General features: G+C 34.4%; 1 protein-coding gene across 1 annotated transcript; it reads right to left on the bottom strand.

Annotated features, from left to right (window-relative positions):
• Positions 1 to 30886: 30886 nt before the first annotated feature.
• On the bottom strand, positions 30887 to 33527 carry LOC131059932 (probable membrane-associated kinase regulator 2). Its single transcript, XM_057993003.2, has 2 exons — positions 32326 to 33527; positions 30887 to 31457 (listed from the first exon to the last, which is right to left on the bottom strand). The coding sequence occupies exons 1-2, from the start codon at positions 33356 to 33358 to the stop codon at positions 31420 to 31422; spliced, it is 1071 nt and encodes a 356-aa protein (XP_057848986.2). The 5' UTR covers positions 33359 to 33527; the 3' UTR covers positions 30887 to 31419.
• Positions 33528 to 72089: the final 38562 nt, after the last annotated feature.

The following is a 72089-nucleotide window of genomic DNA, read 5'->3' on the forward strand; positions in this document are numbered from 1 at the left end:
CTAGCAATAGAAGTTGTCAAAGGAATAGAATGATTGACTTGTGTAGGAGGTTGTGTATAACCCAAATTTTCAGCACAACTCTTCATAGGCATCACATTCGAATCCACAATGTGTGCAATACCACGCAAAATATCAATTCCATTCTTATCACTTTGAAGCATACGTTTTAGACCCTCAATTAAAGGAAGAGCTTGACTATCAGGGTATTCTTGAGACATCCATTGTCGAAAATCGTCAAATTGGTTATCCAATTTCGAAAGTTGTTCTACGGAAACCTCATGGAGAGCTTCTTCATCATTAGGAGGATTAGAGGAATTACCCATGTCCTCGATAAAAAGGCTATTCAAATTAGGTTCCATCTCCTCGGTAATTAAACCTCGGAAAGACTTAATTCTACGGCTTCGTCTAACGAGAATAGTGTAAGTAGGGCTTATTGTTGTAAAACTCATGCACTAGAAAGAGAGAGAAGATTTTGAATTTAGAGGTAGCAATTTTCAGTAAAATCAGCCAATCTTCTGGATTTAAGCTGTTAAATGCAATCACAACAGTCTCCCGAAATTTCGGAAAAAATGTCCGGGACCGTGGCGCCCGGAGTGCAACACGGTCCTTGCAACTTTTTTCGAAATTTGCAGGGATGAAAGGTATGATGATTTTAGAGCTAATCTGAAAAAAATTGAGTGATTTTACGATCTGTAGATAGGACAAATTAAAGTTGCAATCTCAAAATTGAACCCTACCAAGATTGTCGAAAAATGCAAAATTTGAATTTTGAAAAAGAGAGGGAAACTGAAATTTTGAATTTTATGATTTTAGAGGGAATGTCAAGAGCAATGCAAATTTTGAAATTTGAAAATTGACTCAATTTCACGCAAAATTCAATTTTGAAAGCGGAAATTAAAGTTGTTGTAATTAAGCACTTAATTTCAAAAGTCACAAATTGTAAGAATTTGAATAAAGCACTGAAATTTTTAATGAATGATAACACACTTTTCAGATTTAGGACAGTAAGAACACAATTTTGACACAAAATTTCAATTTCAATGATTTTAAATGTTTAGAAGCCTTAATCCAAGCAATCACAAGACCAACTTTGACTGTAATTTTGAAGGTGTTATAATTGATAAAATCAGCCAAAATTCTGAATCTTAGCAGAAAAACACAGTAAGATCTCGCTCCCGAAATTTCGGAAAAAATGTCGGGGACGATGGCGCTCGACGCCACGGTCCTCGCAACTTTTTTCCAAATTTTCAGGGATGAAAGATATTGTGATTTTATTGCGGAATCCAAAGTTACAGCTGATTTGGAGATGTTTTGATCAGTGAAATTGTCGGACAAAGGTTGAATCAAGAGGGTTTCAAAAATTAGGGTTTTGACACTTAACCACTTAATTTTCAAAATTAAAGCACAAATATGAATTGATAATTTGTAATAGAAGGGCAGATCTGAAACAGGCATTAACATTTAGACATTTCGCAAGTTCAATTACTAAAAAGAAAATTTAGGGTTTTTATGCAATCACCTCTAAAATTTTGCAAAAGATCAAACATGGAAATGTAATCAATTTTTTCAGATCTAAGCATGAAAAATCAGAAAGGATGTTCATGTCGGGTTCACCAAAATGTAAAGCGGAAAATCGCGATCGAACCCTAGTTGTTCTCCCCTCTTCCAACTCCAAGGAGAGAGAAGGGAGGTTTGCTAGGATTCGATGGTTTTCACTTAGGGGAGAGACTTTACATTCAAAAGAGGGGTTGAAACCCACAAGATCCAATCCCACGCAATGCAAGATTGGATGCTAAATGTGTTTCAAGGGTTAAGACAGCAAGGCTACCCTCTTTTGTAAAGAATGTTGATAGAAGAATTAAGCTAAGCATGCATAGGAAGTGATAAAGATTCGCTTATAAACTGAGATAGGAATACAGTATGAAGCTGCGGACCTGGAATTAGCAGTAAAATGTCGATACGGCGTTGTCCTGCAAATTTGAGTAAAAGTTGTCGGGACGATGGCACCTGGCGCCACGGTCCTCCGAAAAATCCGCAAAACGAAGGGGGATCTGTTCGTCTCTGCACAAGGATTCCAGATCTTCAATTTCAGCCGCGTACCTGCAACCTACACACAGAAAAGTGAAGACGATTGGGGGGTTAGGGATTAGGGGTTTGCCTTTAGGTCAAACCCCGGTTTTGGAATTAACCAAGAAATGAGCAAGAGCTGTAAATGTAAATGACTGTAAAACAAGTACTAATACCTTGTTCTAAGGACGTTTGTATCCTTATGTGCGAAGGTATAGATGTTGTATGTTGTATGTTGTAGCATGTAATATGTGATCTCCTCTTCAATGGTTGAATCCTTGTCTTGAATGCAACACTTAGCCTTGAATGGAGACTTGAAATGATCAATTGCTTGAAGGAATGCTTGAATGCTTGAATGCTTGAGTATAGATTCCACGCCTTGTACACATATTCTCTTCATGCCAAATGAGAGAGAAAAATGTAGTTTATATACTTGTCATTTAGGGCTGATAGACTGATTTTCCCGACCTTAGGCCGACCAGGAAAGTTAATTTCCAAATTGCAAACAAAAAGACCCGAGACCCCTTAGGAGACCAGGCCCAAAATAGGACCCAGGGACCAGGGCGCTAGGCGCCATGGTCCTGGGGACCAGGGCGCTGGGCGCTCTGGTCCCACCTCCCGGGACAGCAGGGTGCAAGGAGGTTCAGGCCAGGGTGCTTGAAAAATGCAGTTTTCAGTGTCATGAGCAAGTTTTGGGGTCTCCATTCAGGTTGCGTGTTGCGTCGCCATTGTGAAGACCGAAATGCAGTCGAAATTGCAAGTGTCGCAATTTTAGGACGCTACAGAGATCAAACCAACTTTTGGTGTCTTTAGGGAGGAAATGGCTTGGGAAGCAAATTCATGAGCCTTGGCACAATGTCTTCATCAACATTATCTCGCACAATGGTTCCTTTTAGTTTTCGTTGAGACTTGTTAAGTTTTAGGATAAATGGACATAGGCTTCTTGTCTTCCTTTCAAGGATGAGGAACAAGAGAAACCTCACTAGGTTGAGTCATAGAATATGCCAAATGTTTTCCTTTGTAAGATGTAGGAGGCAAGACTTGGGCATATATGGGAGGAATAGAAGGAGTAGGAAGAATCCCAAGTCCATTATGAGGAGGGGGAATGTACATAGGTATAGGATCTCTAGGTTTACTCAAGGATGTGATCATCTCATTTTTTCCACTTTTGATAAGATAAGAAGAGGATGTCACTTTGAGGCTTAAGAGGTTCAAGTTGTTGAGGCCAAAAGTAATCAAGAGTAAAATTACTGCACTTCATTGTGGTTGGTAAATATTATCATTAATTGTTATGATAGTGTCATTATGAGGGAATTTCAAACATTTATGGATTGTAGAAAGAATGGATTTCATGGAAGAGAGCCAACGATGTCCCAACTTCACACAAAACTGATCCTATGTAGGAATGATAGTAAAAGTCACATCTAAGCACTTAATACTAACCACAATAGGGGGAGTAATAGAACCAATAGTAGGGCAAGAGAAACCATCATACACCTTTATCACAACATCATATTTATCATATGTAACTTGATGAAATTATGAAATATAAAGATATTCTTTAGTAATCACATTCATCATACACACTAGATCAATGGACACTCCTCATGAGAGTTTGTCTTTGATCTTTGCAATGATATACAATGGGCCATCAGGTACAACAATAGTCTCAGTAGGATCAAAAGTAATGCATAGATCTTTAGGAGCTATAGGTCTATCCACAACATTCACAACATTGTTAGATTCCATACAAAGCTCGTCAAGAGAAAAGGCAAGAAACTCAACAACATTAGTGGAGTGAGAAGGCAAAAGATTGGTGAATATTTGGAGGATTTGATTATGAGGAGCTATGGACTTGTTTCCTTTGTCATTCACACCAACTACAGATATAATATTATTATCAATGAAGTCTTTAATTTTACTCCTCAATGTATATCATTTCTTTGTATTATGATCAGGTTGAAAGTGATATTGACAAAAGGCTTTTGGATCATGATGGGATGGCAATGATTTAGAAGTATCAATTAGCTTGATGGGGGGAAGTTTCAACACATTAGCATTTATCAACCTTGTCAATACTATCTAAAGACTCAGAAGAAGGAGTTAATTATTTTCTAAAGTATTTGGATAAAGGGGCCACACCTAATGTTGTGGCTGCCACTTGAGTGTTGATGTAACCTTTGTTAGGTTTAAACTTATTAAATAATTGTTGAGCACCCTCACTCTTATCAACTGAAGCCATTGAAGGAGATGATTCAAATTGACTCACTTGAAGTTCATAATTATGAATCACTACACACAATTGTGTAAAGGAAGTAAAATCAAAAAATAGAAGATTATTTCTAATGTCATTTTGTAAATTAGCGATAAAATATTTTTGAACATCATGATTAGGCACTTGATAATCAATTTGAGAATGCAAATGTTTATATCTACCAATAAAATCAGTCACTTTTTCTTTAATTCCTTGCTTACAATGAATCAAATTAGTCAAAGTAATTTTAGGACCAATATTATTGTGAAATTGTTGAATGAGTACATTAACCAATTGTTGAAATGAAGTAATATAATAAGGAGACAAAAAACAATACCATTGCAAAGCTTTATCCCTAAAGCTTCTAGTAAACAATTTAGCCATGTCTTTGGTCATGAGAAAAATCACTACACGGTTTCAAATGTCTTCACATGTGTCAAGGGGTCACCTTTTCCATTATACAACTCCAATTGAGGGACTTCCTTGTGTTTAGGGGGGACCATACGAACAATGTCATCGGATAATGGGCTTTCTACATCGAATGTGGACACATTAAACTTGGATTAAGTAATGGAAGCCAATTGTTGTTGCAGGGATGTAATAGTTTGTGCTAAATTATTGATGGTTGCTTTGGTGGATGGATTGAACTTGGACATGTTGGATTGTCATGGAAGAGTAAAATTGTTATATGTAGGTGGAGGTTGAGAATAAGGAGGTGGAACACTATGGTATGTTGGTATGGTATATGATAGGGATACAAATGGAATACTCATTGAAGGAGGTATGTTAAAAACATTGATTAATAGGATTGTTGGCTTGATGATGATGATATGATGTAATAGGTTATGTTGTCATTGATGGCAACTATGTTTTGATAGTCATCTAAGTCTTTTAGGCCAATCGGTGAAGCATAACCGGTACAGGAGACAGTTTAATAGTGAAATGATAAATAGGACTTCAGCTAGTAAACGAGGATCAATATTACATTCAGGAAACCAGTACGGGTGATCTATGAAGAGTTAGGTGATGTGGTTCTATTGGAATGTTGGAGACAGGTACTTGCAAATATATCCCACATTGCATTGGCAGATTCAACATTATGAGTGAGTTATGGTATACAGGGAAGTCAATCTTGAAAAACTGTTAACCGGTAGAATAGAATGACATAAATCGGTTAACTAGTTGTGTTTATGTTTTATTTTTGGGTTGTTATGTTGGTGGCCAACATAAGTAAAGCATGTTGAGCAAGATTGACTAGATTCATTGAACTTAGGAACTTGTTCTGAGGTTGTTAGTTGACTAAGTTGAGATGTTTATAAAAAGTGTGATGAGTTATGAGATAAATGATGAGATCATAAGCATAGATTGAGAAATTGATTGTGCAGTGAATTGTGAAGCATTGCATTGATGTATTGTTGAAGTATATTGTAGAAATGAAGCAGATCTTATCAGGCACAGAGGTTCTATATGCAGATCATCTAGCTTTTGTTTCCTAATAGTTGCAGCAGTCAAAATCCCTTAACCGGGTAGGTCCTAACATACCTGATTGTATAAATCCCTTAACCGGGTAGCTCAACAAATTGAGTTTAAATCCTTCAACAAGGTTACTCCTAACAGAGTTGTTACCCCTATATTTTTGCTTGTGCCTAAAGCCTCATAATTAGCTAAAAATAAGATATTGTTAATGTTTTAATGCTAAAGTTTTTATGGCCAAACTCCATGTCGGCTGAGAGATTTTAATTGTTTTATTTTTGCTTACCCATATACCCAAACAATTAAAATCTCAAGTCTTATGTCTCCTATGCAAAAATGATTTCCGGGTTATGCTCTACTAGGCCCATTTATTCTACAGTTAAAATTTCATAAGAAATAGAGCTCTCAGTAAAAAGTTATGCAGGTTTTTCTATGGAAGCCCAAAAGAACAATTGTCATTGAACTTGAACCTTGAACCTTTTCAAAGTTCAAAGTTCGGGTTCAAGTTCAAAGTTTGAATTCAACTGGAGCAGGCTTTGTAATTTTTGTTCATTGAACTTGAACTATTGAACCTTTTTGGTTCAAACATGCAAGTTCAAGCCCACAGGTTCAAGCACGCAAGTTCAAAAAGTTCAAAGTTCAAATTTCGGGTTCATTGTAATTTTTGGTTATTGAACTTGAACTATTGAACCTTCTTTGGTTCAGGTTCAAGGTTCACAAGAAAATGGAAAGGAAAAAAAAATCAATGAATTATATTGTGGGTACAGTTTTTGTTTTTGAACCATTTGCTTGAACCTCGCAGGTTCAAGGTTCAAGGTTCGCAGGTTCAGAGTGTGGATGTTTTTAAAAATGATCATCGAGCTGAAAGTAAAAGTGTTTGGATGACTTTTAAGATAGCCACACTAACACATACAAAGTCTAATTTTCATGTTACAAAGGAAGATTCAACTTTTTGAAAGATGGATTTAATTATTAATTCATATGTTGATAACAAAGGATAGCAGTTGATAACATTTTCAAAGAATTATTTCAGTAGCTCACGGTATTATAAAAATCTAAAGAGTTACAATCCTCCTCTATTATAAAGAGAGATTTGTCATAAAATAGAGCTCATTCTTTCAAATGGCAGCTCAAAGTCATGATCCATGTGCAAGTTTTGACATGTATATTGTTTATAGTTTTCAATGCAACCTGTAACCACGGATTTTCTGAGATAGAAAAACCAGTCTCGGTGTGGGGGGAATAACTATTAATTTAACTGTTGGATTGAGCTGAATTTGTGATATGTTTTAGTAAACCTAGTTGTCTAAATTCTCACCAGAGAGATTGAAAAAATGTTATTCCATTCAAAAGTTATTAATCTCTGAGTACGGGTCTATACAAATTTCTGAGAAAAATATTATTATGAGAAACTCGCGGTGGAGACTTTGTTTTGAAATGGAGATCCAGATAATAAATTTACCTTGGAGATATAAAAAAATATGTCCACCTGTCAACACATAATTAGATGTGTTTAATTTAAATTATCTTCAAACATTTTTCAAAAGGGAATGGAGGATAAAAAATTTGAAGCAAAAAAAAGAAGAATTGTCAGGAAGAAGATAAAAGATAAAGGAAAAGATTAATTAATAATCTTTTCAAGAATCAGTTATTGATAACTGAAAGTCTCAGAGGCTATATATATATGTAATTAAAGAAAAGAGCAAGGGTTCTTTTTTTTGGTTGGATCTTTCTACTATAAAAAGAAGGGGGCAACGTTGTTTTCTGGACTATACAATTTTGTTTTTCAGAAGGGTTGAGTCTGTGAGCTCACATTTTGGAATTGATAGAATGAAAAAGATTTTGTTGATCTGTGTATTTGTCAATATTTTCTTTTGATTACAATGAGCTATGTCGCTTTTGTAATTTTCTTTCATTGTCTTTTCTATTACATCAAACTATGTATATGCATTTGATTCTGAAACTTTGATTTCAAAGATAATTTGTATTTGGAAAGAAATTTGTTGTTAACCCTTTGTCTTGGTATTCTGATCCCCCTTGTCCTTTGAGGCATGAGAGAGACTCGATCAACATCCAAAGAATTTTGATCTATTGGAAAGGGTATTTTCGTGGGTGTGGATAATTAAACTGTGTTTTACTTACCTTCATTCACTTCATTATAAATCTGTTATTTGCATCTACTTTCATGGTTATGGGTAGATGTTAGTTTCCCTTTATTGCTTTCTGGTTAAAAGCATATTCAGAAAATATATATTTTTATCCAACGAAGGGAGTTGTACCTTCATATCAAAATTCAGAGAGCACTTGCACTCACCATTGCAAGTGACTCAACTGTTTGTTCTTGTTTTGTCTTTCAATTTGGGCATTTGGGAGTCATTTTTAAAAAGTATTTAAGGAGGACAAATTTGTTTACCAACAAGATTAAAGCTTCTAACATAGCTAAGGTGTAAATCCCCTCACCGGGTGACTCCTAACAGGGTCTGCTCTTAACTGGGCAAGTTTGTAAGACCTTAACTGGTCAAAGATTTCTATTCTGCAGATAGTGAATCTTGTGGGTACTAATTCCCACCGTGGTTTTTTCCATTTGGGTTTCCACGTGATAATCATTGTGTTATGGTGCGCATGTCTTATTTGGTGTTGGCTTATGTGGTTATCTTTCTTGCATGCCTATTGATTTTTAATTTAATTAAAGTGGCGATCAGATTTATATTGTTTTTACTTGCACTGATTCAACACCCCCCCCCGCCTTCTCAGTCCCTTATAAGTTTATCAAGGATTGCCCCCATGACTAACATGTATAGGATTAACATTTTGTGTGGAAGTAGACATGATAGAAGATATAAATGTAGGCACACTAGGAAGGGATGTAGGCATAAAAAAGGATTGATTGATTTGACTAGTGGGTTGAATGTAACCAAGGACTTTGGCACAAATTTTGATTGGCATGATATTAGTATCAACAATATGAGCAAGGCCACAAAACAAATAAACGCCAATATTATCACTTTGCGCCATTATTTTTCATCCTTCAAGAAAAGGGATTTCCTCACTTTCCGAGTATTGTTGACTCATCCATTGTTGAATATTTTCAAATTCATATCAATCTTCTCTAATTGGCCAATAGTAACCCTAGTTAGTGATTCATCCACATCATGAGAATTATGAGGAGGATGGGATAAAAGATGTCATTTGTTGGACTAGAGGAAGCACCAACATTCTAATGGAATAAGTGATATAATTGAGGCTCCATGCCCTTAGTGGTTAAACCTTGGGAAGCCTTAATTCTATAACTTCTTGTCATGGGAATATTGTATCTAGGACTAATGGTAACAAAACTCATGCACAAAGGAAGGAAATTTGAATGAAAATTGAAAACTATGATTAAGCAATGCAATTTATTGTAACAATGATTGATTAACCAATCAATTAAACAATTTGAATTGTGATTTTGAACAATAAATGCCTTTAGATCATAACATAACATGTCATAATAATCAAATCTGAAAAATACACTTGAAAAACTATGCAACCCACAAGTTAATTTTAGTATAATAAATTAGGGCTTTTATGAATTTAACCTCTAAATTTATGAAATTTAATTGAAAATAAAAAATATGAGTGCAAATTTGAATTTTAAAATGCATATAAAATCAAATTTGAGACAATAAATCATAATTAGGTATGCAAGATGGATGTCGGGTTCGCCAAAATGTAATGGTGGAAATATTGGGAATTAGGGTTTCACTATGTAAATCCACTAAATAGTCCAATTAACCAAATTACATTGAAAGAGGTTTGAACCCAATAGATCTAGGATCAATCCTAATGGAAAAGAAACTAATATTCTAATTAGATTCAACTGGTTAGGGTTAATTATCCTCTTAATTGAATTTGTAATGTAATTATGAAATTAGGGCAAAACCATTAATTATTGAAGTAAATTGACATAAACAGTAAACTATAGATATCCCATTGGGCCACAAGCTTGGATCTAGGAAAAAGGAGATGTCTAGAACCTATTCTCAAAAGTTCAACCTGATTTTTTGGGACCAGGTAGCACATATCGGCCCTGGTCCTCCGATTTTTTTATCGTCGAAAGCTCAACCTGTTCATTATCGTTGACTCTGTCGGAATTCTCGACTACATCTCTGCACCTAATTCCTACAGACAAAAAGAAAGGAAAATATGTTGGGGAAAGGGTTTTGCCTTAGGTCAAACCCTAGTTGTGGAACTAATTATGAAATTGAATTGACAAATGTAATAAAAGATTGTAGTAAAGTATTTTATTTTGAGGGAAAGATTAAATCTAAAATGTAATTCTTGAAACCACAATGTTTACCTTGATGAAGTTTTGTTTGTCTTCATACAAAGCTTTTAGGGTTTCATGTAGGATGTCTTCAAAAAACATTGATCATAAATGTCATCTTCAATGCTTGAACTTGACTTCACTTCTACTCCAAGGCGTAATGAATGATTGATTGCTTGCTCACTTGAATTTTCTATAGTGTAATTGAGATCTTGATTTCGATTAGATTCAAATGAGAGGGATAGACCTCCTTTTATACTTGTCTGCCCAAAAATTCAATTAAATTTCTGGAGTAGGTTGACACGAGATACAAATTATCGCTCATTAGTGATGACCATTATGAGGCTTTAATTTGGAGTCTAATTAAAAGGCTTAGGACGTGGTACACTTTGTTCTTGATTTCGGACTAGGGCGTACCATGCCCTAGCCTTGAAAATCAAGACTCCATAATGGGAGAAGAATTGGGAAGATGGTGAAAATGGAAGGCAGATGGGTGGTGCAAGTAGAATCGACATCGTAATTAGGCCTTAGAAAGTGAAATGCCAAAGTGAGGCCTAGGCGATGACAAAATTCTAGGCGAGTAAAATTTAGGATGCTATAGGAAGGATGAGTGGAAACCGATGCATGAAGAGCTAGAGAAACCACAAACTCAATCAATGTAGAAGAAAACTCCCCCATCTTATACTTATAATAGGCTTTATATAAGAAGTCTCCACAAAGAAGAATAGGCTCAATCGGAGCAGGACATAAATGATACAACTAAAAGCCCCCATGAGCAATTAGCAGATAAAATCTAGTGTCCTAGGCAATGTGCACTACACCCTCATGAGGGAACTTCAAACACTTGTGAATAATCGAGGAGACTACTTTCATGGAAATCAACCAAGAAATACTTAGTTTAACCTAGAATAGGTCTGACTTGAGAACGACAATAAAGGTGCTTGACACCATATTTGGTCTCACAATGATTGTCAAGGTGGGGTCACCTAGAGGAGGAATGAACAACCTGTCATGCGTGCGGACAATGGCACGACACTCGTCATATCTCACCCTATGTAAACAATTGATAAATAGGGCATCCTCCATAATAACATCTAATTGACATGTAGGATCAATCATCAAACCTATAACATTATGATCATTTATCTTAGACAGGATGTATAACAATGCAAGATCCCCACTCTAAGGAGCATCCAGAGGTGTGAAAGATATGTTGTTGTTTTGTGTCCTCTGGATAGGGGGTGAAATCGAAGTGATGGTGACCATGTTAAAGTATGGCCCACCACTCAACTCAAATTCTAAAGATGCAGAGATAGAGTTTGATGAATGAGGTGGGAACATAACAGTATATATTTGGAGCTCATTGTTATTTTTGTCAAGAAACTTATGAGATTTTTGTTTACCCTCATCGACTCGGATAGCACCACTATCCATATGATCTTGGACTAGATGTCTAAGACGAAAATAGCATTTGGTGTCATGTCCAGGCACACAGTGATACATACAAAACCTGGAACTATCATACCATCAAGGGTATGGTCTGTTGTCAAGTAGTGGTCTAATCTCAGGAAGGGTTATAAGATTATCCTTTGAAAAAAAATTCATTATACTCAAATAAGTATTAGATAACTTTGTAAAGACCTGATTCTGTTATGGCTCTTGCGTAAATCTCTTAGTAGCCTGAGGCACAATGACAACATTCACCATGACTTTAATTTTTTACTCTCATGTGGTAGAAGCACCTCTGAAAGTATCAGTACATGAGTTTGAAAAGGATTCTCCAAACTGAGTCATTGTGTTTTGATAATCAGTGAGTGCAAAGCATATATTAGTGAAGTTAGAATTACGGTGAACAACTAGCTTCTCCCTTAGTGTCGGTTGCATATTTCCAATGAAAATCCTCTGTAAATCATTGTCTAGTAGAACAAAGGGGATCTTCGTAGAAATTGATTGTTACCTAGAGATAAACTTTGTAATCCTCTCATTAGGCTTTTTCTTGTAGTGAACAAGGTTTGCTATAGTGACCTTGCTTCCAATGTTTGCCTAAAACTGCATACGAAAGACATTCATGAGTTGATCATATGATTTAATATAGTCAGGCAATGAATTGTAACATTCTACTATAGTTCCCTTAAGGGACTAAGAGAACGGTTTCAACAACACAAATTTCAAGCTATGATAATCGCTACAAACAATCATGAAAGAGTTGATTGTTGGTATTATGGAAGTGTTGCATTGATTTTGTCATTGATGTCAACACTTGTCAACACTTGGAGATCTTTGGTTATGTTCACTGGCATGTTCAGTGACTTATGCACAGTCACCGGTATTTGGTTCACCAGCAGGTTATATTGCTCACCGGCACTGAGGATGATCTGTTATCATTTGGAGATTACTTGGTTATGTCGAAGACATTGTTTGGACACTTGGTTTTGGTGATTTGATTATTGGCACAATCGAGTTTCCATATTTGTTGTTACCGGCAAATAGGTCTAGGTTATGGACCAGCAAGCATTATCTATTCCAGATTAGCACAAAACGTTATGGAGATGATTTTTTATTGTTGTAAATGCATTGAGCCAACATTATACATCACATATTGAGTCATTTGTAATTGATTTAATTGAAATATCTTAGTGAGCCGACCTACACAATTGGTCTTAGGTTTTGGTATATAAGTAAGATCTCATTTATGAGATTACATGGTAGAAGTGGAAAAAGGATTGTGATAAGGTATATGTGAATATAAGTAGAGCAATACATGCAGACATCATTTAAAGATTCAAGGAAGGTTTGAAGAAGGCAATTTGAGCTTAACCGATATTGAATCCAACATATGAAGATGCTATTTTGAGCAGTACATTATCATTGGATTTAACCATCCAATTGTAGTCAATGTGACTCCCATTTTGTGATTGAGCAGTGAGCTCTAGGCAGTTGGCCTTTCTGCATGTGCAGACCCCGTTTGTACACACATACTATCTGCAGTAGTATCATCTGATTGTGGGTAAGGTTTCCCACCGTGGTTTTTCCCCTTACAAGGTTTCCACATACAAATAACTATGTTATGTGTTGTGTATGTTATTTGTCTTTTTGTTTCATGCATTAAACTTTACTGGTACTGTTATTAACTATTAAATTGTCTACCAACATTAAAGTTTGGTTTACCAGTATAATGCATTTAGTTTGGTTAAGTTATAATTGGGTTGAAATTAATAGACAACTGATTACCCCCCCCCCCCCCTTCTCAGTTGCCTTTGAGACCTAACATTGATATGAATGTTAGGATCTCCTTTTCCATCATACCGATCAAATTTAAGAGATTCTACCCCTTCGGGGGTGATAGTGTTTAAGATACTCAGATTAAGAGGACTATGACGATAATTTAAGTAGGCAATGAGGATTGATTAGCATCAAATGCAAGAGTAGTAAGTTGCTACAATTGTCCCATATTTTATAAAATAGTATTAAGCACAGGGTTGCTAGCTAGAGGAAGTGGAGGTAGAGTAGTAGAGTGACGAGTTCAAATACCACCGCTAGTACCATTACTACTTCCAACACCCATGCAAGCACTAATAGAAGCACCTTGTGTGGTAGAACCAGAGGTCGTAGAAGTATTAGACATACTCGTATATCCCAAAAAGTTCTATGAAACATATTAGAACTAGTAAACATATCAATGGGAGGTACAGTATCCACCATGTGGATTGATGCTCTAGGGATATTGACACCAATCTATGGGCTAGTGATGTCGAATTAATCATCCTATGTGTGAGTCTCAACAAACGGCAAATGATTTTTGATAATGATAGAAATAGCCCTTAACACCTCAAGGCCTCTCTTATCTGAGATAAGTATATCTCTTAGATTATGAATAACAAAGTCGGCCTGAGGGAGGATGTTTTCTTGCTCAAGGAAACCCTTGAAATCCTTCAAATTCTCCTTTAGAGAATGAATCTATTCAAATGGTATGTCAAGAGTAAACTCATGATCGATGAAAAGAGGAGATCCTAAGAGAGTATTTGTTGGGGTTTTATTTTGAGAATTACTTTGAGATTTATTTGTAAAAGAGACCCCGATAAATATACCCTTAAAAGGATGAGAAGCAAAATGATCACTCGAATCCGTCGTACCTATGAACATCGGGCATGGTGGAGTAGAAATATAACAATTTGTAGGGATACTTATTCTAGAAGTTATCCTAACAACAACCCCAAATTCAATCTAGGTCAAAAAGTTATAGGTGATCAATAGAACACTTCAAAAATTTCAAAAAGGGTACAAGGAAGGAAGCCCAACACAATTATTTAGAGAAAAACTATTAAAGTGCTCAAAAATAACTACACGTGCACAAGACCACCCTTCACGTCGGGTTCACCAAAATGTAGAGGGGGAAAAGTGAACCACTCCTATGGATTGATAACAACCTTTTGGGGACTCACTAATCAACATCTCCACTCAGGATAAGCACAAAGCACAAGGGTTGTCAAGTGCCAATGGATAACATTGGATATGTCATTGAGAACTTTTGATGACCTATGTGAACTCTTTGTTCAAGGATGCATGAGAGGATCATGGATGATAATGTGATACGTTGGTGTCCTGTACGGACAGAGTACATAGTTTTGTACATAAAATATAGTGCGACTTAGATGGGTATTTTTAGATGAAATGTGTATAAGGAATTGAACTAATTACAATTGAGAAGTAAAAATATAGTAAAAGGGAAAAATAATGCTCACAACAAGTACACGATTGAAGCCTCTAACAAAATGACTCTTCTCTAATATAACTTGCAAATAAACCAAAAAGGAAAATGTTGGGGCTATGTTTTAGAGATCTCTTGCAATCAGACCCCTATTTTGTGTTTCCACCTCCAGGGACAGTCAAGTAGATAGATAGATTGATAGAAAACAAAATGAGATACAAAGGTAATGCAAAAATAGATATGCTAATGAAGATAAAATGAAAAGAGAAGAACTCCTCTTGCACACCCAAAGCAGAGAAATTTTCGGATGAGAAGAAGAAGAAGCGTGAAGTCCTCCTCAAAACATAAAATGGTGAGAGCCTCAAGCACGAAATGAACTTGAGAATGTGAGAGAGAAAGGATGCTTGAAAGAGTGCCAAGAATGTTGGATACTGTAAGGAAAATACTCAGAGAACCAAAGATTTTCATTTTAGAGCATAGAGAAATTCATTACAGATCATAAAGAGCCAAAATTAATCCAGAAAGATAAGATAAACAAGCCCAGAAGTGAATCATGCATCGATGTGCACGACAAGAAGAGTTACAAACTCTGCCAGCTACAGGCGTAACATTCCAATGACCACCTTCAGCCTGCATATCTATGGGATGCTAGCATGACACATTGGTGCTCATGAGTCAAACAGTCAACAAAGTCAAGCCTAGGTTAAAGATAAGGGTGACAGGGCAAGCCAAGTGGATAAAAGGACAAGAAGGTGAAGGAGTTCCCAAATCATCTTAAAACAAAGCGTTGAATTTCACGGGGTACAATTTATGAAATTATAGGTTCCTAGGGATAAGAATGATAAAAAATAAAGAGGACCAACTTAAGCTTTTGATCTCCAAGATCATCCAAGGGTGCGAGGTGAGAGCATATGCTTAAGAGGGCCCCACAAGCACAACAAATAATGGTTAATGCCCTTAATAAATTGAAGTTTACCTAGATTAGTGAGAAAATAATGTCTTCAATAAATATAAGCTACAAATAAAATATTATTAGTTTATGATGTTCTTTGACAACAATTGTAAGTTGCACATATATGGGCTAGAATACAAAAGTGGTTAGAGAAAGTAATGAAAATCCTCAAGAATTAATGAACAATCTTTGCTAGTATCAAGTTGGGAAATTATAAAAGCACTTAGAAATAGGGTGAAAGCACTAAACGTTGTAGATGCTAAATGATAGAGAGCAAGTACTAAAAAATGAAAGTGCTACTTATCAGACCAAATAAAAAATAATATATAATAGCAAGATATACCTAAATGCAAAAGTGTTGTTCTATAGGTTGAAAACACAAAATTGTAGAAGCATTATTCTACATGTTGCAAGTGCAAATTAAGTGAGAAAAGAACACCTACAAGAAACTATAAAATTTCATGTAATATAATAGGCTAAACCAAAAACAAGATAGTCAAATAAATGAAGATTAACACACAAAAAAAACACAAAATTAGAGACCTGCAAAACCTATTAGAAGCAAGGCAAAAATAGAAACAAGTGAAAGTGCTAAAGCCATAGTAGCTAAAAGTGCAAGCATTGAAGAAGAGATCAGAAGCATCATTCCTAAAGTGGAAGCACTAAAATACAAAGCTAAAGCATCATTCCTAAACTTGGGATGTAAAAAAGCACTAAAAATGATGGGGTTAGAAGATTGGGTGTGCCAAAATGAGAACAAAAAAAATCAATGAGGAAATAATGCAAAGATAAATCATAAACCAAACCTTTTTACCTCAAATGACCTTGGTCCTTGATTAAACCAAAGTGAAGTGTACCCAAATTTCCACTTGATTTTCTCCTTCAATGTGTGATGGATGATGGAATGTGGCTGCTTATGGTTATAGAATGATGTTTAAATTCAGATTGATATATGAAAAAAATGGTAGCATAAGGATATGATAATGGAAGATGATAAAAAATGAGAGCAAAGACCTCAATTTATAAATTTTCTATGATAAAAATCAAGGGCCAATATATGATGTCTAACAAATGGCTAGAACTGAGTGATAGTGAAGGAATGGATTGTTAGCTTAGATTTGTGACAAGTGTCATAATGTGGAGGCATGAGAATGACATGTGGCATAGGTGTAAGAGCTAGGTGTTCTCACACATTTGTGAGCACACACATATGGAGACTCATGAAAGAGACAAGTAGGGGAGGTAAGGTGGCTAACTTATGACATGCTTAAGAGGTAGGGTGGCTACCTTATAACATGTGTAAGATGTAGGGTGACTATGAAGTGACATTAGCATGTGTGAGCATGGAGGTGGTAGGGACACTTATCAAACGATAGCATGTTTAGATCTTGATCCATGTAGATGGATTCAATTGCTAGGATTGAGGGTGAGGTAGAATTAAATATAGTAAAAATGGTAATGGGGGGTAATTAACCTAAATCAACTAATTATTTGAGTATTAATTTATTTATTTAGTTGAAGTTTTTGGGAGATAAGGTTATACTTAATTAAATAAATGTAAATTTATTTAAGGTAAGGTAAGGGATAAAGGTGAAGAGTTAAGCTTAATTAAGTAAATATAGATTTATTTAACTAAGGGTGAGGGATAAAAGATGAATTAATTAATTATTATTTATTTAATTAATGATTAAAATGGAGTAATGTCGAGTGTGCTCAAGTATGGACAAATTTAGGTGTCTACACTTTGATCAACTCTACACAACTCAATGCTATTTTGAATCCTCAGATTTTTGCCAAGATGCATCTTCAATTTTTAACTTGACTAGTGGCAAAATATACATTCTTTGATCTTATTCTTGTTCCAACTTCTTGGCCACTTGGATTTGTTTTTGTTCTTCTTCTTGGTCCAACTTCTTAGCTACTTGGATTTTTGCAACATTGTAATGTTCTATAACTCTATGATATTCATTCCGCCATTCTATATTATTGTCAAATCTACTCCTTAGCTAAAACAATATTTTTATTTAATTAATTAAATAGTTATACATAATATTTAAATTTATTTCAATTGTATATGTAATATAATATTTATTAATGTCAAGAGATAATCTACAATAAGAAGAGGTGAAGTATGATGATGAGTGTTCTTAAATTTGACGACCATTTACAAGTTAAAAAAAGATTAATTTTCAAATATAAACATAACATATCTACCAATACATAAAATTTATGTCTCCATACATCTAATAAATAAAATAATACCAAAGTAAAATAAAACAATTCAAATTAATATCTCTCACTATTTATCATATAGATGTATTTAAAATATCTATACTAATTTTAATTCTCAATCTAAACTAGTTATTTGTTAAATACTTCACTTATCTAATAAATAAATAAATATTCATATAAGGTGGTGATTTGTACCTTGGTAACCTTTATCTCACCACATGGAGGTACATTATGAGTGGCTTCAAGATACTATGTGCATCCCTTGCACCATACTATGCAATAACCAAAGGGTCTTTGTAACATGCATTAGCTATGCAAAATTAAAATTACAACTCTTAGAAGAAACGGGAATAGAAATGAAAATTTGCAAAGAACTTTTTTTTTTGTTTAATAACAAGAATTGAAAGTAGAAACTTATGAAGTGAAACAAACATATATTTTATGAAGATATATCAAGTACATATGAATATTTAACATTACAATTAAATTGAAAAGAGAGGTTCAAAGATTAGAGTTTCTCTTGACGTACATTTCAATCTTTACATAACTTTTACCAATGATTTGGAGGAGGGAAAGTATCATTAGGGCGCTTTTCTGCCCAACCACGGACTTATTAGGCCCCCGTGCCATATCCAACTAGATTGACCTAACCCTTCGCAGGGAGGTAACGAAAATTTGAACTCATGCCATCTGAGACTGGTGTTTTAAATCCTACACAATTCCCTAGTCGGTCATACACCATAGGCTACCCCTAACTAGTATGACCTTTGACTAGGTTGTATATCTGGATTAACGAATTGACCGACGATCATAAATAAAGCATCACCTTGGTCAAAGGTTTTTAATTAGTTGCAATCACACTAATGCATGAAGTCAATGTTCATCACCCTACTCAATTGCAACTTGGGTTTTCAAGAACCTAGGTTCTCTTATGAGAATCTTATTTTACAGATAACCACTATGTCAAACACTTGGTAACCGTTTTCAATACATGAATGATACATGAATAAACAAAACAAACAATAGTTCTCTATTGAGTGGGCTTAACTTGAACATGTTGGTCGATATTCTACCTCATCCTGAGGTTTGAAGGTCTTATTCATGATTTGGCTAAAAGTATACACCTTGTTGTTTGTTTGAAAAGAAAAGATGTAACCCTTCTAGTTCTCTAGAACTTTATTTCTATTCGTGCTTAAATAATTAAACATTTAGGAAGCTAAATAGACAACCTTCTGTTAACTTTCATGATTAGACTAAGTTGTGATATATGCACTATAAATGAGCTAACTCTACTATAAGTAATGGTACATATCGATACATCTCTTCTATCACAGTGCATGAAGTAATTATAGTTGCCTATTTAGTCTTCCTCATATGAAGGATAAGTTTGTTTCCAAAAAATTCTATTTAACGAGCATAATAAATTACAGAAAACAAATTCCAATATGCTTGTTTTAACATACCAACTCATGGGTTTTATGGAAAATACTGAAATTGAAGAACCTATATCAAATAGTGTTGGTTACTGATTATTCCCATAGCTCTACTCTATAGCTACAACTATCAAATAAACACAAAGTATTGTCTTTTTTATCCTTAATGGAGTTCCTTCCTATATACACAATAATGGAAATTCTTCCTAATAAGAATACCAGCGTATGAAACAAAGAAAAGAATGTAACGGTTGTTTTTGTTGGCATTCTACACTCTTATGAGAATAGTTGATGTTGTCATTGATGGCAACCAACTGGCAACCCACCGGCAATAGGTTTCTACATGCACCGGAAGACACCGGCACTGGCAGGCACTTACACCGACATTCAGAATACATCGGCAACAAAGCATACCGACACTCCAGCCGACATGGGATAAAGTTTTTTTTATATGCATTATTTTGTAAATGTAATTGTCTTTTGTAAGCCAACATGGTATATTGTAAAAGACTCATATATGTATGAGATCTTATAGGTCATTTTGATAGGAGATTGATGTGAGATGTAATAGATGATATGATATGTATGGTAGAAGATAATTGTTCAGTGACAGCGAAGGTTTTTGGTTAAGGTATCTATCTGAGCTTAAACCAGTACTAAACCTGGCATTAGAGATGTTGTTTTGAGGAGTACATTGTATTGGATTTTATTATCCATTTTGTAGTCAGTAAGACTCTTATTTGAGCAGTGAGCTCTAGGCTATTGGCCTCCCTGCATGTGTAGGCCCCTATTGTAAGTAGTATTTATTCATTGGTCAGTGAGTAAATATTGTGGGCCACAAATCCCATTAATTTTTTTCCCACACTGGGTTTCCTCGTTAAATATCTTGTGTTACGGTGTGTTTCTATGTTGTCTCTGTTATTTTTGTTTATTGCATTAATTCTTGTTTACTGGTACACTGTTTTCAGTGGCAAAGTTATTAATAAGTTCAAATATTATATCAACCGATTAGACACTAATTTCCCCCCCCCCCCCTCTCAGTGTATGTGGGGCTACCATTGAATCTAACAATTGGTATTAGAGTCTGGTCCTCTATTTGCAAAAGCTTAACAACTTGAGGGAGATTCTGACACCAGTACAGATGGAGAACTTAAGAAAATAGTTGGAAGGAGCTCTTGAAGATTTTGGTGCAAAAAAAATGAAGAATATCAAACTTGTAGATGATCTAAGGAATGCATAGGAATTCATAAAAGGACTTCAAGAGAACCTTGCTATAGCACAAAATAAGAGAAAGGAACTTCATGAGAAGATGCAGAATGATGGTGATGATGAAAAAGAAACTCTTAGAGACATTGCAAATAAGTTGAGAGAAGAAAACAGTAATATGAAGAATGAAATGCAAGATATGACTATGAGGTTATGTAAGGATATTGAAGATAGGAAGAAGAATGAAGAAGACTTGACTAGGAGACTTAATGATGCAAGAAATGAAAATCTGAGACTTGGTCATGAAGATGATATGCTAAAGACAGGTTTGATTCACATGCAACATGATAAGGAGGAGCTTACAAGACAAGTTGGAATTCTAGAAAATGAGTTGGTCACTGCAAATGAACACAAAGACAAATTCAAGAAAAGTTCAGAAAGACTTGATGACATGCTTAAAAGACAGAAACCTGATGGAGATACAAATGGACTTGGATTTGAACTTGGAGAAAGTTTCGGTACTACAAATAATCAAGATCAGAACAAAATCATTATAGATTTAGAAATAATCAGAATACAAACTTACCCACCGGTCAATGTTCCAAATGCAACAAAGTTGGTCATAATTCAGAAAATTGCAGAATGAATGTAAAATGCTATGTTTGTTGAAGATTTGGGCATTTATCTAATCAATGCAGATCACAAACCGGTCAAGGATATGGAAAGGCTATTCAGAGGAATAATGTAACTTGTTATGCATGTAACAAGATTGGACATATTGCAAAATTATGTAGAAGCAAGAATACATCAACGAACAATAAAGGATCTAGTTTGAAGGGCAAAGAAAAGGTAGATGAAGTAAAGCAAGAATTTTCAAACCAATGGATTAAGAAGAGTGATCAAAGAACTAATAAAACTATCTTTGCACCAGTAGAACAGATTAATCCTCCACCGGTAGGAGATTCTTCATCTAACTGAGGAATAATCCTTAGGGGGTATTGCAGCAAGTTGAAAATCATGCATTCTACCCTTGGTTGATGGTGAGAAGATACATTTCTTCTTTACCGGCATGTATGTTAAGTTTGCACTTAACCGGCGAGCATATAATGTGGTTGTTGAAAGATATTTCATTATATAACATCAAAGATCCTTCATTTTCAACTCACCGAGCATTCAAACATCAGAGAGCGTGAAACCGAGCAAGGGCATTCTAAGGCAAAGCTGCGAAGTGATTTTTAGGCTTTCAAAGAACTTCAATTAAGAAGTATTTATCATAATGGCAACCTCATCTTATGTTGTTGAGTTTATTGCAAAACCTATCATTGTGGAAAACATCAAACGTCCTAGACCCATGTTCAAGATTATCCCCGAGATTACAAAATAGGATGATTCTGTCGGAGCTTTTTCAAAAATTCTGAAGGGTGTAGCATTTGCAGAAGACCCTAGAATCTACATACATTGCAACATAGAAAACCTAGGGATTGAGGATTTAAAGAAAATATTTAATGAGGTTATTACCGATGGAAATGGTGTAATTAAACCTGAACATAAGATTGTGGAAGACTTAGGTTTTGTAGAGATTCTGAACATTCCTGAATTTCCAAAGGAAGTTGTAAGACTTCTAGTAAGCAGAGTCCATGGAGAGTTCATATGGTTAGATTCAATTTGGAAAATAACCAAAGAAGCCATTAAGGCAGTTAATGGTTTACCTTCAACCGGTAGTAGGCCTGATAAAACCAAGAAAATACCTAACAAGGGAGTTATGGAGTTAACCTGAGCCACATATGATAACAGGTCACTTAGAGTGAATGATGTTAAGGATATAAATGTGAAATATGTGAGTATGGTACTAGGATACAAAGCAACACATGCAAATAGACTAAATTTTGTTTCTAGCCTTTGTATTCATAGTGCATATGAGATGGTGAGAAATAATGCCAAGATTGATGTGTGTGAATGGCTTAAAGATGAACTAATTGATAACTTTAAGAAGATTAAGGGAGACAAGAAAGGTACTTTTCATTTTGGAAACCTACTAGTATGCCTGATGCTATACTTTACCAAAGAGATACCTGACATAGGTCACAAAGATTTTGCTTATGACATCCCAGTAGGAAAATAGATACTGGAAGCTTTCACCGGTATGGACACTAACTGTGATAAGAACATTACAAACTACTTCAAAAAAAATCAAACTAAGATTAGAGCAAGAGAGAGACTACCGCAAAGCATAATTGATAAGTATGACAAGAAAATCTGTTTTTTCATTAAGCGAGATGAAACTTGGATGGAAGCAGTAAGCCCTAGAACTATTTGGGTTACTGGGATGGGTTATGAGGTAGACCTATCTGTTCTGGAGACATATGCTAAAGCTCTACTTGATGCACCAAGGGAGCCATCTGAGAAATTCTTTGCTAGTGCAGAAACCATTGAGAGTAATGTATCTATGCAAAAGAGGACAAAAAGAAGAGAAAATTTTATCAAAGATGCCTCCAAGAAGGCCCAAAAAATCAAAGAGAATGTCATGAATATCAGTGGTATCAGCAAGTGAGCTTGAAGGACTGCAACCTGAAGCACATGTTTCACCTATTGTAACATCTTTTGATACTGACAGTGGCAAGGCTGTTGAGTTTAAGAGAGTGGAAAGGAAAAGGAAAACCTCATTGGTACCATCTCCTTCACCTAAGAAAACCAGGACACTAAGGAAAAAGCAGTAGGCAGTTAGGACACTGTAGAAGAAGCTTACACCTAAGAAGAGACAAACACTAGTTACCCCCACACTGGATGATTTACTGAATGAGATTACACCGGAAGGTAATCTAGTAAATGTAAATAAATGGTATAATTCTTTTAAAGATTTTGACAAACAAACCATTGAAGTAAGCATTATCCTACATTTGGATATATACAAGAAAGTTTTGATAGAAGTGATTGATGAGCTAACCAATGATTTGTACATGATATTGGAAGCTAAAAGGTTATCTGTGATGGAACTGGACAAGAAGTTGAAAGTTGAAGCACTTTTGGTTTTACATCTGGTAAACTCTAGAGAAGAGATAGATGAGCTTATTTCTGAAGCTAACCTATCAGTATTTGTTAGTGGACATCGGCAAGTGAGCCTGATGGCTCGAAGGGTCAAAGAAAATGCTAATGAGACTGCAGATAAATGGGACATATTCTTTATAGAGAAGGAAAAGAAAGAAGAAAGAAATAGACCAAAAATGGAAAAGATATTCAAGGTATATCAGAAAGACAAGGGAAAAGGTAAAATAGGTGATGTACCTTCTATAAAAATAACAGATAACATCCCTCCACCAGCTCAGGACGCCCCTCCATTAACTTCAACATCACCGATAAATACAGCTAATCCACCGGATATAGCTACTGAAGATATAACTCATGATGATACAAACCCAGAGTCTAAGATACTCTTTACAATGAATGTGGATACATAGAATATAAACATTATTGTGGACAAAGAGACTACAGAGGTTAAGGCAGATAGTGTTGAGGACAACAAGATTTCAGAGAAATCGGCACAAACTGAGATACCGACTCAAGCAGAGCAACCGAAGACTGAGAAACCAACAGAGGACAAGACAACTAGCACAGGGCCACCAGAATTTGAGAAACCGGCAGTGGTACAGATAGAGAAACAATCTGAAGCAGAGGTTCATATTGAGTCTGAGACACCGATAGTTACAAAGGTGCTTAATCAAACTGAGAAACCATCAAAGGTAGAGGTACAGATCCAGACAGATCCACCGGAAGAAAATATAAGTAAAGTGGATGCATCTAATAGAAATAAAGAGGATATAGTGAAGGTAATTGGTCAAACATATGTTGAGAAGAAACCCACAGCGAAACCGAGCACATCTACAGGTGAATTTAGACCTACTAACATAACAGAGGTTCTATTGGATTCCATTAAGAGGATTACATATTACAATGTCTTAGCATTAAAGGCAATTGATAACACATTACCTATTCTAAAGATGATTGCACCAAATTGCAAGATAGATCATATTAATGATTCTTTAGGGAAATTGGACACATTGTCCAAATTCATTGTTGATAATGTAATAACCATAGATAAGGTGAATGAGGATACCATTAAGGAGAGAGTTGACAAAGAGAAAAACACATTATTTGAAAACACCATAAAGAAATGTACCGATCACTTGGATACACTTTTACTGGTACTTAATTCTACAATTTTGGAGTATAAGGAGTTATATAGAGAAGCATGTAAACCTCAATGTTTGACAGATGACGTTGATGAGGAGATCAAAAAGACACAAAAGGAAATTGATGACATTGCGGATAATATAATAGGTTCATCTGGACTTGTATCATTTTTTGAGCAGGAAATGGCAGTTTTTGAGGAGAAGTTGGAGAAACTTGAGAAAGAGAAGGAAAGGATAAGGTCCAATGCTCAAGAACTCAAAAGTAAACTTGGTCCAAAATTGGACAATATTATTACTCAGAGAGTTGAATTATATAAGGCAATAGTTCAAGGAGAGCGATCAGCGGAGCAACAAATGCACTATCTCACCGGTATGATCTAGTAGACTGAGGCAACTCTAAATGACAACAACAAGTTTATGGAGAGTTTAAATCTAGTTTTAGCGGACATCTTTCAGATAGTAACCAACCGGTTACAGACCTTGAGGTAGCATTTTTGTACTCTTTTGATTATTTATGACATCCTTTGTCATTGATGTCAAAGGGGGAGTAGTGGAGAGAAAAATGCATGTTCAAGAGGAAATCACTTGCTCAGGGGGAGCACATCTTTTTGGATTTCAGTTTTGGGATAACAGTTTTGGATTTTTCTCATGAGTGTTACCATCAATGCCAAAGGGGGAGATTGTTGGCATTCTACACTCTTATGAGAATAGTTGATGTTGTCATTGATGGCATCCAACTGGCAACCCACCGGCAATAGTTTTCTACATGCACTGGCATCACAAACTTCATGCACCGACAGACACCGGCACCAGTAGGGGCTTACATCGACAGATACCGGCACTACCAGGTGCTTACACAGGCATTTAGATTACATCGATAACAAAGCATATCGGCACTCCAGCCGACATGGGATAAAGTTTTGTTTATATGAATTGTTTTGTAAATGTAATTATCTTTTGTAAGCCGACATGGTATATTGTAAAAGACTCGTATATGTATGAGATCTTATAGGCCATTTTGACAAGAGATTGATGTGAGATGTAATAGATGATATGATATGTATGGTAGAAGATAATTGTTTAGTGATAGCGAAGGTTTTTGGTTAAGGTATCTATCTGAGCTTAAACCAGTACTGAACCTGGCATTAGAGATGCTATTTTGAGCAGTACATTGTATTGGATTTTATTATCCATTTTGTAGTCAGTAAGACTCTTATTTGAGCAGTGAGCTTTAGGTTGTGGGCCTCCCTGCATGTGCAGGCCCATATTGTAAGTAGTATTTATTCATTGGTTAGTGAGTAAATATTGTGGGTCACAAATCCCACTAAGGTTTTTCCCACATCGGGTTTCCTCGTTAAATATCTTGTGTTATGGTGTGTTTCTATGTTGTCTCTGTTATTTTTGTTTACTGCATTAATTCTTGTTTACCGGTACACTGTTTTGGGTGGCAAAGTTATTAATAAGTTCAAATATTCTATCATCCGGTTAGACACTGATCCACCCCCCCCCCCCCCTCTCAGTGTCTGTGGGACTGTCATTGAATCTAACAGTTTCAAAGCTTGAAGACATGACCTAGTAAAAAGTGAAGGGTTGATTTGATGTGGCTTCTTCCCTTAGCTTCCACGATGGATTAAACAAGAGCAATTCTAACCAATAACTCCACTTATTGTTACACACACTTCCACAAAACTAAGCAGAGAAGCTTGCCAAATGAAAAAAATGGGAATATTTTAGCAAACCAAAACTCTTTTCCAAAATGTAAAACCACCTTCATAAAATATGCATGAGCGCAAGATGCATATTAAAAATTCTATTACTAATAATAAAAAATTAGCTTCAAGAATTTCCATATTTATAGGAACTTATAGAGAAAAGATAAGGGTCTCAATAATGACTTGGTCACAAGATAAGTGTACCAACATCAAGACTAGGATGGTAATCCTAATCATCTATACTAGCCAAAAATAGGATTACCTGGCACAACTGGTTGATGGTAACAAGGTTAATGTGAAACAATTCAACTTAACTTATGATTAGGGTTATAGATGGCATTGACTCCCTCTCTCATTATCTATCGACTTGATGATACTTCCCCTCCCTTCTCGAAGGATGACGATCTCTTGCACACACTTGACCAAATTCAAATAGTTAGTCTAAAATCCTGACACATCCCTATGATAGCATTATTAAATAACAAAAGTAAAACATCTCAAATTTCATCATGATTAATACTAAATCATCAACACCAAATAAAAAATGAAAGTGTTACTTTATCAAAACCAAATAAAAAATAAATAGAAAATTATAAGATATACCTAAATGCAAAAGCATTGTTCTATAATAGGTTGGAAGCACATAATTATAGAAGCATTTTTCTACAAGTTGCAAGTGCACAATTAAGTGAGAAAAGAACACCTGCAAGAAACTATAAAATTTATTGCAATACAATAGGTTAAAGCAACAAAAAGATAGCCAAACAAATGAAGGTAATCACAACAAACACAAAAAAAAATTGAGACCAAAACCTATTAGAAGCAAGCCAAAAAATAGAAACAAGTGAAAGCGCTAAAATCGTGATAGCTAAAAGTGCAAGCACTGAAGAAGAGATCAAAAGTGTTATTCCTACTTCACAATTTTTATTGTGTTGTGCTCACTTTAGTGGCCATTCCTTTAGCATGTTTTATGTTACACTTAATTTGTTTCTTGAACCTTTTTACCTTTACCTAGGGGAAAGGACCCAGTAGTCGTGCACCCTAACTTCACGCTTCTCAAAATCCTACTTGGAAATTTCGAATCACTCCGATTTTTTTATAGCAGCTTACTTGGCAAGTCCCCTGCTTATAACTAAGGTTTCAGGGCCACATCATCAAATATGATGCCACATCATCAAATATGATGCCACATCATCAAATATGATGCCACATCATCAAATATGATGCCACATCATCAAATATGATGCCACATCAGCATGCTTTTTGCCAAGGTGTCCAAAACAACCCCAAAAAAAAGTGAGACCAATAGGCGTGCAAAAGAGGCCCCAATAGTTGTGCAGCCGATGTGGCATCACCTGATTGGTTACTTTTTACAATATTAGTACATTTCTTAACAACTATTGGTACATTTCCTAACAACTGTTGGTACATTTCCTAACAAAAATTGATATTTTTTGTTTCAAACAATAGGTTTTATTTGTTCAATTTTTGGAACAAAAGGTATCAACAACCCTCACAACAATTGGAACATGCTCAACTACTGGGTCCTTTCCCCTAATTGCCAAATTTTATCTTTCTATATGACACTTTTTACGATCTCTCTTGACCTAGCTCACCATTTTTAGTTATCTATTAGTTCTTGTACAATTAACCATCTTCTAAATTTGAGTTAATTATGTTTATATAATCAATGCAACCTAATTGTAGAGACGTCTCCTTGAACACTTCTACAATTGTAAAGATGTCTCCATAATTGTGAACTCATTTATAATTATTTTAATAATTAATCAATATATGCATATATTTAAACACATCTTTTATATTTCCAACAAATGATATCTTTAATTGTTTTTCCACCTACACACATAAGAACCTTGTTGACATTCACGACATATGAATGTCTTGATTCTCTTATTCTTAGTTGGATCTACATTCTTTGCTCTTATTCTTGGTCCAACTTCTTGGCTACTTGGATTTGTCTTTGCTCTTCTTCTTGGTCCAACTTCTTAGCTACGTGGATTTTTGGACAACATTGTAATGTTCAATAGCTCTACGATTTTCATTCCACCATTCTACATTATTGGCAAAGCTCCTCCTTAGTTATAATAATATTTTTATTTAATTAATTAAATAATTATACTTTTATTTAAATTTATTTCAATTGTATATATAATCTAATACTTATTAATGCCAAGAGATAATCTACAATTACAAGAACAGGTGAAATGTGATGACATGAGTATTAACATTTTTTTTACCTTTTTATCTTAAATTTGACGATCATTTACAAGTTAAAAAATCTATGATTTTTTAATAATAAACATAACATATCCATTAACATGTCTCACTAAGGGGCTTTCCCTTCTTGATCCCCCTCTGATGGTGTTCCAAATGTTGGTATTGCCTCGACTGTTGTAAGTGGTTTATTTGGGCCTTTGTTGTCAATAGTCTATTCTTGACCAATTGTAAGTGGTATGTTTTGCCTATCTTTATATAAGGTCCCACACTCTTATTTTGTTACTTTTATAATAAAAAACATATCCACCAACATATAAAATTTATGTATCCATATATATAATAAATAAATAAAATAAAATAACTCAAATTAATATCTCTCAACATTTTTAAAATAAATACATTTAAAACTAAATTAACTATATATCTAACTTTTAATTTATTTAATTAATAAATAAATATTAATATAAGGTGATTTGTCCCTCTCTATGTCACCAAAATAATTGTCTATAGAGTTATAGGCTAAGCTTGTAGCCCTTACCAAATATGCAGACCAAATATATATATAGTTGTTTAGAATAAAGATTGTCGTGCCCGCAAGCTTTTAGTTGTCCAATAAACTTGTTTCCCATCATTGCGAAGCCAAGAAAACATATGTTCAAAAATTATATAAGCATAACAATCCCTTGTTCCACCCAACACAGACAAAATCAAAGTACACGCGCCACCTGCACAGGGCCCCACCTCTACTCTTCACCATTACTCATATTGTTGTCCAATTTAATGCCCTTCCACTGTAACAGTCAACCATTTCCTTAATATACCGACAGTCATATACACCCACTGTAATACAGAAATGGACAGTACAGCACCTGGCATCCTGTCCAGATCTGCTTCCACCACATGCCAATGTCCAAGAAATGACACTTTTGCAGGTAACATGATGAAGAGTTATGTTCTCTTCCCCCTCCAAGACTCTGTTTCAATTCAGAGGCCAGCTCTCCATAAATCAGAGCTTCCATCCATTTCTTTTCTGTTTAAACAACTGTGAAATCATGTTTATATGGCTTAGTTAATGGAGTAATTTCAAATACTTCTACTGAATATCAAAGCTAACTTCTCAACATCCAAATGAATGAAACTATTTCTTTAGTATCAAAGAAGTTTTACAGTCATAATATTGGATTTGGCTGGGATTTGACTGTGTAAACTTTTTCATCAATGTTTTGAATTAGATTCTATGATCCGTTAGTAAGATGTTGACCCAGAGAAAAGTAATCAGAGAAATCGGTGTTGTTAATTTAAAGGATTGTTTATAGTCAGTAAAAAGAGTGATCTAAAATGTCAATTCAAACAAATACACAATTGATACCAGAAACAATCTTTTAAAGTATTACATGCACTGTGAAAAACTAATGCCAACCAATATAATTAATTCTCTTATCTGGTTCACTTCAACCATCCTAATGGTTCACTTCAACCATCCTAATGATAGAGTGTTTATGATATCAACAGGGCATGTTTTTGAATCAGTGTTTCAAACCACACTCAATGATCTGTCATCAGGACAATCTTTTGAATATTAGATGCACTGCAAAAAAGTAAAAACTAATGACGACCAATGTAATTAATTCTCTTCTCTGATTCATTTCATCCTAATGATAGATTGCTTATGATATCAACAGGGTATGTTTTTAACATCCTAATGATAGATTGCTTATGATATCAAGCAGGATATGTTTTTGAATCAGTGGTTCAAACCACATTCAGTGATATGTCATCAGGAGAAAAAAAAAGTGACTCAAAATGTCATTTCAAAAGCATACATAATCGATTGCAGAAACAATCTTTTTTCTTTTGAGTATTAAATGCACTACGAAAAAACTAATACCGATTAATATAATTGATCTGGTTCACTTCATCCTAATGATTGACGAGGAGCATGATCTAAAATGTTGATGGCAGAAAAGCATGATCTAAAATGTAATTAGGAGCATGATCTAAAATGTTGAAAAAATGTTTGTAATGTCAAATCCAAAAAGCTTCAAACAAATTCTTCCTTTTCATAATTTCTATTGTCTTTTATGTTTCTTCACATTGCTTCGATTACTTACTCATGGGTATTGGAAATCAGTTCAATCATATTCAACATACATAGAGTTACATGATATCATTCATATATTGGGCCTGGAAAAACACTCTTAAGTAAATGCAACAGAAACAACAGATACCCACATGAGAATATGAGCAATAATCTTCAAAAAGTGGCTATCTTGATATACATTATGTATATATGCTGCTCAAAAGAGGCTCTACCTAAGTAATTTACAGCTTAAGTCGGAGACTTTCCATCCTTACTGCTTTAGAGGATGGCCAGTAGAATACAAATGGGTGAAATAACTACATTGAGATGGCCTACTTCAGGACTGTGAGCTTTCAAAAGTCCAAGGTATAAACCGATCTGATTGCTTGAGTTTGGGTACGTCAAAACTTGCAACATTGACCATATGGTGTGCTGCTGTTGATCACTTTCCTTAGAAGATGTCAAGCAAGTGCAACAGCCTGCAAGAACTGTAGCAACTCTTCGTGAGCATCTAACATTAAGCATCCACAAACAAGCCTTGCAGACATCCTCTTCGGAAGGCCTGTTAGGACTAGGGTGAACATTCTGAATCTGAAGAGTTTGGGGCATCTGAGATCACAGACAATGAGAAGTCGTTAGTAACTATACCAGTGCAGTACAATGTAGGTAGATCAAAATTGATACATCATAGAGAATTACTGTTGTGAGAAATGTTGGGTTTGATTTTGAAAACTGGCTGGAGCAGCCTTAAATGAAAGGAATGTTCAACTAGCTAGAGGAAAAGCTATCAATATTCTTTCCTCCTTTAGGCCATAGGATTTGAAGTCACAAATAAAATGCCATGTTTTGGAAAGACACAAAACTACCCTTCGGGTATACATGCCCAGAGGGCCATAACACAGATATAGATAGATTGCGAGTCATAGGTATTCTGAAGATGGATTCACAAAAAACAGTTAAAAATAAGCTATAGAATCCTGAATATATCTTAAAACCCTTTTTCCCATATAATATTCTATCAGGCTCTACTACTTGCCTAGCATCGAGGTGAGGATATCACAAGGTTTTATCTACATTTAACAACTGGTGTTCCCCCCAATACTACCCATTATCACAAATTCATGACAGTAAAGGATCTAAGGGATCTGGGAGAAATAATAAGATAAAAGGCCATCACACAGGAAACAGTATTGCATAAGTGAGAAGTGCAAAATGAAAAATGTCTCGAACAAAATTCATAGCTGGACAAGAAACCATATTAAGCTAAAAAGAAAAGAAATGACTGTCAGATTCAGGAGTATTTGTACTGAACAGATTACCCAGCTAACAAAATAGGCAGAGACTGCTTAAAACGATGAGATGAATACATTTTGGGTACTACCGATGAAAAAGAAAATAAAACATTTTATAAAGCAATAAAGCAAACATGATGAAATGAATGTCTATCAGGAGATAGAACTGTTACCAGACTACATACCAGTAGCATAATTTGACTTCTTGCAGTGGGCTATAGCTCCTTGAATGGCACTCTGCAGCTCCAACATTGTACTCTCACTATTATAGTTAGGCAATGGACGATTCATATTAGGAGATGAGTTTTTCCCCTTACCAAAATTCTTGTAAACCATTTTCAAGTTACCAGAAAATGAAAACTGGCTTGGACCTCTCTCTGAGCCTGAAACCCCACTGTTTCCAACTCCATGTTTCTCCAGATCTGGACACTTGGTTCTCTCATTAGACCTCTGAGAAATCTTCACATAGAGAGGCTTAATCTTCTTTACATAGTTCTGAACAATCTGCTTTGCTCTTTTCTTATCCCTCACATTGTCTTGTATCTGTCCAATATCCCCATCAGAGTCATCTGTTTTTTTCTGGAAAACATTGTTGGCTTCATCTCTCTTGGTCCTAGAATTCTCTCTAGTGAAAAAAGAAACCAGGGGAACATCCACCACCTTGAATTTCACTGTGAAAAACTTGTTCTGCTTCTGCACAGGACAATCAATACCACTTCCATATTCAGCACAAGATGCTTGCAGATCCATTCCAACCTTGGCTGATTTTTTCAATCCAAACAGAGATATCTTCAACTTAGTAGCAGTTTTGAGCAATGTGGGGAACTGGGTTTTGACCCCATTAACATTGCCACACTGCAGAGACCCTTTACCATCATCAACCTCAAGCCTTCTGACCATGTCTGCATTTGGAAGAACTTGGAGAGGAAGCAACTGGCCTTTATAGAACAAGTTATCTGCAGGTGAAATGAATTGATTTGGGTTGGGCTGATTGGAACTAGAAATGGAGAAGTTAAACTCAAATTCATCTTCTTCACCATCCTTATCTGGGCTTTTGTTATCTTTCAAGGGGCCATCACAGAAGAGAGGCATTGTGAAATCAATGTCAAAGAAAGGGCCATCATCATCTCCCTGAGCATCAACTACAATGGAGGTAGGTGAGTATGAGACAACTTCTTGGCTCTCTGAACTGTATTTGCTTAAACTATAAGTTTCCATTGTAATGGAGGTTTCAGAGCTCTATAGCATCAATCTACTACAAGGTGGATGGTTGGGCTTATCAAGGATCTAGAGAAGCCAAAGTACTACCATACTGTGTGTGCATGCATAGAGCACTGTGATAAGTTACACATGGAATGGTGAAATTATATAGCCTGAGCAGTCTGGTGAATGCAGACAGATACAGATGTATTCACTGGTTACATTTAATCAATTACACCAACCATGTGATGACTACGTGGTAAGGCCTTCCACGTTGCCATTTACAAATATTGTCTTGTCATTGGGTATTGGGAATAAAAGCCCGCCTAGGAAATATAAGTGTCGAGGGAAGAGGGTCCATGCTCTGCCCTTTCATCCTTGCTTATTTACTAGTTTAATTCAATTTAACGCCTAATTTGGTTTTAATTCAGTATTTAATATTTGTGCATTTACCTAAGGATAGTTCTAGGTCATTTGTTGGGATGGGAAAATTTGGCTTGTATCAAGAGGACAGTCCATATTCTAATGAACGTTCATTTTTTGTTTATTTAATTATTTAACTAGTATACTTATATTTAAAATATATCGAGAGATATCTTATAATAGAAGAGAATCATCTGTAAAATAAATGTTCTTCCAAAATACTAAACACCAAGAATACAAATCCATTAAAGTCTTGCATGCAAAAAGTTGGAATCTAGTTGGAAACAAGTGGCGAGGGTTCTATTTTATTTGGAGTAATAAAATAACACCTCCACAAAATTTGAAACATGGCATATTTCATGCATTTACCCGTCATTTGCATGTCAAATTGTTTCAAAAATAGACTTTTGTTTATGGACATTTTGATGTCACTGTAGATGCCTCTCGACATAAACCGCATAATTATAAACTTTAAAGAAATCAAAAAAGATAACTAAAAGTCTTTAAATAAATTTCATAGGTACTAATAGTTGTCCATTTGTACACCCTATGTGCAACTTTATTTGTATCCATAGCACAAGAAGGGCATCTGTGCATAAGTATTGGCATTTTTTGATGTTGTTGTAGTGCATGGTTATTGGGGCATGTTCACGTAGGTATCTAGTGCCACTTTTAAATGACCATATTTTGACCCTTGTGTGCATAACATACCCCACAACGTTCAGAAGTGAGAAAAATAGCTATAAGCAATTAAGTCAGATACAAAGACAACCAAAATAATCATTGGAATCTACTATACCATTTAGTTATGCTGAGAGGCATCTACAATGACATCAAAATGTCTGTAAACAAAAAATCAATTTTGAAACAATTTGACGTGCAAATGACGGGTAAATGCATGAAATATATCATCTTTTGGTTTTTCTAGAGGTGTTATTTTATTACTCCAAATAAAATAGAACCATCGCCACTTGTCTCCAACTATATGAAACGGTTACATTCAGATAATAGTGGAAGAGTGCCATAACATTTTAAAAGGGAACAATCAATAAAATCAAGTAGTATCTTAGATAATGTTGGTACAAACTTAAGCAACTCTATTATTATCCATATTTTTTAGACTCTTGTATACTACTAATGTTGTTGCAATCGTAAAATTTCCTTCTATTATAAGATATCTCTCGGCATAATTTACCTATATTTTTTAAATATAGATATACTAGTATCTATGTGTGTACAAAGTTAGCTATAAAGACTACCGGTGGTGCTCTTCCCCTGACATATATTACACATTGAGTTATCATATAGGTATTTTACATCTATACTTGATTTTGCTTATGGATTATACATTGTCAATATAGTTTGATTACTTATCAATAGTATTTTCGGACCACCTTTTTGTATATCAACAATCTTTTCAAGGTGTTTATGAATGGAATCGATTAAAAAATACAAACTAGTATACGTATATTTGAAAATATATGTAAAATATACCGAGAGATATCTTATAATAGAAGAGAATCATTTGTAAAATAAATGCTCTTCTAAAATACTAAAACACCAAGCAAATAGTTGTGAATCTAGCAGGAGACAAGTGGTGAGGGTTCTATTTTATTTGGAGTAATAAAATAGCACCTCCACAAAAATTGAAACATAGCATATTTCATGCATTTACCTGTCATTTGCATGTCAAATTGTTTCAAAAATAGATTTTTGTTTACGAACATTTTGATGTCATTGTAGATGCCTCTCGGCATAATTATTTAAAATGCACAAACATCATAAAGTAGATAATCTCAAGACTAATTTATATGAGAGAAAAGTGTCTTGAGGATGAAATGTAGTTTTGGCCCTCTCCAAGAGTAGAGCAGAATTCATTTAATAGAGTATCTTATATTCTTATGTTTATTAGATTTTATAATTAATTCATTTATTCAAACACTATCAAGTTTTTTTTTATTTCTAGTTGATATGAGTTTTTCACAATCTCTTAATTTATATAAAGTGTTTTTGGATTCAACTATATATTTTTGTTTTTTAACATTAAGAAGAGTATCATCATCTTCATTCTCTCAATTACAATTTTTATTAAAATTTAATAATTTTATCAAGAGATGTAACTTCCAAGATAATAAAAGAAAAAGCATTTGATATTATTATAAAAGAAAAACCTTTGAAAACAAGATTTTTTTTTTATTATAATCTTAAATTTTAAAATATATATTGAAATCTACGAATAAAATTATTAAAATATAATATTTACTTTTAAAATATAATATATTTATATTTATTTTTAATAATTTCATTTACCAATATTAATGTAGATTTAAAATATAAATATCACCTTATAATAATATTATTATTATTTAATTGTGTTTAAGAAATCCAAGCTATTTTTTATATTCTTATTTAACTAAATACACTTAAGGTGTGCGATTATTTTCATGGAATAATGGGCCTATTATAGGTGCATGATGCATCCCTCATTGCACATAAGTTCTTATGGAAAAATTTTGGACACAAAAACTAATATTTCTAATCAATATCTATGTCTTGTTTAATATTTTCCTAGATACCTGTGCTATGAGTAAACACTTAGTTAATTTAAAGGTGAAAATTAGTGTGCTTTAAGGTTCGATGCAATATTTTTTTAATAGAGATTCTACAATATAGATTGAAAATTATATAATTAAATAAATCTAAATAAGTTGGATAATTGATATAAATTTTATTGGAGGAGTTGGGTTGATAAATAAATAATAGAGTAATAATAGATTTAGAGGATGGATATATTTAATTAATGTTGATAGGCATTCTTCAAAGGCAAAGGGGTGGAGTGAAATGACGTGAGTGTGTTAACGTTAACTCTTATTTTTTAGCTTAAATTTGACAACCATTCACATGTCAAAATATTAATATTAATTTTAAACCTAATATTTTTAAAATAAACACCATATAAAAATAAATTTAGATATAATTTAAATAAATAAATAATGTAAGTACGAAATAATTTAAATATAAAAAATAAATAATGTAGATACATATAATTTAAAAATGAAAAAAATTTAGTGTAGATACAATATAATTTAAATATTATTGTATGTAGTAAATATAATTTAAAATGAATAAAATAATTTTAAAGTAAATAAAATTATTTCAATTGATATCTATAATAAAATACTTTCAATTGATATCTATCGACATTTCTTTAGATAGTTGTATTTAAGATATCTATACTAGTTTAAATAAAAATGATGAAGAGTTAATTGTTGATGTTATATAGAATTAAGTCATTAAAATATATAAAATTTAAGTTTGCAATCGAATGAATGTATTGAACTTTACATAATCTCACAATTTTATATGGATCAAATTCAAGTTTCTCAAGATTGAACCCTAGCGCTAATAGAATGATTTGTAGTGCAATAATTAACTATGACCTATAGGAATGGCTTGGCAAAATGTTATTGTGGACATCCCTTCACCTTTGTCTTCTTTATGTTTGAATCTATCAAGCTACTATTTATAAAGACCTTAGATAAGATTGATGGATCACTAGGGTCAAGTTTTCTTATGTCAACCACTTGTTATAACAAATAATATGGTTTTGAGCATGTGATTGAAAGCTATGAAAGAGAAAACATAGAACAAAGATTAAAGGTTTGCAAATTGTTAATTTGGACCCAATTCTATGTCTAATTGTAAACCTCTAATTGAACTAAGAGAATAAACATAAAAGATGAAAAACTATAACAAGTCCCTTACTAAATTCCTCATGTTGCACACAAGGTGTGGATGTGCTCAAGATAGATTTGTGATGAAAGAGTAGGCATATTTCTAATCATTTCCTAATATCGCCCAATACTATGTAATATCATAATCATAATGCATTCTCATTTCCTAGTCCCCTTCCAAATTTCTCTTTCATTAGCCAACCTTAATTAAATAATTATCTCAACAAAATATTATTTTTATTAGTAGTTAAAAATCCAAATTATCCATGACTAAATAAATAAAACATGCATTATTCATAATATCTCCAAAATAACACCCCCTTCATTATGTCATCTCTATTTATACCATATGCACGCATTTTTATCCATGATAAATAAAAAATATGAGATAATTTTATCCTCTTGCATTTGTAAACCCCAAAACTATTCTTAGTCAATTGCAATTCCCCATAGTTTTTTCTCATTTGATATCAACTATCCATTGACATTGAATCTCAATCATTCTCATTTCTATTTCCAACTCTATAAATTAATCTCCTTAGATCCTTCTTTTTAAGACGCTTAATGGTCACTTTGTAGGTATACATTGTTGATTTAGGCAATCTACATTCTATCCAAGAGAAGATATGTGGTATCACAATAAAGGTTCAAACTTTGATTTTATTTTGTATTTCATTTTTATTTTTCCTTCATTGTTTGTATATTTGAGTATAGTATTGTATTCAAGTTTCTAAGTTTGTTTTTGAGATAACTTGGATTGTGGGTCTACAATTCTGACATGATAGACATGTGTGTGACTACCCCTACTATCAATACACATGTGCATAATATTAATGGATTAATTTCCATTATATGCATGGATATTCAGAGTCAAACCTACTTGAATAATCTTAGGATTGTTGTTGTGTTTGTCATCGTTAGATTAGAACCTCACCACCTAAATCCAAATAGGGACCTTTTACTTTTGAGACAAAAAAATTTAAGTCTTATATATTCTTTCAGTGTGAGTTTAAACGACCAATTTTTTTTAAACTCCAAAAATTAAAAAAAAAATCATTTGTCTTTATTTTCTTAGGTATAGGTTTCCATCATCTCCAAGTTAAGTTTTTCATATAAGAAGCTCATCCTACATCATTGTCTCCTAACATCCATATCCTGTAGTCAAACTAGTCTCTTATGCATTCACCCTACTTTTACATAGCCCTAAGTTACATTTAGCTCATCCTCTCTTAAAACTCATCCATCAACCTATCATTTTGAACCACATACCTTCATTCACGTCCATATCATACCATAATTCACGCAATTACATCCATGTATTATAACATCTTTGTGCCACCAACTCCTTCGTCTACATCCATACCATAACCTCATCTTCTAGTACATCTTAATTCCAAATAATCTCATTTTCCCCATCCATAAATATTCATCATATGCCATCCTTTTATTTACAACTGAGATTTACATATTTATAGATATTTATCTTCTAGGGTAGATCATTATCTACATCCCTTGCTGCATATCATCCTCATGCATCCACATCCTAAATTATAAGTCTCTTCCATCACTTACGTCCATGTAGCATATAACATCACAGGTATATCCATATCGTACCCTCACATCCATATTCACATATTATCTTCATACACATCCATTATCATAGGTTTTACCAACACCTTACCACATCAACCTTATAACATTACCTTGTTCTCATCCTAAATGCATACACCATCATTTAGATCTTAAATTTACATCATCAAATATCATCCATCATCATAAGTCTTCACCATCACTTGAATCTACATCCATAATTGCATATCATTATTAAAAGCATCCATTTCTTAAATTTAGATCATCATTTACACATTTCTCCCATACATTCATATCCATTAACCTCATCTTGACCAATTAAAACACATTTATTAGTTCATAGGTTCACATCCTTGTATATATTCATATCCTATATTTTGACTATCATTTTCATTCATCTTATATCATACTATCATCTACATTTATAGTATAAAATCCTTTCGTCATTACATACATCCATTATCATAAGATTAGACAAACATCATATCACATCATTCTCTTGTCTATATCATAGGTTAATATCCTTAGATTCTCATAATTGCATAATATTATCCAATCAAACTCACTCTGATTCATTTCTTCTAATTCCCTTTCATATATCCTCATCCATTCCAAATCATGAATCCATACCCTAACCCAACAAGGCCAAAAATTTTAATCAAGAGTAAACCAATCACTCTAATCATCTCAGATCAAATTGAAGATGATGAGTCTATTTTTGTTGACAAACCTAAATATGATCCTTATGATGATAATGAGATTTTATTTGACCACCTTGAAGCCATCATCGATAGAAAACTTCTTCAAGCTTCTACCACTCACCCATCCATTATCAAATTTATTTTGGTTAAAAAATGACTAGGACAATATATACAATCACACCTCAACTCATATCTATTGTCCATTCCTATCTTGCCTTTGACAAGGGAAAGCCATCCTATCCCCCATCCATAACTCTCTTTTGTTCCTCACCAACATATCGCTCTCACCTAGAATCCATGCCTCCATCTTATCCCAATCGCCATCTTGGTATAACACCCCTATCACCTCCACACATAATTGTATTCCTCATCCTATAGTCATCCCGACCATAATATTAATCCTCCATTTAATCTTAATCCTCTACCTAATCCTAATCATCCATATAATCATAATCCTAAATCTAATCCTAAACCATTTACATTTTTTATTTCATAATTTCTCCAAGGACTGATAGAAAATAAAACATCACAAAGTTGTATAGTCATGTCACCCCACTCAATCATCTAAAGTTGTTACCAATGAGGATATCACTCATCTCATACCCATCATTACATTCCAAATCATAATACTACCCAACATATTAAAACCATCCAACCATAATCATGTGAACCTCATGAATCTCCCATTCCTCCATCCACATAATTATAAGATTGTATCCAACATTCCTCCCCTATCACGCCGTTATACAACCCAAAACATGCTAAGGGTTTGTTCCAAAGAATGCTACCATAAATTCCTCTCTAAATTAAGATAAAACGATTCATCTATTTCTACCCCATAATCTCCTTCCATATAAATATTAGAGAATCCCTTCTGCTCCACTTCCATATAAATAGCAAAGTATCCCTTCTACTCGATCACATGATACCCTTCCATCTCAAGATCAAAGCATCCCTTCCTCTCTATCTTGAAACCAAAATATATCTTCTACTTCCTTTAATAACCCCCTCCCTTCCACCCCATCTCATGATGCCCTTCCATATCAATATCAAAGCACCCCTTCCACCCTATCTTATGATACCCTTCAATACTCCATAAAAAATTCTCTCATCTTCCAAATCTACTTTGGACCACTATTTCCAAAAACCCAATATCCTAAGTCCATCATAAGTTAGAGTAAAGATCTATCCATTTTGGATCCTTATGTACCAAAATCTACTAGATTAAATATCATTTACATGTTAAAGCTACTTAGGCTTAGTTGGCATAAATTAGTTATCATAAAGTTACTTTAAGTAACTTATCATTTATATTGTTCATAGGATCATCTTAGTTATCCTAGGTGGCAATCTAGAATATGTGAGTCATGTCTCGTCAATTAATATTTTCTTTAGGCATTTATAATACTGCAACATGCATTTAATTTTGTATCAAGGGTAGTTGTAAGTACTTAATAATCTCTTGCCTATATAAGAAAGGCTCATTTGTACATTGTAACACATCAATTGATAATCTATCATATCATTTCATCTCAATTATTTCATTACGATCTCCATTGTTCATTCTTGGTCATGTTGAAACATTCTCTTGTGGTTGGTTTTTTTCTTGGTTGATCCCTTGAAGTCTACAACTTTGTAATGGGCTCTTAATATTTCCAACAAAATCCACATCCACTCCATCTAAATCTCAAAATTTAATATCCAATGCACTTGCACAACTATAGCAACCCTCAAGGTGTGTGCCAATGTTGGTCTTAACAACATTTCCTTCCACAAGTCTTCCAACTCTCCATCCATTATCCAACATATATTTTTCATCATCCCATACCTCTCATCCAATCATTTGGATAGATCCTTATCTCTCTCCATCTCTCCATCCATTCCATCCCCCTTACAATCATCTTAATAATGTTTATGAGCATACCTCCAATTGTCATGGTCTTTTGTATCACATCTTCAAGGGTTTAGATGCTACATGTTAAATGGGCAGGGTTGAATAAGATGGAGAATTATAGTCATTGTCACAATATAGTAAAATAAAAATCAAATTGATTGCTTTCAAAGAGTTAAAGGATCCATGAATCCTTAAGGATTAAGTTAAGGATGATTAGGACATCCATAAATTATTATTTTAAATTGTACATAATTGGAAACTTGAAACAATTAAGATTCACAACAAAAACTTACAAACCAAAACAAAACTCATACACAAATAAACATTTGATTCCCTTTTCTTGATATTGCAGCCATGAAAATTTTATTTGTTTCTTTGAAATAAGTTGATTTGGCTAGTGATAAGATCCAATTGATATAAATATGTTTGTCTTTCTTTAATAAACCCTGAGATGGAGAATGTAGTAACACTTTTTTTTTTAATGTTAGAATAAAGACTTACAATTTCACTTGTTGGATGAATGGTCATTAGCAAAAGTAGTTTTATACATCTAAATTTCCAAATATGGAAAAGAACCACGTCTTATTAAATTAAAAACAATGTTTTTGTTAAGGGCTATACTAAGTAAAGCTTTTTTAAACTTAAGTGAGGACCAAAAATACTAAGTATATTTTTGAAGATGGTAGATCAATATTTTTTTCAAAAATGTAATCATAAAATAGATGGTTCAAGGATTCTTTAATCTTCAAAAAATGGACATTTAATGGAATGGACATGTAAGGTATCTAGTTTCTCATCAATAAACATTTAAACATCAACATCAACATCAACATAAGATTTTTATATTTGAGTAGTAAATTTAGCCCAATTTTATGACTATACTTGCATCTCTATTCAACATTGAAATAGGAAGTGAGGGAAAGTGTGGGGAGAAGGAAAAAAAAAAAATTTAAAGGAAAGAGTGAGAATTATGGGTAAAAATCCACCAATCCTTAAAAAAGTTACACGTGATATGATTGTAAAATTTCATAGATGAATCAAGATGCATAAGGCATTGTACAAACAAAATAAATTGTTGATAATCATTTTTCTTTAAAGATCTACAAAGAGGAATGTTGCAAGGTTCAGAAGTTTCATAAATATTTAATTGATTGAATAAATGGTATGCTTGTCTAGGAAATATCATAGCCAATGATTTTCCATAGAACTGAATAATTCTATTCCACCAAATAGAATATGGAGGAAAAATAGAACCATCTTATAATGAAGATTCTCTCAGATTCATAAATTGACACACTTCCTTCTAATTATTCCAAATGGAAAGAATACGATGCCTTAATCTAAAACTGTGGAGCAAAGAGAATCTTATATAATCAATTAATGTTTACCATTTTCGTTTGATCATAATCGTCAAAAGCATGTGCCTTAATAAAAAATTTACCCAGTTAATCACCTTTTATGATTTTAGTAATTTGTTCCATGACTAAGCAAACATGTTTCTTTTCTAGACCAACGATACTAAGAGTATCTTTACATTTAGGTTGAATGTAGTGGTGCTAGGAGATGATTCTACATCCTATACAACCATTTGATTTAGTCCAAAGGAATTATTGAATAATTTTATGCAATTTGTCATATTCTCTTCTCGACAACATCAAACATGAAGAAAAATAAACATGTAGCAAGAAAATTTTGTTAGCAACATAAATGTTTCCAACTAATGAGATACATTTTGTTACCCCAATTAATTTTATTATTGTTTATTCCATTAAGTTACCACTTCAACATTTCAAAGAGAAATTAACTCATAGTAAATGGAATGCCAAGGTATCTAGTTATTTTTGTATGCCTAACTTGTTTCCACTATTGGAGAATCTAATGAAGAGTATAATTATTGCACTCTAAGGAATAGAAAAGTGATGTATAAGTTGTATTTGGTTCATCTTTTGTAATAAACATCCTAGAGCATCTAGAATGAGCACATATAGAAAGGGTGATAATGGGCACCCCTATCTAATAGAATGTTGTAGAGGAAAAGAGTTAGAAATGGATTTGTTAACCACTAGTTGAGGATTTGCATCTTTAAATAGAATTTAAAATGAGCATGGATTTGCAACCCTAAACCTAACCATCACATCATTTTAATGATAAACCTCCAACATATTTTTTCATAACCTTTATCAAAATCTTACCCTACTATTGAGCCTGTTGGCATGCTTCATAGACAATAATCAAATTACCAAGGATTAACCTTCAACTCTCGTAATATCCTAAATCATAGGTTTAAGACAAGTAGGTAGAACCTTGGGAAAAAAACTATATGATGTGTTCAATAAGGAAATAAGATGTCAATCATAAATGGTGTTTTCATTCTTCTCTTCAAGATGACATATAATCAAACATTATTTGATGTTTGGATCTAAAGATCCTTTTCCAATAACTTTTGGATAGAATATATAAAAATTATCTTTAATATCATCAAATAATTTGATAAATTTCTATTAGCAACCCATCAACATCTAGACTTCTACTCTGAATCATGAAAAAGAAAGCTCTAACAAACTCTTCAAAAAATAGAATTAAATATCACTTGTAACCTAAATCGATTTTATTATAAAAATGTCTTTCACAATTTCTTCAAAAGACTTTTTTTTGTATTGGTCAAACAAATAGAATGAAATAGAAGAAGAATAGCGCAACAATAAGACGACACACAATGAAAAAATCTTCAAGGGACTTTTTGAAAGTTTGTCCATAAGAGTCCTAGAAAATTTGTTCAATGGTTATATTAGCCCTATTTACACCTAAGAGGAGAAGTGTCATGCTTATTCCAAACATGCTTAGCTTGTCCTTCCTCAATTGCATTTTTAGCTATGTGGGCTTTTTGTATCTGGAATTTACATAAGCCATTCAAAACCTATGGCCCATGGGTCCACAAACTTATTTGCCACCAACCCATGTACCTTAGATTTCTAATCATGACTTTATATCTTTAAGCATAAGGATTAAGATGTCTACATCCTTTGCAATAGGTATTGACAAAAAAAACATTCTAACTAATTGTTTAATGAAATAGCAAGATACTAAAGTGACCATTGGGTCCCATTCTTTCAACTTCAAACATTATTAAACTAACTGAATAGAAAAGCCCAACCAATTAAAAAGTTTCTATACCCACTTTTTACATCTCTTGTATTTTGATTTCTATATATTAATAATTCACTTTAACATATCTTGAAATGTGCATATGTATTTGGCCTATTTCTTAATAAGTATGAAGAATTGGCATGATTTGTGTCAAAAATATCCTCTTCCTAAGTGACGTGTCCTCTTCAAGAAAGTTAATTTTATTTCCTTTGGTCTTGAAGTATTCAACCTAATGAAAGACTAGTTGTAGAGAAATGGGTCATAATATATTTCATCCCAATTATATATCCTCATCATTTTCTCATCCAACATGGTATCATGGCCTTCCACACTTTGGACACAGTGAAATTTATTTTATTTGATCTATTTCCCACATATTAACACGTTTTGGTTAGTGAGGATTTTTAGGGTTTTGTTTACTGAGGATTTTTAGGGTTTTCAATATGCACACATGGATTTCTTGGGATTGTATATATATTCATAAGTCTTAGTTTGAGCTTGGAATATGAGGTCCATAATTGTTAGAGAGAAACAGAGGTTGTTAGCATATGAGTGTGTATTTATAAATGTAAAAGAAGAGCACATGTTAAAATGAATGTGAAAGAAGATCACATGTCAAAATGAATGTCGAAATACTATACTCTTTTATGACCCTTGTTTAGTAAAGCTATTGGATAGCTAAATCTTGGATGGGAGTTGGGGATCAATGAGCATTTTTGGAGGAGTTCTTTGGAGTTTAAAATAGAAGTGTTATAGATATAATTTGTCTTTATATCACTCACATGTTTTTCTTCTTTTTAGATCAGAATAAAAAATATTAAAAAATAATGGTATGATGTGGATGTGTATTCAGCTCTCTTGGTTGAAAACAATGATAGGGTTAAGAGGTCTCCCATTTTGATTTGGAATTGGAATAAAGTTACTTTCAAAAAAGGAAGATTATAATATGTGTAAAGTGGGTTATAATTCAAGGGAAAGATTATCACACATCTATTGAGTATATGAATGCAGATCTTAGTGTGGGTTCTAAGGAATTGTAATAGAATAGTTCTTTAAATGGAAAGTTATGATATATTTATTATCAAATAAGATAAGTTACTAAATTAGGTTATAGGAACCACAATGTTATATATGTCTTTAAGGAGCAAATTTATTAATGTCTATTATGTAATGGAATTAAGTTGTCAACATGGGTTGTAATACATTACAATATAATATTTTTCCAAAGTCATTTGAATTTGATATCTTTTGGAAATAATTACTTGTCATATAATCTTTATGTGACATTGTACTATGGTAATAAAAACTTAAGTAATGTTTAGATGTATCTCTAATTGTTAGTCCATAAGATTAAAGCTTCATACTTACCTAGATATTAATAAGAAAGATCATATTAAAGTGTATTAAAGATGCTTTCTATTGATATTAACAAAGTACTAGCATTACAATGCTTTCATCTCTAAATAATCTTGTTAGAGAATATTGTGCTAGGTAGATGATATTTTTGTAGGTAGAGTTAGTGTAATGTTTTTGTGAATTCATAGCCATACTAAGAATAAATTATGAAAAAGTCTAAATATGTCTAACAAAATAAAGACAAGCGACTCTTTCAATTGATGAAATGTGATTTAAGCTTGAAGCTAAGAGTAGATAATTAAGGCATTCTCACCATGTATCACCCTAGAGGAGAAGGGTATAACCCTACCTAAGGGATTATTGGTGTTTATGCCTTGAATGATGTTGTTGAGAGATCTTCCTTCTAGAGATGGATCACCAATTCAATTCTTCCCACCACTTGAATTTTGTGTGAATATTTTAATACTACAAAGATGACCTATGACAAATGTGAGGCATTTCCTATGCATTGGACAACTAATGAGAAAAAAGATCAATTCAATATGTGTAATAAACTAGGGCTTTTTTATCACAATGTCGGTCATTGCCAAGATAATATGGTGTGATACACTTGGACCAATTTACAGACTAAGCTTAAGACAAAATTTTAAAGAGACTTGATCATAGCATTATTACAAATCAATCATTTTTTCACTTTGTGAACTAATATCCTTTTCTAATGGAACCCTTGTTGGATGTTGTCCTTTCAAGCGACTTTATAATAAGGTTTCATATTAAATTAAAATTTGTTATCCCCAAGGCCATGATGATGGAATTTTTTCTCAACATGTTAGTGCTTAATCACAAGGCCACCTTAGCCCATATTTAACATGTCTAGAATTTGGAGTCTCACCCCATGCATGATATTGGTTGGATTTCATGGTGGAATGGTACTATTACTCATATTTCATGCTTCATCCACATTTGTGGGTGATAGTTAGCTCACTTCCAATGTCACTTCTATGAGGCTACCACCTTGGACCTCCATTGGGCCATTATTGCTTTGGTAATGTAACCATTTGATTCTTCTCCACCACTTTGTGTGGATTATCTCCCCCACCAACAATAGACCTTGTATATGTAGGAGTTGAAGATTATCTCAACACTCTAGGATCACCTACAAAAAAAGTGATAATCCACAAGAGAGAATGCAAAAAATGAGCCTGATTGATATTAAGATCTATGAGATATATTATAAAGTGTACAATAGCCTTACTTGTATAGGCAAGGTGACTGATAGGATTAAACATGATGTTGACATGTTTCTTAATCCTATAACGCAAAACAACTTAACATAACAACCTAGGACACAAGAATTAAAATCCATAAGATAAGATGTGATCTAATTGACAACTGAGACTTCTAGAAATACTCCTAGGGACTCAGTTAACATAGCATGTGAATGGGACCCCACTAAGAAAAGAGTTAGGTACAAAAATTTAATCACGCCAATACCCCCTCTTAAGTGAAACTTAGGGAGGAACAAACGAATGCAAATGATGTAAGAATGGGTCTCAACAATGAGGTCATTTTGTGTATCCATGTGCAAAAGATCTCTCACAAGTAGATTAAAGGAGAAAAACCATGTGGGAATAAAACATCTCTCCAAAAGAGATAATATAAATTGCAATCATGTACAAGTGATGTATGGAGGATTCATCAATACTCCCAAGGACTACATCCATCATGAAAATTTATTACAAAATCCTCCCATGGGAGAGAAAGACTGAGGCTTCATACCCCCTATAATGAACTATCTCCAAACCCTCTAAAGAATGTCTGGAGACAAAAGAGAATCCATTGTCTACAAAAAAATAAATCTTCGCTTGGGAATAAAGAAATGCATTGATGGATGCTTAAGAAAGTCCATATCCATGAAGAAAGAAGAGGGAAGAAGCCTCAAAAAGTGTCTTTGAAAACTATTCAAGTCTCTCCAAGCATGTCTCAACAAAATCAAGTGTTACCCCAATCAAAGAAGACGAAGCATGAATATGTGGAAACTCGTGAACAAACTCCAAAGACATTGTAAATGTGGCAATATTAGATGTGAATATATCATCAAAAAGGAGAGAGACCCCCTCAAACATGTCCTCCAAATCTATAGAAGAAGAATGACAAAACAAATATGATATACCTATCATGCAGTCATCTCACAAATCCAAACTTAGGAAACAAAAAATATTCTACTCAATTTGATGGAAACCATATCAACACTAAAGTATGAAAAAGTAGGAGATGATGGAACCTCATCAAAAGGCTAAATAAATGAGATGCTCAAATGAACAATATGGCACTCTTAAGAACTGACTATACTAGATCTAGGAGTATGTACCTTAAAACATTCATCATCATAAATAAAAATGGGAAAATATGTAGATTTGATTATTAGGATTAGCTCTACCCACTGCAAAAAGCTATCTTTTATGCAAATCATGAATGAAAACTAAATTTGGAGTGAAATCTATCAACTTACCATTTTGTGTTATCTAATATACTAAAAGAAGGTTATGGGAAACATTAGGTATGAAAAGAACATCATTAAAACATTTGTTACCCATATCAACATCCCCCTTAGCATAAACATCAACATAAATACGATTAGCTATCAAGATCTTGATTACCAATGAAAACCTAAGTGGTAAGAGTTGGTCTAGTGATCCTTCCATATGATATGAAGCTCCAGAGTCAAGTATCCATCACACAGACTAATCAACATGAGCCACAACAAGAGGATAACCTTTCATCTTATTATCTACATTAGTAATGCATATTGATCTTGCATGTGTGGATGATGAAAGTTGTGAAGAAGGAGAGGGTGAACTAGAAGGTTGAGAATGCAATGCAATATTATGCTCCTTAAGGAGTTTCTTCATCTCTTCTAACTATTTCTTAGAACAATTATTTTTACCATGCCTTGGTTTATTACAAATCCACACTTGGGTTTCTCCTTCTTAGTTTTTCCTCTTTAAAAGAGGTGGGAGTATCAATAGATTCTATCGGTTGTTTAGAATTATTCTTTCCTTTACACCTTAGGTGATTGTATATTTAATTCTCAATTCTTTGAAAGTGCATCAATTTCTCTAATCTTAGATTATTCTCTAGTAAATCTATCACAAATTGTTTCAAAAGAAGGCATAGAAAATGGTTCACCTCATCCATCTAGGGTATAATAAAATGAAGTAGAGAAGTATGAAAATGGATCTTTCGAATCAGAAAAAATAAAAAATGCATTCCTTCTTATCCTTTCCATAAATAGCCAATTGAGACCTTAAAGATTTGAATTTTACTAAATAGTCTTCAATGGTAGGAAAATAATCAATGGAAGGTAATGCCAATTTTACCTCTAATTGCATAACATTAACCTCACTAACTAAACCAAACAAACCTTGTAATTATCCTATACCTACTTGGGTGTAGTATACTCCTCAAGGTGGAAGAAGAAGTTGTCAAAAACATGTATGGTAATTAAACCTATAGCCTCATCACATTTGTTCTTGTGAGAAAATATCTCCTAGTCTCTGAAAAAATAGGTTGATGATCACCCAAGGTAGAACACAAACCCTTAGAATAAAGTAATTGTTGTATTCTTACGTTCTATGTGTAATAATTATGAGGAGTGAGTACCTATTATCTTGGTTCAACCATTTGGGGAACAAGCATTGATAGAGAAAAATAGACAAAAATATGAAGAAATATGATGTGAAACCTCCCAAATATGAATCAATACTAAAAATGAAGCCCCACACAAAATAGAACCTCTCTAGGAGATAGTTTTCCAAGTAATCAACAATTATGCCAAATTTGCAAAAGCTAAATAAAATATACCTAAAGCTAAATCTAGAAATAGTGCATGGACAAAATGATAGAGCTCTTGAATACCTTTCAATTTCCACTAGAATCATGAAAATCAAATCAATTATAAAAAAAATTATGATCACAAAGTTCTAAAAGGGGAAAATCGACTTTAGTTAAAAATTAAATTCACCTGCAACAAAATCTAGCAAAAATACCTGCACCATTGTGAAGTACACGAAACCATCTTTATGTTGATGTCTTGTTTGCAAATTTTGATACCCTAGTGAAAATTTATGGACCGAATAAAATTTATGGACAAGATAAGGTGAAATGTATGAAAACATGTGTACATGGGGATGGGGAAATTATGCATTCTACATTATGATCCAATAATTACACATATATGTACATTTATACTCACACATTCATCTTCCACCTTAACATTTGCACTTCTTTGTCTTGGTCCAATTTTATTCTATTTGAGATCAATCATATGCACACAAAATTAACACCAAAAATTCAAATTAGTCGACTCCTTGTTACACTAAGAATCATGTGTTTACTTGTTACACATGTGTTTAATTAATTTCTTTGTGTTAGTATTTAAATGAACTCAATGTAATTTAATTAATAAGAAAGAATTTTGAAAAGGAACATTTCAGTTGGAGCGCTAAAAGGAACGTAATGTAAATAAAATCACTTATAGAACCTTCCAAAATTTACTAAAGGATGTAATTACACTAAAAAATGGGTCTAGGGGTTGACTAAGGAGAGCTTGACCCTCATGATTCAATTATTTCCTATAAATACCATAAGTCCTTATGAAGTAATCAAGATTAGATATTAGAGTGAGCTATATTGTAGGATTAGTTTTGTTTCACCAAATTAGATATGTAGGCTATAAGATAGATCCACACTAGAAATGAAATTGATCTAAAGCTATAGGATCAAACCATAGAGAGTTCTACATCATTGTAAGATTTTAGGCATTTAGCACAATAAGGGAACCTATTTTTCTATACCTAGCAAATGAGTTATGCATGTTATCAATGTAATTCTTCATCATAGCTCCCACAAATAATTGTTGGTGTAAAATTATATTTACACATTGTCATAAGTTAACTAGGTAAGTTTTATTAGGATTTTGTTTCCTTTTATTAGCATTTAGGAGCACTTGAGTATGACCATTTATGATTGACTATGGATTAGGTGTGTATGTGAAGGCCATGTGAAGATTTATTATTTTTTACTAAGTTTATAAGCTATCACTAATAAGGGTGTATGGTTTTGGAGATGGATTTTTTCTCTTATTTTAGGAATCTACAATGTTTTTCTCACACCATCTCTTCAATAAATTGATGCCTTAGGTTAGTAGAATGTGTTGGATTTTTTTAGGTTGGAGAAGTAATGAAGTGTTGCCAAATAAAAGACATGGAAGGAGTGATGGAAGTGAATGTATTGTATTTAGATACATTTGAAGATAATACATGCTTGGCCTCTCTTTTTGGTGGATTTTTTTCCCACAAGGATTTCTCCATGTAAATCATGTGTTGTGAAATGTTCTTCTTATGTTATTGATTTGTGGTTCTTTAATGCTGATAGTAATGCTCATTCCATTGATGTTTTGTGTTTATATTTTTGGACATATGTTTTCATTAATGTCAAAAGGATGTTATCTCTAAAGGATATTATTGAAAAGATGTGTTCAATGGAGTATCGAACATGTTTCTTACTCCCGTATTATCCTGAAGGTTGGAGAAATTATGTTACCGTCTTGTCATGTCAAAGCATTTTGAGTTACAATAGTACATTGATTGACATGAGCAGAATTTGTTGGGACATGTTTGAAATTTCATGGTGCAACTATTTAGGTTGATGGAAGTATTTTGGAAGTCTATTCCAAAAAGTCAGATGTAGTTACCCAGACAATAAGTTTGCTTTGGTAACTTGATGTGGTCTACATTTTCCAATACTTATGAGTTATGTCCTACAGTTTGAATGGAGACTATGCATACACATGTTCTATTAATATGTAGTGTTTTACTAGTGTTCATATACAAAATTCATCTTCTTCCATTTTCAGATGTTCATACCTGACCCAGAAGCTTTCAAGTTTTGCAATTTTGACTGTGGAATCTCCTTCATTTAGTGTTTCCAAATGATCCCAAATAGCTTTAGCATTAGACCTTCACACAATTCTTTTTCGCCTTCCACATTTGTTCTTACAATTATGATCTTACATTTATACCATAACCTAAGACCAATTTTAGTAGGTCGGCTCAATAAAAACATTTTACAAACAATATAATGTCTGATGCAATAACCGATTGAACATGTCGACTTAATGCATTTACAACAATAATTAATCATTTCCTTAGCGTGCCATGCTGATCTAGAAAAGATAAACCTGTCGGTGTAACCCTAGGTAACCCTGGACCTATTTGTCGGTAAAAGAAAATATGCAAATACGAATATACCAATGAACAAAACTCCAGGACAAGATGTCCAAAAGATGTCTTCGACATTACCAAGTGTCTTTCACATAATTCCGAGTGCCAATGATCATTATATCCTGTCGGTGAACCATATACCAATAACTGTGCAATAGTTACTTGCTTGTCGATGAATGCTTCTGGATCTCCAAAGTGATAGTGTTTTAGTAGGTGTTTGACATCAATGACAAAACCATACCAAAATACCAACAATCTCCCCCTTTGGCATTGATGCAACACAAGATGGAAAAAACATCAAAGTGCCAAAACAGAAATGCCAAATACCAACAATCTCTAAAAAGATCATAACCAGAATACAAAGAGTAATAGTCCCTCCCAAACAACAATTTCTCCCCCTGGGAGCAACATGTGTTTTCCAAAGTTTCCATACCAATTTCTCCAAAAGATAATGTGTTTTTCCATAGATATCTCTCCCCCTTTGACATCAAATGCCAAAGTTACAATAATACCAAGTTCATATACAAAATACCAACTACTCCCCCTGAGAAGTAGCTTCCTCATCAAAGACCGGAGTAAAAGATTTGTCTGTTAATTTTGTCAGTTGATGACAATCATCAACTGTTTAAGTCTCTACCGGTGGTGGTATGACTCCAAGATAATCTTTGAGATATTCAAAAGTCTCCTTAGGCAAAGGTTTTGTGAAAATATCTGCAAGTTGTTCTTTAGTGTTCACATAAACTAGTTTTATCTCCTTTTCTTCAACTTTTTCCCTTAGAAAATTTAGTTTGATAGAAACATGTTTTGTTTTAGAATGTAGTACAGGATTCTTAGATATATCAATTGCTGCAGTGTTATCACAATATATGGTAATAGGTTCCTTGCATTTTACCTTTATGTCTTTCAACATTTGCTTAAGCCATAGTACCTGTGTACAGTTAGTTGCTGCTGCAACATATTCTGATTCTGCTGTTGATAAGGATGTACAACTCTGTTTCTTACTCAACCAAGAAACTAATCTCTTTCCAAGAAAGAATGCTCCACCGGTGGTGCTTTTTCTATCATCCACATCTCCTGCCCAATTTGCATCTGTGTATGCACATAATTCAAAGTTTTCATCTCTAGGATACCATAATCCAAGATTTATAGTGCCTTGTAAGTACCAGAAAATCCTTTTTACTGCTGATTCATGATTTTCTCTAGGATTAATTTGAAATCTTGAAACAATACATACTGCATTCATAATATCAGGTCTAGTTTGTATTAAATACAGTAAACCTCCTATCATAGATTTGTATCTAGTTGGATTAACAGGTGTATATTCATCCCTTTGAGATAATTTGTCATTTGTAGTCATAGGTGTGCTTACCGGTTTAGAATTTTCCATCCCAAATTTCTTTAGTAACTCTTTTAAGTATTTGGATTGACTCAAGAATATACCTTTGTCAATTTGTGAAATCTGCAATCCTAAAAAGAATTTTATTTCTCCAATCATGGACATTTCAAATTCTTGCTGCATTTTAGTAGAAAATTCCTTACATAAACCATCTTCTCCTCCAAAGATTATATCATCAACAAATACTTCTATAATCAAGATGTCATCATTAGTTATTTTGTAATATAAATTGATGTCTGCATTTCCTTTAGTAAAACCAATCTTTAAAAGATACTTATCCAATCTTGCATACCAAGCTCTTGGGGCTTGTTTTAGTCCATACAGAGCTTTCCTTAATTTGCAAACCATATCATTGTCATCAGTCAAAGAAAATCCATCAGGTTGTTTAATGTCTACTTCCTCTTCAAGATCTCCATTCAAAAATGCACATTTAATATCCATTTGATAAACTTTGTAGTTCTTGTGTGCTACAAAAACCAAGAATAATCTGACTACCTTAATTCTAGCTACCGGTGCAAAGGTTTCATTTTAATCAACTCCTTCTTTCTGAGAATATCCCTTACACACTAGTCTTGCTTTATTTCTGACAACCTTACCATCTTCATTAAGTTTGTTTTTGAATACCCATTTGGTTCCAATTAGATTTTTATCTTTAGGTCGGGGAACTAATGTCCAAGTGTTATTTTTCTCAATTTGTTCTAATTCTTCTTCCATAGCTTTAATCCAAAATTTATCTTCACATGCCTCATTAACAGATGATGGTTCTATTTGAGAAATAAGACATACCTCTTCATTTGCCAATCTTCCTCTTGTCATAACTCCTTTAAATTTATTTGATCTTCGGAATGATTCAACCTTACATACCGGGGTGTCTTTGTTTGTTGTTTTTCTTCAGTTATTGTGGAATCCTCAGATGGTACCGAGGTAACAGGATCTTCATTTTGTACCAGTAGATTTGGTGTAGGTTCATTTGTCACAATTTCTATTGCCGGTTCAGAGTCTATATACCTTGAAGTTCCTCTGAAGTGTTCATCAATTTTTACATTTGTATTCTCAACAATTTTCTGCAATCTCTTGTTAAAACATCTATATGCCTTGCTCTTATATGAATAACCAAGAAATATTCCTTCATCACTTCTAGGATCAAATTTTCCAATATACTCATCTCTTCTAATATAACATTTACTTCCAAAAATTCTGAAATACTTAAGAGTAGGAGTATTACCAAACCATAGTTCATGAGGGGTCTTACCGGTTTCACCTTTGACGTGAACTTTGTTGAATGTATAGACCGATGTGTTGACTACTTCTCTCCAATACACATGTGGTAAATTTGCTTATGATAACATACTTCTTGCTGCATCCAAGATAGTTCTGTTTTTCATTTCAACAACTCCATTCTACTGTGGTGTCCGAGGTGCTGATAGCTGTCTTTTGATTCCATTCACTTCACAGAATGTATTAAAGTCCTTAGATGTGAATTCTCTCCTTGATCTGATCTCAAACATTTGATTTTCTTACCGGTTTCATTTTCAACCATTGCTTTGAATAGTTTGAACTTTCCAAGTGCTTGTGATTTTTCTCTGAGAAAAGTAACCCAACACATTGTAGAATAGTCATCAATGATTAGCATGAAATATCTATCACCTTGTAAGCTTTTAGTTCTAGCTGGACCACATAAATCAATGTGAATTAAATCAAGAGCATTATTGGATTTTTCTGGAATACTTTTGAAACTAGCTCTAACTTGTTTTCCAAATTGACATTCCTTACATATTGTGTTTTGAGGTTTGACAATTTTAGGTAGATCTCCAACTGCCTTACAAGTACTGATCTTTACCATGCAATCAAAGTTTACATGACAGAGTCTCTTATGTCATAACCAACTTTCATCTATATGTGCAATCAAGCATGTCTTTTCACTATTATTCAAATGAAAGATATTGCCTCTAGTTTGATTACCAGTTGCAATTTCCAAACCAGTTCTATTCATGATTTTGCATTTTGCATTTTTAAATTGTAACTAAAATCTTTTCTCAACTAATTGACCAACACTTAAAAGATTACGCTTTAATCCTTCAACATAGTAGACATTGTTAGTATTATGCTTACCATCAAGAGATATTGTACCCTTACCTTTGATTGAATAGGCTTTGTCATCTCCAAATCTTACTAAACCTCCATTGTATTCTTGAAAGTTCAAGAATTTACCTTTGTCTCCTGTCATATGATGTGAGCATCCTGAGTCAATGATCCATTCATCCTTTACTTCAACTTTAGCTGCTAGGTCTTGTTCTACCGGTTGAGCAGTAGGTGCTGGTTGATCTTCTGTTATAGCAACAAAAACCCATCCATTGTCTATCGGATCCTCATTAGAATCATCAGTCACACCTTCATCAACAATGTAACAAGATTTGTCTTTGTTCTTCTTGAATCTGTATCTCTGATATTTAGGATTAGGTTTGTATGTCCTTCTAGCTTCTTCTCTTAGTCTAGCATGTCTATCAGGGCATCTCGAAGCCATATGACCAATCTTATTGCAGTTAAAACATTTAAAGGGTGCTTTACCTTCATACTTACTTCCAATTGGACCTTTAGGCATTTTCCTTGCAAATAGTGCTTCAAGTTCTTCAAGTTCTTCAAGTTCTTCATTTTCTTTCCTGCTTTCTTCAAGTTCTCTTGCATAAAAGGATTTCCAATCAGATTTGTCAAATGATGGAGCAGATGATGTTGATGCTTTAAAGGCTAAATCTATCTTTATAGTAGCAACATGACCAAATTCTTCAATTTCAAAAGCTGAAAGTTTCCCAATCAATGTATCCCTAGTCACTGATGTATTAGGCATTGTTCTTAACTCATTTATAGCAGTAACCTTCATTTTATATGCCAGTGACAAACCTCTTAATATTTTTGAAATAATTTCATCCTCACTTAAGGTTCCTCCACAACATTTAATACCCAAAACAATTTCATTTACTCTTTCCATAAAAGCAGAAATCCTTTCATCTTCTTCCATTTTCAGATGTTCATACATGACCCGGAAGCTTTCAAGTTTTGCAATTTTGACTGTGGAATCTCCTTCATTTAGTGTTTCCAAATGATCCCAAATAGCTTTAGCATTAGAGCTTCACACAATTCTTTTTTGCCTTCCACATTCAATCTTACAATTAGATCTTACATTTATACCATAACCTAAGACTAATTTTAGTAGGTCAGCTCAATAAAAACATTTTACAAACAATATAATGTCCGATGCAATAAATGATTGAACATGTTGGCTTAATGCATTTACAACAATAATTAATCATTTCCTTAGCGTGCCATGCTGATCTGGAAAAGATAAACCTGCTGGTGTAACCCTAGGTAACCCTAGACCTATTTGCCGGTAAAAGCAAATATGCAAATATGAATATACCAATGAACAAAACTCCAGGACAAGATGTACAAAAGATGTCTTTGACATTACCAAGTGTCTTTCACATAATTCCGAGTGCCGGTGATCATTCTATCCTGTCGGTGAATCATATACCAGTAACTGTGCAATAGTTACTTGCTTGCCCGTGAATGCTTTTGGATCTCCAAAGTGCTAGTGTTTTAGTAGGTGTTGACATCAATGACAAAACCATACCAAAATACCAACAGTTTAGCTTTATGAGTATTTGTGGGGAACTAGTTCGAAGACTTAAAGAAACATTATTAGAGCTTGGTATACAAAGTAAAGGGCCAAGTTTAGAATCCTTGCTTGGTGACTGGTAAATTTTATTACCATTTTAAACTTAGTTGTTTTATTGTTATAGTTTTTTGTATGAAATAAACATTGTATTTTATGGTTTTAAAAGAATTATTTTAAATAAAAATAAGGGACTATACTTGATTGTGTGTGATTCTAGTAATAGTGATATAAATCTCAACTTCATTGCTTTGAGTATTGTTAAGACTAGGTAGTTGTTTTTAAATAAAATTTTAAGATATTTGGGGGTTAAGATGAAACCGCACTACACCTCAAACTTGAATTCAATGTTTCAATTTTTGCATGAGAAAATTATTTATATTTTAAAATATGTAAGAGAATATTCCTTCTGAATAGGACTAAGGTCTCCAAATTTTATGTTACCTTGAAGTTGTAACTATTATATAGAAACCAATCATTATATATTTTTTGTTCTTGAGAAAATATTAAGTCATGGGTTGATGATATTTATTTAATTAATTATTGGCTAATTGTACGAAACTATGTGCTATTTCTTTTAAGGTTCTAAAATTTAGAGAAAGTGTTGTAAGAGAAAATAAATTGACTACTAAGTGATTATTATCTTGTTTTCTTGACTAGGAATTGTTATGCAAATAGTTATGGTTTTTATTTTTTATGACTACTTTATTTGGAGATGTTAAAGTTACAATAGTGCTATTTAAAATTTAAATATCAACGTTAGGAAAGTCTTTCTAACAACCTTTTAAATATAAGGTATAAGGTTTTATTTGAAGATGTGTTGATTATTAATTATGTGAAATAAATTTGGAATTATTTGCCCTTTGTTCAAATCATAATAATGGATTATATGTGAATTTACTAAATTTAGTCTTGACAATTTTATTCATTAATGGATTAAAAAATCTAGTGAATAAGATTTCAAAAATATTTTGATTAGAAGTGGAAGCTAGCACTATTCAATGTTACTATTCTATTCAAAAGCAACTCTTCTTATTGAAAAAAAATGTTTTAGTTTTTCTATCCCTACAATTGGTATCAGAGCATAAATAAATGGAGATGGATAAATTTGTGAAAGTTGTTTGAATATTGTTGGTTTATTTTACAAAGAAAAAGAAAATGGGTTGTCAATAACATAATTTTGAAGGGTAGAAATGAAATTAGAAGTTTGCAACTCAGATAGTGCTCAAATCTAGGGTTTTGCCCCATTGTAGGGGTCTTCTAGGTCAAGCTATGGAGGAGGGCATATTACCTCCTCCACATAGATAATCCACCTCTCATTCTCTTATTTTTTCCTTGCTATTAATGTTGGCTCATGTTGGTTTTATTTCCCTTTAGTTCATGTGTAAGGGTTGTTTAATGTGCTTGAATGGATGATAATATAGCCACTGAGGCATTTAATTTAGATGAACATGCCATTAATTCAAAGGTTGCTACTGCGGGTGGCACTAAATCATTTAAGGTGACACTTATTGATCCTCTACTTTCTATCCCTAACTCGATGAAGTTTGACGCAAGAGTCTCTGCCATGTTTGAAGGTAATGGTGACATGGGAGGATGAGGTAAGAAAATTACCCTTTCTCTATCTATCATTTCGATCGCTCTTAATTCGGATATGATTAATACTTTGAATAATGAGAAATATAGGTTAAAGAAAATAGTTGTTTTTCTTGCGGCTATGGACACTGCTGAATGTCTGGCCTACAAATATTTGGATGAATGGCTCAAAAATATTTGGATTAAAAAGTTAGGTTATCATTTTTCCTTATGTAGAATTATATGGAAAGGTTTTTTATCATTATGATGCTAAGTCTTAGTCAGTAGTAGTCGAGAAGCAATATTGGTCCATAGGGAAATGTACGTTTAGGGCCCTTAAATGGTTGCTCGAGGTAGTTAGTGATGAAATCTTATCCCTCTCAAGCCCTAGGTGGATAGTTATTAAAAACCTTCCCCCACTATTGTGGAATTTTATTCCCCAAATGTTAGAATCCATTGGGAATCAGGGTGGCTAATACTCTCTCATTGGTTCCCCATATGGATGCTAAGGTTTTAATTTCTATCAACCCAGGAAATGTTCTTCCCGGGCTCATTGAAATTAATATTGACTGAGGTCCCATGGTTTGTGTAATTGTGTAGCATCCTAAAATTGCACCCCTTAAAATTTTGATCTCATTCAGGGCCCTCACCTTAGCGGTCTCATCCCCATGCTTGATTGGGACTCATTTATGCCTGCCCTATGAAACCAAGCTTCATATTTGCATCTTGTAACTTGCATAGCCCCTAGTTCCTGGCCTAAATTTCAACATTCTTATGCAACCTCACAATGAGGAGTCCCAAGACAACAAGATTGAAAAGATCCCCCCTCCTTGGTGATAATTAGACTACCCCCTCCCCTTAACTTGGTGCTAGCACATCTCTAGCCATCAATAACCATAACTCTAAACTTAACAATGATGATGAATCTTTTTATCTTATTACTACAGACCCGCTTATTACGAATAAGGCCTATAATGAAGCCCATGACTTAGCCATTGTCATGTATGACAAATCTAGAATGAGCCTCTATGATTATCTCACTAAATCTCATCCATTAGAGTCAGACCTAGAAACTAGGTCCTTGTCTAATGTTTTGATCACCAAAGAGGAGCAAAGCCTAGGTCATGATCAAATTATGGAGTCTAAAACTGAAGATTATGAGACTTTTATCCTTGTTGGAAATTGTATTTTTACAAAATTAAATGAAAGAGAGGAAGACCTAAGGGAAAACAATCTCTTCTTCCTAAGAAAAAAGATGATAAGAAGGACCTCCCTAAGTGCTTTGATAGCTTAAAAGTTGTTAAGGACATCATTGCCTAAAGTTTCTCATGGACTTGAATTGCATTTCTTGGAACATTAGGGGTCTTGAATCCCCAGAAAGGAATAATGTGGTCAAGAGGTTTCCTAAGTAGCATAAAAATGTTGATATTAAGCTACTTTACGAGGTGAAAGCCACTAGTTTCATTCTAGAGGTGAATCTTAGATACATCTCGAAAGATGCAATCCAGTTCTCCACCAAATATGACATAGGTAAAGGGGGTGTTTTCATTCTAATTGGAGGCAAATGGAGTAATAAAATCATGGATAGTGGTTCCTCCCAATGCAATATGGTGGTGTGGATCATTTTGAACCTTCGTGATACCAAGGTTGGTATTTGTTCCCTTTATGCCTCTAATGACTACAAAGAATGAATAGATCTATGGAAATGGTTGTGTACCCTCCTAGATATTCCTTGGATTTTTGGGGAAGACTTTAACATGGTCGAGTGTTGGCATTTTGGTTCTCATTGATTTCAACATGTTTGTGTGCATGGATTGATTTGATGAAGTTATAGGTTGCAAATATCAACAAGGTTGCACGTTGCAAACAAGATGATTGATCTCAATAGTTGAGGAGTCTCAGTGTATAGACATACATAGATGATTGTGCTCAATTCAGTACTAGTGAAGATGCATCATGATATGTGCCTCACAAGAAGATGAAGATCAGATTATTCAAAGATGCAAAGAGGATCAGATTGGCAACAGAAAGAGCAAGTGTAGATGCAGAAATGCATAACACATCATGTTAGTCGCACTGTGTTGTAATCATATGTGCATAACATATAGGTTATCGCTATGCAGTAGAGTTCATGGATTGTAGAGGTGATCATGTGTGAAATTCATATGCTTCAGTGTTGGAATCATATTCTATATCGACCTCATGATGTGTTGGATTTATCGGATTTGATCTCTACAAGTTACAAATTGAGAAATGTTAAAAATCTATTGTTTGGCTACTTTTCAGTATGAATGTTTTTGTCTCAGTGACATCATCTATTTTGGTGTGGCTTGGTCTATCATTGTAACTCATGTTGGGCTACACAATCATTTATATGCTATATCAATAGCTTCTCCTTTTCAGTATGACAGAATGATTGTTTGGCCGATGATACGGTGTTCGGTGTGATATGTCTCAAGTCTTCGCGACACGGTTTGGTTCATTGTGACTTCTATTGGGTCCTATCAACATGATTCTTGTTCGGTGTGATATTGCTTTTCTCTCGGCAATATGGATTTCAGTTCATTGTGACCTCATGTTTTAGTAAGACAAATTTTAACCCATGTAGATACCATGAGACTTGGTGATATAGTTTTCTTTCAGTGTGACATACCTCTTGTCTTAACGACATGCTCTCCCTTTGGTGGGGTCTTGTTCGGGCCCACCTTTCCTAGGTGTTCACTGTGTGCATGTGTCGACAACTAGCTAGTTTGCAATGGTTGTGCGGGCCCCTTCTCCTTCGTGCCTTGTGGTGCTTTTGTGGAGGGGGTTGGTTAGGTCTCCTGTTGTGTGGGCCCTATGATGGTGGGCTAGTAAAAAGGCATTTTTGGCATGACTTGCCCTTTTGGCAAGACCCTTTCTCCCTTTGGCTGTGTAGTGCCATAAAATTGCAAACCTAGCAATTTTAACTACATTTGAGGTCCTCACCTTGGCGACAACATCTTCCTTCCCAACTGAGACTTCTCTCTGCATTTTCACCTTGAACCTGTCCTTGTTTAAGCCTTGAGATGGCCTCAAGGCCCTGTCTGGACCCCAAGATAGGGCAGGACAGGGGCATGGTGCCCCTGTCCCCCTAGGATAGGGATGTAGCACCCATGTCCCCCCCTCTTAGGGTGGCCCCAAGATATGTCCCCTAGGTCCTATCTATATTTCGAGATTCCAAACTTCCCCGATGTCGGTCTTTGGTGAAATGAATTAATTCTCTGATTCATGTATAAAAGGGAGTTAGTCTTCTCATTTGCATATACTTAATATACACAAAATACACGATAGGTGAAATTCAAGCGAAAGGTCTTCATCAAACATTTGAGTCTTCGAGCATCCATCAAGTCTTCTTCTTCATGTATGTTCTTCATTCATCCATTGGAGCAACATTACAACATTCATTTGCAAGCATGTGTGTGTTAGAGTTTTTTCATGTTACATGCCATTTCATGCAACACTTGTGATTACATTCAAGAAGCAAAGCAATCAACATGAACAAATAGTAGATCTAAAAGGTATGCATTTCCATCATTTACATTTAAGCATTTGCAATTACTTTCTTTCAAGGTTGATTCTTCAACCGGGGTTTGACTGAGGTAAACCCCTATCCGCAACCCTTCTTCCCTTCTTTTCTATGTGTAGGTTGCAGGTGTGCAGTTGTAATTGCAGGTTTGGGTTTCATTTACAAATGTGAAAAAACCCTTTTTCATTTCACGGATTTTTCAGAGGACTGTGTGCACTTTGAACACGGTCCCAATGAATTTTCTCCAAATTTGCAGGGTAGATCCGTATCAGTCTAATTATCTTAGATCCCAAGTTACAGTGTGATCCCAAACTGGTAGCTCCTCATTTCACCCATTTTATCTCTCTTTTCTGCATAGTCAACAAGTCAATTCTTCTACTTACAAAAGAGGGCAAATTACATTCCAACACTTGCAATCCACTTAGAATTCACATCCTTGTTTCCCTTGGTTTTGGATCTAGTGGATTCAACCCCTCTTTTGAATGTAAAGTATCTCCCAAGTGAAAATCATCCTAGTGATTTCCTTTCTCTCTCCTAGGTGGCGAATCACTAGGGTCCAATTTTCCACTTTACAAACTACCCCTTTGGATTACACTAAAATACCTTCTTTTGGTGTGATGAGCTCATGGTCTGGGCGACAAGATTCTGCATGTCGTTGTAACCGCGAGGGTGTCAATTTGACACCTTTCTTTTTTTTTGGCATGATAAGAATTATGTTTTGGCAATATACTTTGTATTTTGGTGTAATTTCTTTTGTCGACATGACAGAGTTTCCATCTTACTGGCTAGTCTATGCTATATCAAAATGGGGCCCACAAGGGAGCTTGAATGGCTCTGATGTGACACATTTACTTTCACATCAATATTCATTAGTCCACGTAGAGAAGTAAGTGTAATCACTGGGGCCCACAAAGAGAGAGAAGTGATTTTGCCATTTTTCTCCAAGTCATCCTATTGGCTCGCGTTCATTAGTCCACTTGTGCAATGATATGTTCTTGTGGGGCCCATATTTTTTTTATAAGACCCTCCTTTTTGGTATGATTGTTTGTATTGTGAAGACCTTTTGTGCTTCACCAAAATGTGTGCTCTTCGATGTAACTTGCTTGATGTCTTGTCAACAAGGGTTCCGCTTCGATGTGACCTGTGATGTGTCTTGTCAATACCCATCTGGAGTTTGGTGTAACATGGTATTTTGTCATGTCTCAAAGTGCCCCCTCACAGAACCCTTAGGCTATATCAACAAGGGTTTTTTGATGTGACATAGATACTATCATAACTATAAAGGGTAACCATAGAGTTTATGTTTGTTGTGGCTACACAAAGACATGTCGATAAAACCCTAAAAGAAGATTTTGACTGAACAAGATGTTTCTACTACCGCAGATGCAACCCGATAGTCAAATAGTCCATGTGGGCATTTGATAATGATTGACCAGAAGACAAAGACAAAGATTGTTTTATGACATGGAACATTTAGAACAAATGAAAGTAAAATCTAAGGTGCAAAAGTCATTGCTTGCTAAGATGGAGAATATAATTTCAATAGGTGTTCATCCAATCAGAGCAGTTAAAAAAGGAATGAAAGAGCATTTAATGGTGGTTCATTTGCAGATCTTTGAGAGGCTCGAGAAGGCATAGAAAACCAAGGATTACTAAATATAGTAATCCATACCCAAAGATATAATTTGATTGCAGAAGGATATCTAGAGGAGGCATTTAATATGGATGGTTGTCTATTTGAAAGATATGTAGAGAAGTTCCAAGAGTCAAAAGACAAGATTTCATAGAAGGTCGAGATGAAAAATATTTGAATGGTTTTGGAGGGAAAATATGCAATGAACAAAGATGAGAAAAAGGTATATATTTTTGATATGATGTAGAGTAGGTGTATGCATCGAGCTAGCAGAGATAATGAGAAGTATTCCAAGTGTGTTGAGTTGAGTTGGCAAGAAATAGAAGGTGAGATAAAAGGAAGAGAGCCTGCACAAAAAAAGAAGTGTGTTGAGATCAAATAGAGTGGTTTGCATCTTGAGAAGGTGTAAGTGGCAGAGAAAAAAAGAGTAGAAGCGAGAAACAAAGACAACCGAACAAAGAGCAATGAGTTGTTGTAGATAACATAGCGGGTTAGTCATGCAGGGTGAAAGGAGAAAACAAATATGAGGAAGAAGGTCTAAAGGTAGAGAACGAGGCAAAAAATAGAGGGTTGTCTACAGAGGTGAATAGAAGACCAGTGCCAAGAGACATAAAACAAGAGCAGAGATCAGAGTGCAAAGGATCAACCTTGTGAGAAGAAGATGATTAGTAAGGTGTTATAATACCTCATTTGTAACAATATGTATAAATTGTATTTCTTTATATGATTATTGTATCTCTATAAGTAGATGCTCAAAGTAGGGGTAGGTGCTCCTTGAGTAGGTTCTCTAAATTGCTAGGGGGTGTGTGCTCCTTGAGTTGGTGCTCAAAATTTGCAGGGTTAGGTGCTCCTTTTGGTTGTTGCCCATAAAGCTATGGGTTGGTGATCCATTGGGTGGGTGCCCATAAACTTTAAGGGTTGGTGCTCCCTAGGTTGGTTCCCTAAACTTAGTAATCAAACTTTTTACTTGTGAGGCTAGATTGGAGCAGTAGACTACAACAACTTTTTTCACCGAGGTTTTTCCAATGTTGGGTTTTCCTCAAACATCTTGTGTTATGGGCTTGAATTTTATGTGTGTGTGTTAATGTGTTTGAATATCTCTTCTCATAGGTTCATAATCTTGATTGTTAATATTTTAATCATCTAGATATTTAAAGTTTTAGATTACCACCGATTCACCCCCCCTCTTAGTGGTCCATTGTGTTCCTTCAATTGGTATTAGAGCCCTAGGTTCCTGGTTAGATAATATTTCTCTAGCTTGGGTAGATTCTGGTGTGTGAACACAATGGTGATGTATGAGTCATCCTCTGCTAGTGTTCCAATGTTTAATGGATCAAACTATATCATTTGGAGTATTATAATGGAAATCTATTTGTTCTGCTTAGGTTATGATTTCTAGATGTTAGTTAAGAATTGTTACAATGTCCCTGCCACTCCTCCTACTAAACCTAAAGCTAAAAGAGAATATGAATGCAATGCTGAAGCTAAGAAAGCTATTCTCAGCAGGTTGTTAGATACAGTGTTTTCAAAGGTCAATAAATGTAAGTTTGCAAAGAGCATATGGGACAAACTGAAGAAAATCTATGGAGAAGAGACTAGCACTCTTGAAACTGATTGTGGAAGGAAGAAGAATAAAGGAGCATACAAATGTGCAAATGATAAGAGAAGATTAGATGGTAGTTGCAGTGAAGATGAAAATGAACTCAACTATTCATGGCTCAAGAGATCCAAAGCGACGAGAAAACATCAAAGAGTGATGGTCGATCTCAATCCAGAATGCAAGATATATTCGACAGTGATGAAGAAGGTGAAGATGAAGTTGAAGCTGAGGTAGACCTTGAAGGTGAACTTGTGAGTGCACTTGAAGAGCTCAAAAGAGTGAGAAAAGAATACAAAATGTATAAGGATGTTGCTGCTAAAAAACAAGATCAGTTGAATAAGTGTCTCCATGAGTTAGATAAAATTATTGCTAATCTGAAGACTAGATTGGAAGAACCTAAAAGGATAAATGAAGAATCAAAATCAGATTTCGATACCAATAAGTGTAGGTGTAAGGAGTTAGAATCAGAAGTTGAGACAAAACAAAAGGAGTGTCAAAATCTAAATGATGAAATAGAAAATCTAACAATAGAGATGGAGAAGTTCCAAGATGAGCTCAAGATGAGAATCAAATATGAAGGCAACACTAAGGATTTAAATAATATATTGAGAAAACAATACCACTCCAAGGATGCCGAAGGTATTGGATATGATGCTGGTCAATGTTCTACCAGCAAGGACACATCTAAGAAGGAGACACACTTTGTTTCTTCAAGTGATAATGGTAATAGATAAAACTTCACAGTTAGGAATGCCCCAAGGAAGAAGATAGATCTGACTACAACTGCTGAAAACATGGAGATGAAGGTTGTTGTTGATCCAAAAGGAAAAGGTAACATAAAATGAAGATGGCTTCATCAAGGATAAGGACACAAAAAGAAAGTTTCGGAGACCTCCTATTGGAAGAAGACCAGGATATGTTGTTGCTCACAAGACTAAACAAGTTTGGAGAAAAAAGGGATCGGATGAAAAGACTATTGCAAATGCAAAACCCAAGGTTAGCCACAAAAGAAGAGGAGATGGAGCAAACAAACTTGCAAGATCTCCATATACAGGGAAAAATAAATTTGTAAGTTACAAATATTCTTTCTTCAGATATTGTTATTCATGCAAAGGTTATGGGCATAGAGCAAGTGAGTGTAGAGAATGGTCTAGGATAGGTCAAGTCACTGCCTTTAGAAATAAAAGTGCAATTTGTCAAAAATGTGGTGCTTATGGACATAATGTGTCATGTTGCAAATTCATGCATAGATCTTCCCCCATCTATGATAGGAAGAGTCCACTATCTACCCAAAGAAATATAAATGTCATTTGTTACAGTTGCAATCAAATTGGTCATAGGAGTCATGAATGTAGAAGAAAATCATTCCAGTCATGTGACAACTCCTACACTTCCTCTTTCAACAAAAAGCTAAGGTACAAAAACTATGGTCAATATGAAAGAGTTGGTAGAACATATGAGAGATAGAGACATGCATGGAACAAAATCAAAAGTTCTCCTAGAAGGTCAAGAAATTATTTTGTTCCATCAACTAGTCACAATGGCATGGTTTGGATAAGGAGAACAAATCAAATTGATAGAAGGCCCTCTAATCCTTTGTGTTAGGAAGAACATACTTTGCTACAACTGCAATGACTTTGGCCACACTGCAAAGTTTTGTAGATCAAGAATAGTCAAGCAAAGGAAGATGATCAATGCTGCTCCAAATGTTGAAAATGAAAGACAGGGGGAGATCATGAAAATATGGAGGAGAAAGGGAAGTCAAGGAGATGAGAAAGGGAAGAATGTATTTATGAGCATGCACCATGCATACCAGGCACAAGTGATATCTCCTCAATCTTAAGGAGAAGTATATCCTCAGGGGGATCTATACATGATGACATCATTAACCCCCTAATTAATGGAAGAATAATTGTTAGAAAAGCTGATAGGGGTGATGATTGTATATACTTAGTTCAATTGATGGTCGTGTTTGACAAAAAAAAATTGTATGTTTTGCTGAAGTTAATTGAGTTAGTACATATCGGCAGTAGTTATTTTTGGTGGAGAAGTTTATCCCTTAGCAAGGTTTAAAGCATAGACATTGTTGGCATATAGATCATTGTGAAAAGGTGTTTAGTTGATGTTGCACACTTGCATATATAGGGTTGAGCATGGTTGCAAGTGGTAATGATAACTATATGGCAACTCACAATGTAGAAGATTTGTGTTTAGTGGTTGCAGATGGTTATTGCATGCAAAAGTTTTTAGTAGAAATTGTATATGAAGGATCTGATTTATGTCATAGATTCATGTCCAAGTTTGAAGGGGTTCAACATATAGGTTGTGTTACAAATGTTTGTAACAATACTCTACTTTAGCATGGTAGGATGAAAATATATGGAACAATTGGTTAATTAGAATGATGTAGCAAGATAATGTAAAAATTAGTGGTTTACAAAGACCAATTTGTGAAGCTGAAAAGGCAAGGACAAAGACTACAAGAGGATTGATTGATGCATCAAATGTGAAGGACAAAAATTATAGTGTTGAATAAATTGCAAAGATAGACAAGTGTATCAAATCTAAAAGCAAGTTATAATGAGCGGTAAATATGTCTTGAGTTGCAGATTTTATATTGAATAATAGCTCATCCAACATATAGACAACAAAGGTGTATATACTCATACAAGTGCATTGTTTCAAGGGGAGCTTATTGGTTACATTTTTGTTCAAGGGGAGCTTATTGGTTACATTTTTGTTCAAGGGGAGCTTATTGGTTACATTTTGTGCTTATTGGGAGATCTGAAATTTTTATATGCAATATTCACACTGCTCTTTATATTATAATGATGATTCATCTTGTTTATCTCTACAAAGTCACGTGAGGAGATTAATGGATTGGCTCTACACAGGCTAAGTCATAAGAGACCATGTTCGGGTGAAAAGTTTTAGCCAAGATGTACATCCAAGGGGGAGTATGCTATTTACATATAAGAAGGTTTGTTAATTTTTATTCATGATTCGCCATCTCCTTGCACATCTCAGATGCATTTTTACAGGTAGCCAAACCCTTTTCCATTATTGTCAAAGGGGAAGAGTGATGATTGGTGTTGATGTCAATGCCAAAGGGGGAGATTGTTGGCATTGAGGTTGTCATTGATGTCAAAATGTGTGTGTGCATGGATTGATTTGATGAAGTTATAGGTTGCAGATTTCAACAAGGTTGTAGGTTCCAAAAAAGATGTCAACAATTCAGGAGTCTCAGTGTATAGGCATGCAAAGATGATTATGCTCAAGTCACTATTGGTGAAGATGCATCATGATATGTGCCTCACAAGAAGATGAAGATCAGATTGGTTAAAGATATAGTGAGGATCAGATTGGCAACATAGAGAGAAAGTGCAAATGCAGAAATGCATAACACATAATGTTAGTCACACTATGCTACAATGATATGTGCATAACACGCAGGTTATCACTATGTAGTTGTAGGTTGCAAAAGAATAGATATGCAGTTGATTTCATGGATTTCAGAGGTGATCATGTGTGAGATTCATGTACTTCAGTGTTGGAATCATATTCTACATCGACCTCATGATGTGTTGGATTATTCGTATTTGATCTCTACAAGATACCAATCAAGAAATGTGAAAAATTATTGTTTAGTTGCTTTTTCAGCATGGTTGTGTTTTTGTCTCAGCAACATCATCTATTTCAGTGTGACTTGGTATATCATTGTGACTCATGTCAGCCTGTGCATTCATTTATATGCTATACCGATAGCTTCTCCTTTTTGATATGACAAGATAATTGTCTAGCCGACAACGGGGTGTTCGGTGTGATATGTCTTGGGTCTTGGCGACACATTTTGGTTTGTTGTGACTTATGTCAGGTCCTTCTGACATGCTTCTTATTTGGTGTGATATTGCTCTGCTCTTCACGACATGGCTTTCAGTTTTTTGTGACCTCATGTTTCGGTAAGACAAATTTTGGCCCATGTAGATACCATGAGACTTAGCGATATGGTTTTCTTTCCATGTGACATACCTCTTGTATTTGTGACATGCTCTCCCTTTGGTGGAGCCTTGGTCGGGCCCATCTTGCCTAGGTGTTTATTGTGTGCATGTGTCGGCAGTTGGCTAGTCTATGGTGGTTGTGTGGGCCCCTTCTCCTTCATGCTCTATGGTGCTTTTGTGGCAGTGGTTGGTTGGGTCTCCCATTATGTGGGCCCCGCGATGGTGGGCCGACAGAAAGGCCTTTTCAACATGACTTTCCCTTTCGGCAAGAACCTTTCTCCCTTTGGCTGCCCCTTTGGATTACACTGAAATACCTTCTTTCGGTGTGATGAGCTCATGGTCTAGGCGACAAGATTCCGCGTTTTGATGTAACCGCAAGGGTGTCTTGCCGACACCTTTCTTTTATTTCGGCATGAGAAGAATTATGTTTTGGTGATATACTTTGTATTTCGGTGTAAGTTATTCTATCGGCATGATAAAGTTTCCATCTTACCGGCTAGTCTATTCTATATTGAAATGGAGCCCACAAGGGAGTTTGAAGGGCTCTGATGTGACATGTTCATTATCACATCAGCATTCGTTATTCCACGCGGATAAGTAAATGTAATCATTGGGGCCCAAAGAGAGAGAGAGAAGTGATTTTGCCATTTTTCTCCACGTCATCCTGTTGGCTTGCGTTCATTAGTCCACCTGTATAATGATATGTTCTTGTGGGGCCCATCTTTTTTTCGGTAAGACCCAGATTTTTGCTATGTCCCTGTTCGACTTGTGAAGACCTTTTGTGCTTCACAAAAATATGTTCTCTTTTGTGTAACTTTCTTTTTGTCTTGCCAACGAGGGTTCCACTTTGGTGTGACCTGTGATTTGTCTTGTCGATACTCGTCTGGAGTTCGGTGTAACCTGGCATTTCACCATGTCCCAAAGTGCCTCCTCACAGAACCCTTAGGCTATATCAACATGGGGTTTTTGATGTGACGCATATACTATTATATCAATAAAGGGAAACCACGGGGTTTATGTTCGTTGTGACTGCACAAAGACTTGTCGATAAAACCCTAAAAGTGGATTTTGACTGAACAAGATGTATCTAATGCCACAGATGCAACCCAATAGTTAAATAGTCCATGTGGGGCATCTGATGGTGGTTGACCAGAAGACAAAGATGAATAATTTTGATGAAATGGAACATTTAGAACAAATGAAAGCAAAATCAGAGACACAAAAGTCGTTTCTTGCTAAGATGGAGAATATAATTGCAGTAGTTATCCATCCAATCAGAGCAGTTCGAAAAGGAATGAAAGAGAATTTAATGGTGGTTCATTTGCAGATCTTTGAGAGGTTCGAGAAGGCATAGTAGACCAAGGATTACTAAATATAGTAATCCATACCCAGAGATATAATCCAATTGCAGAAGGATATCTAGAGGAGGCATTTAATATGGAGGACTGCCTGTTTGAAAGATATGTACAAAAACTCCAAGAGTCGGAAGACAAGATTTATTAGAAGGTCGAGATGGAATATATTTGAATGGTTTGGAGGGAAAATCTACAATGAATAGAGATGAGAAAAAGGTAGAGGATTTTTTATTTGATGTAGAGTAGGTGTATGCATCTAGCTAGCAGAGATAATGTGAAGCATTCCAAGTGTGTTGAGTTGAATTGGCAAGAAAGAGAAGGTGAGATAAAAGGAAGAGAGCCATAGAAAAAAAGTTGTGTGTTGAGATCGAATAGAGTGGTCTACATCTTGAGAAGGTGTAAGTGACTGAGAGAAAAATAGTAGAAGCGAGCAACAAAGACAACCGAATAGAGAGCAGTGAGTTGTTGCAGATAACATAATGGGTTAGTCACGCAGGGTGAAAGGAGAAAACAAATCTGAGGAAGAAGGTTTGAAGGCAGAGAACAAGGCAAAAAATAGAGGGTTGTCTATAGAGGTGAATAGAAGACCGATGCCAAGAGGCATAAAACAAGAGCAGAGATCAAAGTGCACAGGATCAACAAGATAATCAGTAAGGTGTTACAATACCTCATTTGTGACAAGGTGCATACATTATATTTGTTTATATGATTATTGTATCTCTCTAAGTGGGTGCTCAGAGAAGGGGTGGGTGATCAAAGCAAGGGTAGGTACTCCTTGAGTAGGTGCTCTCAATTGTTAGGGGGTTTGTGCTCCTTCAGTTGGTGCTCAAAATCAACAGGGGTAGG

This window comes from Cryptomeria japonica, chromosome 7 (genome assembly GCF_030272615.1).
Source record: "Cryptomeria japonica chromosome 7, Sugi_1.0, whole genome shotgun sequence".
In the NCBI taxonomy this organism is placed as follows: Eukaryota; Viridiplantae; Streptophyta; class Pinopsida; order Cupressales; family Cupressaceae; genus Cryptomeria; species Cryptomeria japonica.

What these genes read in the sequence shown, in the direction of transcription:
- LOC131059932 (XM_057993003.2), bottom strand. Translation starts at nt 33,358, where the DNA reads ATGGAAACTTATAGTTTAAGCAAATACAGTTCAGAGAGCCAAGAAGTT. An exon ending in GAAGTCAAATTATGCTACTG is followed by an intron (nt 31,458 to 32,325) that starts GTATGTAGTCTG and finishes CTGTGATCTCAG; the next exon opens with ATGCCCCAAACTCTTCAGAT.